The sequence below is a fragment of the Psammomys obesus genome, unplaced genomic scaffold (genome assembly GCF_907164565.1).
Source record: "Psammomys obesus unplaced genomic scaffold, mPsaObe1.curated_primary_1811, whole genome shotgun sequence".
NCBI lineage: Eukaryota > Metazoa > Chordata > Mammalia > Rodentia > Muridae > Psammomys > Psammomys obesus.
The window spans coordinates 7,007,542-7,078,821 of record NW_026585691.1 but is presented as its reverse complement, the minus strand read 5'-3'; the positions used below and the strand labels follow the sequence as shown (position 1 = coordinate 7,078,821).

The 71,280-nt window shown below is 41.6% G+C and overlaps 3 protein-coding genes across 9 annotated transcripts; 1 reads left to right on the top strand and 2 right to left on the bottom strand.

Moving 5' to 3' along the window:
- Positions 1-2,009: 2,009 nt before the first annotated feature.
- Gcnt3 (glucosaminyl (N-acetyl) transferase 3, mucin type) lies at positions 2,010-15,060 on the top strand. 3 transcript variants are annotated; one of them, XM_055598033.1, is made up of 2 exons: positions 2,010-2,021; positions 12,514-15,060. In XM_055598033.1, the coding sequence occupies exon 2, from the start codon at positions 12,568-12,570 to the stop codon at positions 13,861-13,863; it is 1,296 nt and encodes a 431-aa protein (XP_055454008.1). In that variant the 5' UTR covers positions 2,010-2,021; positions 12,514-12,567; the 3' UTR covers positions 13,864-15,060. The 3 variants fall into 3 exon arrangements, with proteins under 3 accessions (XP_055454008.1, XP_055454000.1, XP_055453990.1); XM_055598025.1 differs by lacking the exon at positions 2,010-2,021 and adding an exon at positions 10,997-11,088; XM_055598015.1 differs by lacking the exon at positions 2,010-2,021 and adding an exon at positions 10,997-11,204.
- Positions 15,061-24,813: 9,753 nt separating this feature from the next.
- Positions 24,814-37,607, bottom strand: Gtf2a2 (general transcription factor IIA subunit 2). 3 transcript variants are annotated; one of them, XM_055597984.1, is made up of 5 exons: positions 37,471-37,607; positions 33,366-33,484; positions 32,231-32,335; positions 28,119-28,245; positions 24,814-25,101 (listed from the first exon to the last, which is right to left on the bottom strand). In XM_055597984.1, exons 2-5 carry the CDS (start codon positions 33,435-33,437, stop codon positions 25,076-25,078), a joined length of 330 nt encoding a protein of 109 aa, XP_055453959.1. In that variant the 5' UTR covers positions 33,438-33,484; positions 37,471-37,607; the 3' UTR covers positions 24,814-25,075. The 3 variants fall into 3 exon arrangements, with proteins under 3 accessions (XP_055453959.1, XP_055453977.1, XP_055453968.1); XM_055598002.1 differs by lacking the exon at positions 37,471-37,607 and adding an exon at positions 37,105-37,331; XM_055597993.1 differs by lacking the exon at positions 37,471-37,607 and adding an exon at positions 35,948-36,387.
- A 622-nt stretch (positions 37,608-38,229) lies between these two features.
- On the bottom strand, positions 38,230-59,944 carry Bnip2 (BCL2 interacting protein 2). 3 transcript variants are annotated; one of them, XM_055597957.1, is made up of 11 exons: positions 59,750-59,944; positions 54,408-54,514; positions 53,761-53,828; positions 52,467-52,643; positions 50,487-50,663; positions 48,795-48,897; positions 47,866-47,997; positions 46,539-46,625; positions 46,331-46,429; positions 45,657-45,692; positions 38,230-43,024 (listed from the first exon to the last, which is right to left on the bottom strand). In XM_055597957.1, the coding sequence occupies exons 2-11, from the start codon at positions 54,455-54,457 to the stop codon at positions 42,973-42,975; spliced, it is 981 nt and encodes a 326-aa protein (XP_055453932.1). In that variant the 5' UTR covers positions 54,458-54,514; positions 59,750-59,944; the 3' UTR covers positions 38,230-42,972. The 3 variants fall into 3 exon arrangements, with proteins under 3 accessions (XP_055453932.1, XP_055453938.1, XP_055453947.1); XM_055597963.1 differs by lacking the exon at positions 45,657-45,692; XM_055597972.1 differs by lacking the exon at positions 50,487-50,663.
- Between the last annotated feature and the right edge of the window lie 11,336 nt (positions 59,945-71,280).

The window sequence follows — 71,280 nt, the reverse complement described above, 5'->3', positions numbered from 1 at the left end:
TTGAAAAAGTTTGGCTCCTGGCTTCTGCCACGTTTGTGTGTGTGTGTGTGTGTGTGGGTGTGTGTGTGTGGTTGCGTTTTCCTGATACTCCCATCCTTAATCCTGTTTGTTCTTCACTCTGTTTTCCTGTTTCCCTTCAGCCCTCTGGCCTCCCAGTTGCACTTTTTTTTAAGATTTTTTTTTTTTTAAATGTGAATGAGTGTTTCACTTGCATATATGGCTATCCACCATATTTGTGCCTGGTGCAGGAGGAGGTCAGAAGAGGGTGTTGGATCCCTGGGACTAGACTTACTGTGGGTGCTGGGAATTGAACCTGGGTCCTCTGGAAGGGCATCCAATGATCTTAACAGTTTCCCTGGCTCGACATCCCCTCCCAGCTGCACCTGTCTGCCTTTGCTAATAGTACTCTCTAGCTTCTTTTCCTCCTCCTCCCCTCTCCTCCCTCCTCTTTTATTGATTCTCCCATAGAGAACCAGGAATTGAGTTAATCCTTAATTAAAAATTTCCACCGGACCTGGGTTGTAACAGCATGGTGCTTGCGTCGTGCCATTCACTTCTTTTTATTTCTTGAGCAATTGCACAGGGCACAAATAAGTTTTGTGTCCATCTCATTGCAAGCAGGAATGCAATCACAGCGCACAGGAGTATCTTGCTCAACTAGCACACAAGGTGCTGTTGCAGTTTGGCCAAGATAAACTAGTTCTTAATGGAGGAAATAAATCTTTCATGACAATTAAGATTGATTTGCTTGCTTTCTTTGCTATCAACAGGATTATTACTTCCCTTCACAAGATCGCTGGTGACATGTGCTCTCTTTTCCCCCTCTCCTTCTGCCCTGTGGGTTCTGGGTTAAACTCAGGTCACGCGCCTTGGCATCAAGCTCCCCCACTCACTTGCGATAGGCTCTCAGACTGTATAGTCCAGGCTCACCCAGAACTTGCTGTCTAGACCAGGCTAGCCTCAAAAAAAAATCACAGCAAGTCTTCTGATTCATTCTCCTGAGTGCTGGGACTGCAGGGGGAAGGCACCAAGCCTGGCTTAAAAGCATTTGAACCTTTCTTCCCAGAGAGCTGGGCAGGGCACATCCATTTACCCATTTATGACTTTCCCCCAAGGCAATGAGAGTGAGGCTAATAAGACTACTGCCAAGTTGAGGGTAAAGTGTAGAGAAAAGTTTAGCACTTTTCTGACATACTAGAAACCCCACTGACACACCCATGTGTGTGTGTGTGCGCGCACACACACACACACACACACACACACACACACACACACACGCCCAGGAAAGAGACTGCCTATAGCCTGGGCAACAAAGGAAGGGCAAAGAGGCCACTTTTGGAAGTATAATCCACCCTGGAGCTCAGAGGAGGCAGATGGAGAAACTGGCCCAAGATGAGGTTCAGTGTTCAGAAAGAGCCTGGTCATTTCCAGGAACTGACAGAAGGCCTTAGTACCTGTGGGGACTCAGGATTCCTTTTGACCAAGAACTGTCTGCATTGGTCTTTCACCTCTTTCTCCCTAAGTAGCAATGTAGGTCATGGTTGTAGATGAAAGGGTCAAACAGGGCCCCGTGTTCCAGGTCCCCTGCTATTGGTTCTATTCAGAAGGCCACTCCCCAAGAGGAGTCAAATTAATGTCAGTGTTGAGACATTCAAATCCCATCTTAGGAGACGTCAGAGAACATCGGTTAAGAACCTGGCACTGAGGTGCACACCTTTAGTCCTAGCCCTCGGACGTGAAGCAGAAGGATGGAACATTTTGGGGTAGCCTGAGCTACAAAGTGAGAGAAACCCTGTCTTTAAAAAAAAAAAGTCTGTTAAGCAAAGTCAATCCCTTTAGTGTTACTTTAGTGACAGTTTGGCTCGTGTTTTTTTTGAGGTAGGGCTTGCTTCAGGCAGCCACTGTCTATGAATTCCTAGAGTTACCATTAAGCTTCAGTTACAGGATTTAAGAGTTTTCTCATTCTTCAGGGGTGCTGAGGTTGCTGTTCAAGACAGACAGCCAAGACAAATCCTCCACCGGTGAGTTTTTCATCTCGTGGGAGGGCAAAACAGGGCTGCATGGTTACCGCCCTTGGGAAGCTCCTGACAGTAGAGGGAAGAGCATGAGTAGGTATGAGAGGATGTGACCAATGCATGACTGCTGATGCCATCGGGGTGTGGCAGCTGAGAAGGGAGCATACCAGGCTTGGCAGGAAGATGGAGAGGGAAGAAACAAGGCCCCTTTATGTCCCAGTGAACCAGTGACTCTGGCCAAGTGCATAGCAAGGGGCTGGTTGGTTGTGCCACCGAGAATCAGTCTCTCATCTCCTTGGCTCCTCTGTGTGCAGGGAACAGACACTCTCTGAGATGTGTAGTATTTTGTGTTTTCCTTCCTCGAAGCTTTCCCTGTTTCTTCCTAGGCCACATGGAGTGTGTCCAGCAGTGGAGAGAGCAGAGTGCATGCCGAGTGTGGGGGTTGGAGGTTGGAGGTTGGAGGAGGAGCTACCCGGTGTCCTTGATGTTTGGAAAAGGCAACTGAGCATGCTCTTTTAATTTTTTCTTTATTTGAATTTTTTTATATGTATAGCCATTTTGCCTGAATATGTCTGTGCCTCAGTTGTGTGCAGTGCCCACAGATGCCAAAAGAGGTCATTGGGTTCTTTTGGAACTGGAGTTATACAGCCAGTTTGTGAGCTGCCATGTGGGTTCTGGAACTTGAACCTAGATCCCCTGGAAGATCAGCTGGTGTTCTCAACCACTGAGCTTCCATCATACAACTCTGCCTAAAACAAAATAGATCTCACTGGGTCTGTGAAGTACTTCCCTGGTCAGGGACCCTGTTCAAAACACCCTCTCCACCATCTTTGTTATCCTACCTCTTTTGAAAATTCCAGCTCCAGGGTAACCAGAAACACACTATCTTGGCTTTCCTGCTTATCTAGCTTGAGGTACTGCCTCTCTGAGTCACAGCCTCTTGTGTAAAGACAACTGCTACAGAGGACCCTTGACACCCATGACCCACCCTGCGAACAACCATTTTGTTCTGAGAAGCCTCGGAATTCTATTGCCTATGACTAAGTTCTGAGAGGGAGCGGAAACAAAGACTGTGACCTTGAAACTCACATCTGGCCCAGGTTAACACTGCCATAGCAAAAATAAACATAAAGTGTGATTGCCGATATATAAATTCAGTGCCAACTGGTTAGATTCTGATGCATGGGCCCTTCTTTGCTACTGTTCTGTTGGGTCTGAAGTATCCTCTGAACCTCCACAGAGATAACAATAAACCTCGCTGTTTTCCTGGATCCACCATGATGATCTTAGCTCATTACCTCTGCTCCTTATAACTGGAAAGAGACTACCACAGAATCACACTGATTTGTAATTCAAAGTCATTTCCCTGACACACAGGCTGAACTTAGGATAGGGAGGTAAGAATTTGAGAGTCTGGCTAAAAAGAGTTTCAAAAACAGCACAAAAATGGTAATCCTTGTGGGAAAACTGACACCCGCACTTATACTCAGCTTTCATTTAGGACACTCCAGGGTGGAGAATGCCCTCATGTTTTCAAAGAAGTTTCTAAGTACCACTGTGTCTTCCTGGACCCTGGGAGACCCCTCCACCTACTCCACAGGCTCATTTAGTTCTATTTTCAGTCCACAGAGGGGAGGAGCCTCTTCCTGAAGGCTTTGGCCTTGGGATGTGCTGAAGACTCCAGCCCCTGGCCCTTGCCCTTTCCTGCCTGTGCCATATCTTCAGTTCAGAGCCAACATGCAATTAAGTTGTGGGCTTCACAGACCATCTTTCCTCATGTCTTTCCAATCCTTGCAGGAGTCCTAGCCCTCATCTCCCTGTGTCCCTTTGCATACATGTTGGTCCCTCTCCTACATCTGCTACAGGCAGTTTCAGCTCATCCCTGACCTCATTCTTTCTGGGGGAGTGACAGTGACAGTTTACACCATGCTTCCTCTCCAGAGTAGGAGAGGTGAATTCGGGGTCTTTTCCCTCACCGTCTCACAAATATCAATAAATACTATAGCTTGGTCTAGATCAATGGTTCTCAACCTTCCTAATGCTGTGGTTCATTTCGTTGCTACTTCATGACTGAATTTTGCTACTGTTATGAATTGTGATCTAAATATCTGCTGTGCAAGATCCCTGCTATGTGATGCCTGCGAAAGAGTCCTTCAAACCCCAAAGGGGTCATGACCTACAGGTTGAGAACCACTGTAGACTCACAAATTCTATTTGTAGCCTTCTTGAGTTATTCCGTGAGTAACTTTGGTCTTTGTGGGCTAACACTGAAGCCAATTTAATGATAATATTCACGGAGGAATTGCAAATAGGCTCTATTTGTGAACTTATTGTTGTAACAAGGGTTGGAGAGATAGCTTGGTGGTTAAGAGTGCGTACTTACCAGCACCAGGATCAGGCATATTAGAACCACCTGTAGCTCCAACTCCCGGGTGTCTAACACCCTCTTCTGGCTTCTAAGGGCATTTGCACTCACATGCACATACCCACACACAGACACACTCTTGCATACTTAATGAGAGAAAAAAATCTTTAGGGGCTGGAGAGCTGGCTCAGCAGTTAAAGGCAGACACTGCAGTGGCAGAGGCCCTGAGTTCACACTCAGCACTCTTTCTGCGAAGCTCACAAGTGCCTGTAACTACAGGTCTAGGGGTGACTCTGACACCCTTTTTTGGCTTCCTTGGGCACTTAGACTCAAGTACACATCGTGTGTGTGTGTGTGTGTGTGTGTGTGTGTGTGTGTGTGTGTGTGTGTATGTATGTACACAGTTAAAAATTTAAGAAAAATAAAATCTTAAAAAAATTAAGTCGTTACAAAAAGCCTATGAGATAGGTGTTAGTGTCAACGCCCATTGCACAGATGCCACCAAGGCACAGACTACTAGAAGCATTTGCTCTAGGCAGATACCAGCAGAACCAAGATTCAGACCCAGCCTTCTCAGCCAAGCCCTACACTTACTTTTAACTATGCTGCATGTGATGTCATTAGCATGAAGATTATCTCCACAAAGTATTTTCATAATTGGCTAGCATGATCTTCATATATATATTACCAGTAAGAATAGCTATGTGGGTTATCTTAAGAATAAAACATTCAAACTAAGGAATGACACTGAACCTAAAAAAAAATAAAATAAAACATTCAAAATAGATTCCCATTATTGACTCCATGATCCAGTTTTATGGGGGAAAAGGAACTGTGAGAGACTGACTAGCAGAGAAAAGCCATCTAAAAGAGAAGGGAGAGGTTTTATAGGCTTGGATATTTTGGAGCCACGTGTTTATGTTGTAATATTTTTGCCCCAGAGATTTTTACAGGTCAACAATGGAGCGTCATGAAAATAGAGACCCCAGAAGTGGGCAGAAGACAGAACCCTTGGAACCAGGCCTATGATAGAAAGGGCGCTGAGAACCCTAAGTATCACCATTGCTTTTAGCGGGTTTCTATCTCTAGTCAGAAAGTGCAGGGAAGACGAAAAAACAAACAAACAATCAAGCAAACAAACAAACAAACAAACAAACAAAAAACAAACCTGTATTTCTTCACTGAGAATAGTGGAAATGTATATTTACAGTCTTCAGACCAGGACGTTCTCCCCAGACCTTATTTTGTGATGCTGGCAGCAGTACAAAAGTCAGTCTGGTTTGTCAGCAGCGTCCTTTCTAAATTCTGCCAATAGGATGCGCTAGTAAGACCCAGGTAGGCTGGAGAAAAGACTTCCGGCTCTTTTCCTGTTTCCGGTTTCTGTGAGCATCGCCATGTCAACGCCTACTGACCTCTCAGAGATGGTTCATTTTAGTTTTATATCTGCAGTATGACCAGTTTACAGGAACGACTCCTGCTGCCTCTGAGAGGTTTGGATCTCTGCCTGGAGTCGCTGAGTTAAGAGACCTCAGCTCTAATTGAGCAATGCCTTCTTCCTCAGAGGTCTGAGTGTAAGCTTCTAGGGGGCGCTCTATCCAAATCTCAGTTTTGGCTATTCTCCGTTTCTTGATTTCTCCAGCCAGGGAGTGGTAGAGTAGTAGCTGCTTCCAATGGCTCCTGCCTGAATGTCATCACCATATCAGTTATTACTTTACATGTAGAGTGCTTTGGGGGTGCTGGTGATTAAACCCAGAATTTCACACATGCTACACAAGTACTCTACCGCAGATCTGTTCTTCTAACGTCATAGATGAGTCCCATATTCAATTGTTTTATTCAGATATTTGCCACGGGAGGCTGGTCTTCGTTAGGTAGCTGGGGATGAGGCAGACGCCAGCAACTTTGAAGAAGACATCTCCCACACCTCATTGAAAAAAAACCACATCAGAGGTTCTCAGTGAAGCCCAACCTCCCCTCGTGCAACCCATTCTTTAGACTGTCAGCAATTCTCAGCTGTCAGATGCCATAGTGAGAGAGACTCTCTGGACAGCTGTGGCGCTTTTTGTGACCCACAGGTTACCACAGCCACCACAGAAAGACATAAGGGACAAATAACTTTTTCAAAATAGTGTACCCTGTACAAGGTATAAGGAGTCTCCTTATGAAAGTTCATGTATATGATGTGCTTTGATTATATTCATCTATTACCCTGTCTTTTCCCACCATCATCGGGGTCCCCTCCCCATGCCAGAGTCCACAGGAGAGTAAACATGCTCTCCCTGACTTTATGAGCCTGTTCTTCCCGCTCATCTATTGATGAGCACCTGGGTGGATTCCTTACTCTGGCTGTTGTAAATTGTGCTACAATAACCAGGAATCTGCAAGTACATGGCAAGATGACTAGGTACTTTCAGGTATATACGCAGAAATGGTATAGCTGGGTCACATGGTTCCATTTTTAGTTTTTCTTTTGAGGAATTTGCATACTGATTTCCATAGTGGCTGGACTAATTTACATTCCCACTATCAATGTACAAGTGTTTGCCAACCCTACAAACATTTGCTGTTGTGGTTTTTTTTTTAATTATTATTATAGCTATGCTGACTAAGGAGGAGTAAGATTGAATCTCAATGATTTGCATTTCCCTGATAGCTAAGGAATAGGCACATTTTCTTATGCATTTATTGGTTATTTGTGTCTTTTAGTTGGAAAATTGTTCTTTGCCCATTTGTTGATTGAATTTTGAAAGTTGTCTTTTTATTATGTGTATGTGTGTATGCTTACATGAGTGTAAGCCATGTGAGTGCATGTTACCGTGGAGGCCAGAAGAGGGTGCTGGATCCATTGGAGCTGGAGTTACAGGCAGCTGTGTGTGCTGGGAACCAGACCAAAATCTTGTCCTCTTCACGAGTAGCAAGTGCTCTTAACCACCGAGCCATCTTTACAGCCCCCATACAGAAGCTTTTTGTCAATTCTTGGTCTTACTTCTAAAACTCTGAAGTGTTGTTGTTTTGTTTTCCTCCAGTAGTTTCATGTTTCAGGTCTGACATGAAGGTTTCTGACCTATTTGGAGTTGGTTTTTGTATGCGGGGTGGGAGATAATGATCTAGCTTTAGTTTCCCAGTTTTTCTATGTGAAAGAGGCTGTCTTTTCTCTATTTTTGGCCCCTTTTATCAAGAATCTGATGACAATTTCAGTTTAGATTTCTTTTTTGTTTTGTTTTGAGACATGGCCTTTCCATGTAACCCTGGCTGTACTGGAACTTGATTTGTAGACCAAGAGGGCCCACTTGCCTCTGCCTCCCATGTGCTGTGATTAAAGGTGTGGCAATCACATCCACACATATTTATATATCAATAAATATAGATTTATTTTTAAGCCTTCTGTTCCCTTGTTCCATGTGTCTGCTTTTATGCTAAGGACAGGCTGTTTTTGTTTTTGTTTGTCGCAGTGTTTCTGTAGTATACTTTGAAGTCAGGTATTCTGATACTTCTGGTATTGCTTTTTATTCCTCACTCTGGGATTCTTTTTTTTTTTTTCTCTCACTTTTTAAAATGTGTATAGGTGTTTACGCACACGTCTGTGTTATTTGGTATGTCTGTGTGCGGGTGCCAGATCCCATAGAACTGGAGTTATATCAAGTGATAGCACATGCTGGAGAGGTTGTGGAGAAAAAGGAACCCTCCTCCATTGCTGGTGGGAATGTAAACTGGTTCAACCACTTTGGAAGTCAATCTGGCGCTTTCTCAGACAACTAGGAGTAGTGCTACCTCAAGACCCAGCTATACCACTCCTAGGTATATACCCAAAATTTGCTCAAGTACACAACAAGGACATTTGTTCAACCATGTTCATAGCAGCTTTATTTGTAATAGCCAGAACTTGGAAACAACCCAGATGTCCATCAACAGAGGAATGGATACAGAAATTGTGGTATTTTTACACAATGGAATACTACTCAGCAATCAAAAAGGAGGAAATCATGAAATTTGCAGGCAAGTGGTGGGATCTAGAAAAGATCATTCTGAGTGAAGTATCCCAGAAGGAGAAAGACAAACTTGGTATATACTCGCTTATATAGACCTACAAGACATGATAAACATAATGAAATCTACACACCTAAAGAAGATAATCAAGAAAGTGGACACAGGCGAAGGTGATTAATCCTCATTTAGAAAGACAAATGGGATGTGCATTGAACTTATGACAGGAGTCTACCACAAAAGGCATCTGAAAGACTCTACCTAGCAGTGTTTCAAAGCAGACACTAAGACTCATAACCAAACCCTCGGCAGAGTGCAGGGAATCATATGAAAGAAGGGAAGTTAGTATGATATGGAAAGGATAGGAGCTCTACAAGGACCAAACATATCTGGGCACAGGGTCTTTTCTGAGACTGACACTCAACCAAGGACCATCTATGGATATAACCTAGAACTTCTGCTCGGATGTGGCCCGTGGTAGCTCAGTAACCAAGTAGTTTTCCAAAGTAAGGGGAACTTTTTTTTTTTTTTTTTTTTCTCAAGGGCAGGCTGTTTGACCCCCCCCCCCCGGGGAGGAGCTGTCTGTTAGGCCACAGAGGAGGACTTTGCAGCCAGTCCTGAAGATACCTGATAAAACAGGGTCAGATGAAAGGGGAGGAGGTCCTCCCCTATCAGTGGACTTGGAAAGGGGCAGGGAGGAGACCAGGGAGGGAGTGTGGGGTTGGGGAGGGAATGAGGGAGTGGGATACAGCTGGGACACAGAGTTAACAAAATGTAACTAAAAAGAAAAAAAAATAATAATAAAAATAATAAAAAAAAGAACTGGACAATTGCAAGCCACCACGTCGGTGCTGGGAATCAAACCCAGGTCCTCTGAAACGACAGCCAGTGTTCTTAACCACTAAGCCATCTCTTCAGAACTCCAATTTAGGATTCTTTTATCTATTTGGAGCTGTTTGTATTTCCATAAAAATTTTAGAGATCCCCTTCTAAATTTCTCTTTAGATTTAGATGAAGAAAGATTACAAAGAATTTGTAGATCACTTTTCTAAATGGCTATTTTCTCGATATTCTGCCAAACAAGTGAAATCTTCCTGTCTTCAGGTGTCTTTCTTTCTTTAATGTTAGGTCTCAGACAGTCCATACTTAGATGTCAAGCTGTCCATATATTTAGAAATGAGCTCAAGCTGGAGCACAGAAGAATTTCTGATGTCTAGATAAAAGCCAACATTCCCTAGGAACTTGTGAAGCAGGTTCCAATCTGCCAAAAGGAGTCATTTCCCTTAACCTCAGGCAGAAGGGGCAGAAGGTTCTATTGACATAGATCTGTGGTCACATTTCAAAGCTCTCCAGGCTCTCTCAGTCCCTACTCACAGCTACTAGTTACACAATTCAAACTAGCATCCTCGCTCTTCTCACCTCCCCAGGGCTTCCCTCTTCTTCATAACTGATGAGGTTTTTACCTTTGCGCTGCTATTCATCCTTCTCTAGCAGATAGCCCTGGCCATGTCCAATCTGTTACTTTCTCTCTGCTCTGAACTCTTCCAGAACTCTGGATATTCTCTCTCTCTCTCTCTCTCTTGCTGTCTGTCTCTCTATCTCTTCTCTCTCATATGCACAATAAAAACCTTCCCCTTAACCATACCGTGGAGCTGTCATGCCAGCAGTTTCTTTACTGTGCCTCTTTGCATACATCTGGTGACAAAACTCCAGCATAGATTTATGCTTCATAATTTCTTTTATTTGTTTGTTGTTTGAGACAAGCTATCACTACCTTGGCTACCTGGAACTCACTATGTAGCCCATGCTGGCCTTGAACTCATAGAGATCCACTAGTCCCTGCCTCCTGAGTGCTGGGATTGAAGGCATGCATCAGCATGCCCAGCTGATCCATTGTTTTCATTGTCTAGATTTTTAACATCTTTGGCTAATTAAGCTTTCATCCTAGTTGCACTTGTTTGGTTTTGAGGCTATTATAATCGGTACTGACTTCCTGACATTTTTTCAGAGTGAGTTGTTGGCTCACAGAAAAGGCACTGATTTGTTGTTGATTTTAGGTCTTCCTCCTTTGTTTTTGTTTATTATATCTAAATATAATATAATATCTTGGATGTTTAGGGTCCTATAACTTGAAAACAAGGCAGTTTGCCTCCTCTTTTTTATTTGTATCATTTTACTTCTTCCTCTTGACTCAGCAGTAATTCCTTTCAAGGATAAACTTTTTTATACGTGTGTGTGTGTGTGTGTGTGTGTGTGTGTTTAAAATAAGAAAAAAAATTCCTTGAATATTTATACTGTCTCTGCCTCCTGAGATGTCCTAAGAGCACAAGGAGTGACATTTTTACTCCGAAACGAAAGGAGACAGGGTGTACCTGTGCATTGGGTGAAAGAGGAATGGATTTGGAAGTTTTTGCATAATCACTGAGGGTGTTTAGTGACTAGTGTCAGAGCAGGACAGCATGGGCAGAAACCAGGCTTTTCTGGTTCACTTACTTGCGTTCTCAGATGGGGCCAGCATTTTCCCTGCCTCCTTCACCTCCCAGAATGACTCGTGCTTGAGAATACAGTCCTGAATGGTTTACCTAAGTTCACTCCCTTTTCGGAGAACAGGAAGTCAAAAGGTGAGTGACAGAGCCACCTGCTGCTCTCTCCTTTCATAGGTTTAAGAGGAGCCCTGGTGAGCTCCTTGGACTCCTGTGAACATCAGCAAGTATATTCTGGAAGGTAAGAGGCAAGGACTGTCACACTAATTTTTACCTCCATAGAAGCAAACTAGCCTTCACCGCACAGACTCACAACATTGGAGGAAACTTCCCCAAGCAGCCAAGAAGCTAGCAAAGGTGAGAGCTTCCTTCATTTTCCCTCTTCTCAAATCTTACTCCTCAAGTTATTGCGGAGGAGGATACAATTTTATGTTCACAAGAAAAAAAAAAAAAAAAAAAAAGAGAAGGACCAGAGGAAAAGAACCTACTGAAAGGATGCATTGTGTATACTTGTGGTGTGTGTGTGTGTGTGTGTGTGTGTGTGTGTGTTTCTTCCTTTGTAAATCTGGTTTTCTGTGGTGGTATTCAACACCTTGTGTTGTATTTAAAAGATAGGTGTGGTTTGTGGACTGAGCAGCAGGCTAATAGATAAAAAGGCTGAATGGAGAGAAATCTCTAGTCTTCCAACATGTGATATTTAAGAAGAACTCAGCTTCTGTTTTTCTCTCACAAAAGAGTCTAGTGATGACTAGTTGGTTGTGAGGAGTAAATGGGACAGTGTAAAGGAATAATCCTAGTTCACAGGCGATAGCAATGCCCCACGCACACAATCATGCTCACCGCTGCGCAGAGACAGATTTTAAACTAGATGTAGGATTTGACTGACTGCTGTTAATTTTTGGATAATGTTGAATTGCTTCATCTTTCTTTCTTTTTTTTCTTCCTTTTTTTAATTTTTATTTTTTATTTTTGTTGTTGTTATTTGAGACAGGGTCTCTCTATGTAAACTAGGCTGGACTAAATTCACTATGTTGATAGGTTGGCCTTAAACTCAGAAAACTGCCTGCCTCTGCCTCTCCTGAGTCCTAAGTAAAGGTGGATGCTAACATGCCCAGCTATTTAATGTCTCTTTAAGGACATTTTAAAATGAAAGGTTAGCCAGATACAAGATCTGAGCTTTGAATGACATCGGTCTTAAGAAGAGTCTTAATACAAAGATTAACAAATAGAAGCAAGAAATCTTGCTTCCTTTTTAAATCTAGAGTTGATGCTGGAGTCAATTTCATGAATTTTGTTTCCAGGCTGAGAAATTCCTAGGCCCCAGATAAAAGTTCTGACCAGGGCAGCAAGGGCTGGGAAGAAGGAAAAGGGATGAAGGGTGGGAACTTCCTCCCGCTAATTGCACCTTTAACTCAGAGAGTCCAGCTCTGGGCTTCCCTCTCTCCTGAAGTAAGGGTGGAACCGCCCAGTGGCAGTCTGGCCAGCTGCTTCATAGGGCAGTTTTAAGTCTCTCTCAGCAAGCCTGGTGGACAGGCTCCTTGCCTGATCTTCACTAAGCTGTTTCTCCAGAGAAGAGATCTCTTCTGCTTTCGGGTTGGAGTAGAATTTGACATTCCTGGGAACATGTTTAGTTAGTTTATAATCAGACGCTCTTTGTTCTGTTCAGAGAGCCTACTCCGCTTCTCCGCTGGGTGAGGCTGGATGGTCCTCACCCCTGAAGATGATTTCATGGAGGAAGCTCTGTTGGCGTTATCATGTGTGGACCCTGGGCTGCTACATGCTGCTGGCCGTCATTGCCCTGAAGCTGTCCCTCAGACTGAGGTGTCTGGACTCTGAGGAATATCAAACCCAGTACTGCAGGGATTTCCTGTACAAGACCCTGAAGCTGCCAGCAAAGAGGTCCATCAACTGTTCAGGGGTCACTCGAGGGGAGCAGACAGCAGTGATCCAGGCTCTGCTGAATAACCTGGAGATCAAGAGGAAACGGCAGCCCTTCACAGAGGCCGACTACCTTAGCATGACGGCCGACTGTGAGCACTTCAAAACCCAGAGGAAGTTCATAGAGTTCCCGCTGAGCAAAGAAGAGGCCGACTTCCCCATTGCATACTCCATGGTGGTTCATGAGAAGATTGAGAACTTTGAAAGGCTGCTGCGAGCTGTGTACACCCCTCAGAACATATACTGTGTCCATGTGGACCAGAAGTCTCCAGAAACCTTCAAGCAGGCAGTCAGGGCCATTGCCTCATGCTTCCCGAATGTCTTCTTAGCTCGTAAGTTGGTATCAGTGGTGTATGCTTCCTGGTCCAGGGTGCAGGCTGACCTGAACTGCATGGAAGACTTGATCCAGAGCCCCGTGCCATGGAAATACTTCCTGAACACCTGCGGGACAGACTTTCCCATCAAGACCAATGCTGAGATGGTCCAGGCCCTCAAGCTATTGAATGGGCAGAACAGTATGGAGTCAGAGGTACCGCCTACACACAAAACATCCCGCTGGAAATATCACTATGAGGTGAGGGACACATTGCACATAACCGGCAAGAGGAAGACCCCTCCCCCGAATAACATGACCATGTTCACTGGGAATGCCTACATGGTGGCCTCTCGGGACTTCATCGAACATGTATTAAGCGACTCCAAAGCCCAACAGCTGATCGAATGGGTAAAAGACACCTATAGCCCCGATGAGCACCTTTGGGCCACCCTCCAGCGTGCCCCATGGATGCCTGGATCGGCTCCCTTGCACCGCAAGTTTGACCTCTCAGACATGAGGTCTATCGCGAGGCTAACCAAGTGGCAGGACCACGAGGGAGACATCGAGGCCGGGGCACCTTACACACCGTGCTCAGGGATGCACCAGCGGGCTGTCTGTATTTATGGGTCTGGAGACCTGCACTGGATACTTCAGAACCAACACCTCTTGGCCAACAAGTTTGACCCAAAGGTGGATGATAATGTTCTTCAGTGTCTAGAAGAATATTTACGTCACAAGGCCATCTATGGGACTGAACTGTGAGACACCCTGGAAGACAATTGCTACCTGTGTGACAGGGAGTCGCCAGGACCTACTGGGGCAATGCGGGGTGGGCATCTGGGGAACTGTCCTTTAGGATGGGGGCTGCTATTGAAGAGTGGGTGAGTAGACCCTTACCCCTTGTGAGCTGCTGCTGGTGAATGTGGCTAGTCTCCGGTTCTCAACCCAGCAGCCCCCCTTTGGCACCCTCGCAGGGCAAGAACAAGAAATACTGTTATTTGGGAGAATAGGGAGGGGACATGTGACTCTAGATTCTGGCTGAAGGCTTCCTGTCAGGTTCTCCCAGAGACTCTGTTTAAATACTCCCGGGACTGGTCACAGGGGGGCAACTTTAGTGGAAAAAGCCTTCCCTTTTATACAGTTAATTTAAAATAAATAGCTTCCAAACCAAAGTCCTACCCCTACAGTGTTGTCTATGGGCCCAGAAATAATCTACACAGATGAACTGTATGAGGTTTGTATGTTGGACAGTTAGTCTCTAGTGCTGGCAAGAAAGTCTCCATGGCAAGCTGTGTAGATGGCAAACTGAATCACAGAGCTAATGCTCTCATTACTGAAAGCCTTCTTAGTTTTGTTTATGTTGGTAGATTCTGAGTTTTCCACAAGGGGAAGGGACAGAGTGATTTAACTAGTTTGCTGAGTATGTGCTTAGAAGAAAAGTATGGAAGCTTCCTGGCCAAAGCTTCCGATCCCATACCAGCAACCGTTTCACTGAAGCTCATTTTGGTAGGGATGGAGGCGGCACTGCTAATAATTAGGCTGGGGAGTGAAAGTAAACTGTATTGCTAACCCAAGATGCCTGAGACTTCTGTGTTTAAACCTCTTGAATCAAAGCTTCATTTCATTATTTGACTATTAAGCTCACTATTTGTGACTCTGTAGATGGTACATTTCTCTGTGGGACACATTAATGTATGTAAATGTGTATGTATAAATGCTAAAATATGCAAATTTACAGGCACACATTCCCCATTGAAATTGCTTCCCCTCTGAAGACCCAGAGCTAATTGTTGGCCAGTATGCATTCTATTCTGTAATGAGCAAGGGGCACTAAAAACTATAGGCAGAACCTTTGAATATGGCTTAGCAGACTGTGTAAACGTCCCAGAAGAAGGATTTATGTACAGATTAACTTTGTGTAATTTGAATGAAGCTTTCATCAACATGTTTTAATGTTAACATGTTTCATTTCAAGTCTTGGTCCATTTAAGGCTTTCTCTCTACAGTCAACTTTTACTGTAGCCCATATCCCTTTAACAGTTAGTGTGTGATTGAAATTTCTTTTTTTCCCCTTTGGTTTCGATACAGGGTTTCTCTGTATAGCCTTAGCTGTCCTGGAACTCACTCTGTAGACCAGGCTGGCTTCAAACTCAGAGAGATCCACCTGCCTCTACCTCCCCAGTGCTGAAATTAAAGGGGTGCACCACCATGCCCCATGAAATTTCTATTTCAAAGTGAGCAACTTCTTCTTTTCTTCCTCCCCCTCCTCTTCTTCTTCAGATTGGCCTCCCTGAACCTGAATAATGGGCATTATTGTCACCACAAACTTACCCAATGCTGCAATGTTGAGTCCTTTGGCTCTTGCCCCCAGTCTTACCTCAGAGGTGACTGTGTCATGCCTGTTGCCAGCAGCAGTGACTATTCTGGCCCTTCCCTGAGGAGGAAGAGGGGCTGCTGCCCCATGGTATGTATGTAGAAACACCTCCACAAGATTCATATTCTGAGAAAAGAAGCTGGGTCCTTGGCTTCATGGTCAAGTTTCCCTAAAAGCTTTCACATGAACTGAGCTTTAGTCTTTCACAGAAATATATTCAAGCTATTGGTCTGTATACCTGTCTTTTTTTTTTTTTTTTTTTTTTTTAAAACTTATCTAGAATTTTCCAAACATTACAATTTTTTCTAGAAAACGAGTCAGGTGGATAAAAGTGGTTTGTTTGAATAGCACGAGGCCACCAAATCAGAAGGCTCAAACTTCACCTTGTTTGTTTAGTGTACTTTCAAGGTCACATGGGTAAGCCAGCACATCTGTTTATTTTTCCTTCTTGAGTCTTATCTGTTTCTTTAGCCTTTCTCTGGAAAGAAAAAGCCTCATAAACGAATTCAGCTGTTATGTTTACATCACCTTCCAAGGCTTAAATTTCCTCCTCATTTTGATGTGTGGCCATCATTGAGTTGTATTGTAATAACTGTGTTTTTTGTTGCATGTGCTGTTCATTCTGTTATTGGTTTAGTGAAAATTTATTAGAGACGAAAAAGCAGTTGCTAACTTTGGGACATATAATTTAGTTGGAGAGGTTATTTAAGCCGTTTAAAAATGGAGAGACTAATACTTTGCCTGGCTTAAAGTACCTTCCCTGACCAACCAGAGATCTACCCTCATGTATTCTGCTTGGTCATTATTGCAAAGGTAGACTCAGTTATGAAACTGAAAAGCTTCAGCAAAAGACATTGTCATCAGAACAAAACAGAGCCTACAGACGGGGAAAGGATCTTCACCAATATCTGACAGAGGGCTAATATCCAGAATATATAAAGAACTAAAGAAGTAAAAAGGCAACAAATCAATTAATCCAATTAAAAAATGGGGTACAGAGCTTAACAGAGAATTCTCAATAGAGGATTATCAAATGGCAGAGAAACACTTCAAGAAATGCTCAAAGTTCTTAGTAGTCAGGGAAACACAAATCAAAACGAACAGGAGCTCCACAAGGAGAGCAACAGAACCAAAACATCTGGGCACATACTCCAAACAAGGACCATTTACAAATCTTGATGTACTGACAACCAATAAAATAATTCATTCCACACATATGAACTGAGTTCTTGATGCTTAACACACAATTATTGGATATTTTTTATTACACTTATACATTTGTCCATAGAGGGAGGGGTGACAGGTGGCACATATGACATGAGTTGGGTGTGGTGCAGAGGACTGTTTTCTGTAGTAGGTTGTCTCTTTCCACCATGTGGGTCCCAGGACTGAACTCAGGTTACTTGGCTTTGTGGCAAGACCTGCTTAGCCACCCTGCCGGCCCCATGCATTGTTATTGATACTGGAAATGCAATAGTCAACAAAAAGGGGAAAATCCCAACACTCACATCATTCATTATAAAAAGTGCCAAGTGCTAGAGAGAAACTGGAGAGCTTGGGAAATAGGTGCAGTGGTGTGAGGGTATTTTACATTTTACAGGATGGTCAAGGAGGCCTTCAGTGATGGTCAAGGGGGCCTTCAGTGAAAACATCGCTTTCTGGTGTCTGAAAGAAGCAAGGGAACAATTCATGGAGATTAATGAAAGAAGAACATTCTAGGCCAAGAGGAGAGACTTGCAAGGTCTTTCAGCAAGAATGCACATGCCAAGTTTCAGAACATCAGGGAAGCTAGTTTGCACGGAATGGAGAGGAAGACCAGTTGGATACCCTAATAAAGAAAAGAGATTTATCAGTTTAGCAATTGATCAGCCCCAGCAATTTGGTCTCTGGTGAGTGTCTTCAGGCTGCATCAGATCGTGGTAGATAGTATCATGGTGGGAACATGGAGGAAGAGATCAGATTGGTGAGGTAGGAAGACAGAGCAAGGGGTAGCAGCCATTCTTGGTTTTTTATAACAAGCCTCTTGCAAGGCTTAGCAGTGCTCTCTGTTAAAAGATTCTACCCACCACAGCATCTACTACCCTTTACATCACCACACTGGGGACCAACCCTGCAACATGCAAACAAATGAGTGACACATTCAAACCACAGCAAGATGTCAAAGAAGTAAACACAGAACAGAACCCCCCACCCATCCCCTGACACATTCTGGCATGCTCAAAAAAACAGGCAAGGAGGATGAGAAAGCTACAGAAGGAAGCAGAAAGACTTTAGCATGTACAGTGAAAGGGAAACCAGTAAGGGTGCTGCTATTATGGTAGTCCAGAGGGGAAGGTGTTTCTGGAAAGAGGGAGTTGATTACTGCACCCAAACATGCTGAGAATAACAAGGTGACTGTGATGATTAGTTCTATTTGCTGACTTCCTAGAATATCCCGAGAGCATCACTGAGGGACTGTGGATATTGGGTTGGGTTGTGGGTATGTCTGTGGGAGTTAACTCAGTTAAGTGATATGGGAAGACGGTACTATTCGCATAGCAGGAAGTTCTGAGCCATGTAAAAGTGCAGAGATTTCTGGACTCCCAAAACTCAGGAGGCAAGGTCAGGGAGATCTTTGTGAGTTTGAGGCTAGTCTGGACTACATAGCAAGTGTCAGGCCAGCTGGGCAACACAGTGGGTTGGGGGGAGCAGGGTGAAGAAACTGAGTGCTAAGCAACCAAGCATGTACACATTCATGCTTTCTGCTTGTTTGTGGATGTGATGTCAGAAGCTGAAGTTCCTGCCTTGACTGCATCCTAGTGATAGACTGTAACCTAGAATTGTAGACCTAATAAGCTTTTTCTCCTTCAAATTGTTCTTTTTCTTGTGTGTGTGTGTGGGGGGGGTCAGGATAATTTTTCACAGCAACAGAAATGAGACTAGGACAGTGTGGATGGATGAAGAAGCAAAATGGATTCCAAGAGTATAGATGAATGACTCGAAGAATTGTGTTTTAAGCCGAGAGAGAGAGGAGGAGGATCCTCCATTCACTGAAGTTGTCTTGACATTTAGAAATGTGTTCATGTGTTTCTGTGTCGCTGTGGAAGATCCAATTACAGCAAAAATGTGGGAATAGTGGAGAGGCGTGCCAGAGTGACAGGGATGAGGAAGAGAGGGATGGCTAGCCAAGAGGATGAAAACTTTATGGTAACTGGAGGCTTGGGCAGCTGCCTCCGGTAGGACTGAGAGCGAAGCGGAAAGATTCAGTGGCGGGGAGATGGGTGGATGTGTTGGCATTAGTGGACCCCACCTCCTGCCTCTTCGACACTGGCAGCCTCCCTCGGTTACTCCTGACCCCACTTTCTTGAGATGGAGTAATGTGTGTGTTGGAGCTCAGACTGAGGTTCTCATGCTTGCCAGGTAGCACTTTACCGGCTTGAGCCCTCTTCCTCACCCCCTCTCATTAACACACCATCTGAGGTATAATATACCATAGAAAGTACAAAATGCCCATATATATGGCTTCAGAAGAGTTACAGAGCAAACACCCCTGTGTTAAGTAGAGCCCAGATCCTGGAACAGTAATGACTAGCATCCCCGGGTGCTTCTGTGCCATTTCCGTCATGAAATCACGACACCACTTTACTTTCCTGTCAACAGAGTACATGGGTACTAACTGCTTTACAGTCTTCCTCAACACGTCCAATATTCTGCCTGCCACAGCCAGAGGAGACCACAAGAAGGTTTCAGATGCCCTGAAGCTGGAATTAAAGGTGGTTGTGAGCCACCTGATATGGGTGCTGGGAACCAAAATCAACATGTTACAGGTTCCTGTGCCTTTTGTAAAGTAAAAAACACCTTGCCGACCCACATTCCCAGGCATATTCCCTTCACCTGTGTACTAAAAAAAAAAAAAAAAAAAAAAGTCATTTTATTACATCATGCAAAAATTTTTCTTTTAACTAAAGTAGTGGGCATTTTTAGAATGGATTACCAAAATCATTTTATCCTGGAGTCCCCTAGAATGTAACAGTAGCAGAGAGCAAGCAGGTATGTACAGTAGCCTTATACATGTGCTATGAATGTAATGCGTTTGGAGAATAAGCAAGCCCTAAGTAGTGTAGGCTAAATGCTGTAGATTGCACTTGCTGGTGCTTGAAAATCTTTTACAAAGCTTGGAAACAGAGCTCATTGGGTAGAGCACTCCCTTAGGATGCATCAAATCCTGTGGTGGATGCCCGGGATCATATGAACCAGGTGTAGTGGTGCACACTTGCTGCATGGGAGGTGGAGGCAGAAAGGTCAGTTCAAGGTCATTTTCTACTTGTGTCTGGTTTGAGACTAGCTTAGGTTATATGAGACTGTCAAAAAAAAAATGTTGAAACAACATAGTTTAATTCCCATTGTGGATTTCATTTACTTATTACTATTTCAACAACTATCAATTCATGGTCAGTTTTAATATCCACTCCTCACCCTTTTTGCTTTCTGAAATGGTAGACACCAATTAATTTTTTTTTCTTTTTAGTAGTAAGAGCCTATGTTAATCCAAGAGTTCTCATTTCATTCATATAGTATGTTTCTTGGTGAGTAGCAGCAGGGATTTAAAGTGCTTCCATAATTAGCAATGCCACACAAAGATAGCTGGGATTATTTTCATGCATTCATTTTTAGCTGTTGAGGTTTCATGGTCAGTTTTCTTCCCGACTGAATTTGGGGTTGTAAAAGCAGACTTCTATCAGGGTCTGGATCCACCAGCCTTGAACGTTTCTGATCTGTGAACCACATCTGTGATCATGACCTGGCATCTTGTCCAGTAGGTCCTGATTAAGGGCAGCATGTTAACTAACTGAACTTCAGGCTCTGTTGAGTTTTCATGAAAGATTCCCTTATCTGGGCTCTCTCATTCCTGTAGTTATTCTCCTAAATCTAATTTAAGATCTTGTCTGAATACTGTTTTAAAAATAAAAATCCTTTTGAACATTTTACTTTGTCCTTTGTATTTCTTATCCACAAAGGCAATTAAATGGTTTGAGGATGAGCTGGGTATGCAGGGGCTGGGGAGATGATGGCTCAGAAAGGACCAAATTTTGGATGGAGGCAGATAGATACAGGAGACTGGGCAAAATGGAGAGGTTAAGGTTCAGTGAGACTCTGTTTTAAGGGAAGATGGTGGACAGTGCTAGAGTAGGCCATTTGAGCTCCTCCAGCTTCCTCACGAACATGCACTAGAGTACAAACACACACACACACACCCAACATACACACATATACATACCTCAACATACACACAAACATATCCACACACCAAATGTGTGGTGATGTGCACCTGTAATCCCAGCCTCTAGGTGGCAGAGGCAAGACACCTGATCTAGACAGCGAGCTTCAGGCCAGCCAGGGATCTACTATCTACACAGGGACATAGATCTTCCCTCAAAGCATAAAGTAAAAAATAATAAAATAAATAAAAATTTTAAAAAGCCGGCCAAGTGACTAAGAATTTCTATGCCCAGATTTCAAGGCCTCCTGTAACCTACCCTGATTCTCCTGGGTGTACAAAAATGAAGTGCTTTCAATTTCCCTTTGACATGTATTCTGATCATAACAAATCCACATTTCCTCATTATGCTGCAAATGGTCCTTAGTTCTTATATACACATATTTATACAAACATGTAAGTATATATATATATATGCCTATGTATATTTAGTTTCTCATATATCTATACATTTATGATTTTCAGAAATGTAGTGTTAATGATAAATTGTGAACACTATGATTAAGGGCTGTTAAGAGAAGAAGTATTTACCATTGTGGTGGTTTGAGTGAAAGTAGCCCCCATAGGTTCATATGCTTGAATGCTTAGTTGGTAGAACTGTTTGGGAAGAATCAGGAGGTGTGGCCAGGCCCAGGGTCGCCCCCATCTCTCTCTCTGCCTGCTGCCTGAATTAGGACATAAACCTCTCAGGTATTGCTCCAATGTCATACCTATCTGGTCCCTCCCATGGTGGTCCTGGACTCACCCTCTAAAACTGTAAATATGTTCCCAACTACCTGTTTTCTTTATTTCTTTCATTTTCTAAAAAGTTACCTTGACCGTTGCTCTTCAGAGCAATAGAATAGTAACTAAGACACCACCTCAAACTGACTCAAGGTAGACGAGACCACAAATACCAACCAATCACTCAGCTGTTATTAAAACCATGGAAAAGTCAATTCTTTGTCTATTGTCTTGGATCTTAAATAACATGTATCTGGATAACTACCTGATCTCAGAAGGCACAGCTTTCTTTATCTCCTGAAAGTAGATGAGCTAGTTGTTTCCCTCTTGTGCACTGATAGCCTAGAGTCTGCTCTTGAGGTGTAGGCTCTTGTGTGACCCTTTCCTTTAATTCCAGGAGAACCCCTGTGAACACTATGGGGAGATTCAATACCTCAGGGCTGGCACTATGACTCTGCAGCTAAAAGCACTTGTTGGCAAGCCTGAGAGCATTGTTTGATCTCTACATTGATCCACATTGTGGAAGAAAACAGGCTCCCACAAGTTGTCCTCTGACCTCCACATGTGACTTCATAGGTGACCTCCACACCAAATAATCAGAAATGTAGTAACAAAAGTTACACTACAGAGCAAATGTTGGTCACATGATGTACAGTCTATGAAAACAGTTATAACTAATGTATATCTGCCAAGGCCACCCACGAATTCCAACTGGTGAAATGCAGAACTCATGTTGGGCATTCCATTCCGGTTAGCTGCCCATTTAGTGACCTGAAATTATTCTATCAAAGGCCAGTACTCAGCTTCTGTGCAAAACCCTAAGTACAGATTATATCATCTTACACAGTTTTGAAGAGAAATCTGGGTTGAACTACACCATTCACATTTCTAGCCTCTGTGCTGCCTTACAAGAAGCTATGAAACAATTAGTAAAGGCCCAAGAAGACCTCAGTAGGTAAAGTGCTTGTTGCCTAATAAGCACGAGGACCCATTTGATCCCAAAATCCACTTAAAAAGCCAGATGTGGGAAAGTACCCCTGTAATCTCTCAGTACTAGAGAAGTAGAGACAGGAGGAATCCCAGAACCTGCTGGCCACCCAGTCTGTCCTACATGGTCTCAGGTCCCAGTGAGAGCCTTTTTTTTTTTTTTTCCCCCAAATATGGGTGTTGTTCACTCAGGTCCTTAGGGAAAGTTATTTTTAATACATTTCTGAAAAGCTATTTTGTCGAACACTTCTGCCAACTTAGTATCTCTTGGCAGAGGGAAAATGAGCCTTTTGCTATGGAAGGACTTTCTCAGTTCTTCTCAAACAAAAGGATTCTCTTGAGACTTTTCTTCTTCCTCTTTGCATGCAATGTAATGCTGTGTGAGTGTATGTATTAACCAAAGGCCAGAGGCTTCCTCAGTTCATTTTTGAGATACTGCCTTACTGAACATGGAGCTTGCTACTTTGGTAAGACTGGCTGGTCAGCAAGTCCCAGCTATTCTGTCTCTGCCTGCCCAAGAGCTGGGATTGCAGGTGCACACAGAGGGGCTTTAGTATGGGTTCTGAGGGCCCAAACTTTTTTCATTTCGAGCAAAAGCAATTTACGTACTGAGCCATCTCCTCAGAGTTGCACAAGTGCAAGCAGAAATTTATTTAGTAAAGCAAGCACTCCAAAAATTGGGGTAGACTGTCCCAAAGGGGAAGAGCAGTTTCTGCATTGAGAATTTTCAAGTTGTATGAAACACTTAAGAAGCGCATATTCATGAATATGCACAAATCACGGTGAGTCAGGGTCTACTCTCCCATGATCCCCTAGAAAAGCCCACAAAGGTAAGGTGTCAAAACCATGATGTAGGGAGCAGGCAAGATAGATGACTCAGTCACAAAAGCCTAACCACTTACATTCAATTTCTAGAACCCACATAAAGACAGGAGAACGGACATCCTAAGTTTGTCCTCTGCCCTCCACATGCAGGTATGGCACACATCTGTCCTTGACTTCCAATTACAAACACAATAATAATAGTCTTAAAAAAGAAAAACAACTGTAAATTACAAGAGATGGAAGTCTTTTTAGGATGTGACTCTTTTGTTTGGTCACATATGTTACTTTAGTTTTGTTAAAGCAGAAATCGCCCACCTGCAGCCTTAAGAACGTTTAACCAAAGATCATGTCAGCAATGTAGCTACCAGAGACACAAGTGCAGCTCTGTTGGCAACCTATCTGCTTTCTGAGACTGCTGAAGGTCCCATCTCTGATCTCTGGACAAAATGGCAGTCTTGGCTATTGTCCCAGTCAAAACAATAACATTAAAACAAAGCAAAACAAAACAACTCAAAACCAACTCTGATGCCTTATGATGAAAGTCGGGGCCAGGGTTTTACATTAGCTTGTCAGGCTGTACAAACAGGAACAGCCTTGGCCACCTTCTAGGTCCCTTTCCCCAGCTCTGCTGATTCTAATTTTCATCCTGATGTGTTAGCTCAAGTGTTAAACTGCAGATGAAATGGGGCTGGCCACAGCATGGAGGGCACATATTCACTTTTACTAAGTGATAAGAAAGGGCTACATGTATACATGAGGTCTATCCCTCAATCACCTGGTGCCTGACTTCTCAACAGTGTCTGATCAGCCATGCTCTTAATTGTGTTTTCTTAGTTTGACATAGGACAGTTTTTCAAGTACACAAAGATGTAGAAACAGATGTCATATATTTGTACTAGGACTTTAGCAAAAGACTTGTATTTTGCCTGCATGTATGTATGTCCACCACATGCATGTGTAGAGCCCTCAGAAGTTGAGGGTGTTACATCCCCTGGAACTGGAGTTACAGGCAGCTGTAGCTGTTAGGTACATGTGGGTGCTGGGAACCAAGCCCAGGTCCTCTGCAAGAACAAGTGCTCTTAACTGTGGAGACATCTCTCCAGCCTGAGGATTTTGTATAAAAATCAGAATCCCAGTATTTGGTGAGATGTAGACCATTTAAAAATGTATGAATACTGGTAAGGGCAAGGTCAAAAATAAGTGACATGTCATACAGGAATGCTATTTGGAGCAGGGCCTTGATTCTGCTATACTATCTATCTAAAGTGCACCTCATTCTCAACTCAGGTTGCTCACATTGACTTAGTTCTTAGAAAAAAAAGTGTGTGTGTGTGTGTGTGTGTGTGTGTGAGAGAGAGAGAGAGAGAGAGAGAGAGAGAGAGAGAGAGAGAGAGACTTTCTTAGTAAAAGTCTATCCACATTGAGGTCTGCATTGGTATTTTCAACTGATAAAATTACAATTGACAAAGTGAACAAGATTTTATTGAAGGACACATTTCTTAAGTTTATCTCCTCACCAAACAGCTGCATCAATTATTACTCAAAACAAGTTTTAAAACAAGTTTATTGAAGAATATTCTTATGAAGGCAACCACTTTTGATTTGTCATTTCTTTATGCTGTGTACCAAAGGTCACATAAGAGAACAGAGTCACGTGCTTCTCTCTGTGGGACCCTTGGCTAGTGAATACAGCACAGTGTTGTCATTTGTGCACCGTGAGAATAAATTAAAAAAAAAAAGTCTCTTCTGTTTCTCTTCAAAAAGCGATGAGAATACCAGAAGGTGGCTAAAAAGCCTCCTTTTTCTACTCATTCCGCAGTATTGGAGCCAGTATCTAGAAACAGGAAAGAGATCAATTCAAGGAGCAAATTCTAAACATCAGTACTTTAGGAACATCTAGGATAAGGACTAGAAGTGTTGTGTGGGGGGAGGAGGAAGAGGAGAGGGGCACTCTGGAAAGGCCCTGTCAAGGTCAAGATCTTCCTTCCCAAGGCAGAGGTAAGATACAGCCTAAACCTCCAGGTGTCTGCTGTGGGCTAACATAAACAGCTTTTCCAGGCCACATCCTGCTGGGAAATACAGAAACTTCTGGCTCTGGCTATTGCTGCCCTTTCCTCTGCTACTCTATTGGGAACACAGACTAATTTTTGGATGCTGGTTTTTAGAACTAGCATTATTTTATATTAACAACTGATTTATTCAAAATCACCAAAGAATGGAATTTCTTTATTAACAGAACCTAATTTTTAAAGGCCAAACTGTGTTTTATCCATGTCTATGATTTCATTTTTTCCTGTAGATACAGAAAAGATGGAACTCACCACAACCATTTCTTAAGCATTCAAATCTCTGTTAAGAATCACTTACTATGGTTTCCTTCAAATGAGGGCAGCTCTCCAGGGACCACTTAACTGAAGTAGACAGGTAATTTGCTACTTCTTACTATCTGAGGTTGGAAAACAGTCTTGTGACTTTTAAAGAAGGACAGCACCAAGGACTACGAGGCAGAAGCTCCTGTTAATAACACACTTAGCCCACAACACAGGGGTCTCTCTGCTATTAAGGTTGCTCAGAGGTTTTTGCTTTTTTGGTTCAAATGACTGAATCTGACCCTCTACTAGTCACATCTATTCTGCTCAATTACAGTAGCCACTGGTTAACCATGCAGCTGCTTATGATTTATCTAGTTCAACTAGCTAATGACATGTAATAAGATGAAAGTTTTTAGCTGCCCTACTCACATTTTAAGTGCTCAAGAGCCATGCTTGACTACTAATTAGGGACTTCAGACACAAAACATTTTCATCATTACACAAATTCTCAACAGTATTGGTGCTCATCACTGGCTCTTTCCCCCAGAGCTAGGGATTGAACCTAAGGCCCCATACATGCTGAGCCCTCTATCAATGTGCTATCTCCAGCTCTCTTTTTACTCTTTTAGACAGGATTTCTTTAAGTTGCTCAGGCTGGCCTTGAGCTCACTCAAGGCCTGGGCAATAACCTGGGCAAGCCTTGAAGTTATCTCTGTTTCAGCTTCCCAAATAATGTAGATTACAGTTCTGTGGCACCTGGCCCATTTATAGCAATTCATTAAAAAATATCTAGGAACTATAAATTAATGCACATATTCTATGGTCTAGTAAATATTTAGAAGCTCAGAGTCGTCTGGCATGTTGGCACACGCCTTTAATCCCAGCACTTGGGAGGCAGAGGCAATTGGATTTCTGTGAGTTCAAAGTCAGCCTGGTCTACAAAGCCAGTCTAGGACAGGCAGGACTCTGTTACATAGCGTAAATCCTGTCTCAAAAAACCAAAACCAAAACAACAACAATAATAATAAAAATAAAAAACAAAAAGAAGAAAAAAGCCCAAGTTATAAGAACTTCATTTCAAAATATTATCTTATAGTACAAGAAACAGTACCTTTATAGAAATGGAAAACAAAAGGTGACCCAAATGTACTTTATCCCTAGCAAAAACAAAAGCTCCTAAGTATCTGCTGGTCACACTAAGAAGTCTCTAGGACTATGGCTGTGGACTTCTAGTTAGCTTTCTGATGAGTAGTCAGTGTAATGGTACTAATTTCTTAAGACTTTTTGACATCTGGAAGACTTTTAAAACATAGGCCTGAATGAGTGTGGTGGCACACGTTTTTAATCTCAGCACTCAGGAGGCAGAGACATGCAGATCTGTGAGTCTGAAGCCAACCTGGTCTACATGGTGAGTTCCAGGACAGACAAGGTTACACAGAAAAATCCTGTCTTGAAATATAAAATCAGTCAATAAAGGGCTGAAAATTTATGTAGCCATCAGAAATCAGAATAAAAATAATAATCTATGTGGAAAACGATGTATGTCTACACATGCCTCTATGCACAGATGTGTTACTATAAAAATACATCCCTAAGACTTGAAAGGCTTTACTTTTGAAGGTGAACAGTTATCTGTAGAGGTGGATTATACATGGAGCTTTTCTGTATTCTCTACATTTCTTCAAATTATTTCTTTGAAAATCCAGGAAGCAGAGGCAGGTGAATCTCTGAGTCTGAGGACAGCCTCGTTTATATAGTGAGTTCTAGGCTAGTCAGGCCTCAGAGATCCTGTCTCAAAAAAACAAAAACAAAACAAACAAAATCCACAAGAAAAGGGGGTATTAATATCTATACTTCTCTTTCTCTTGCTTCACAGAACTCCCCTTCCTGGAATGTGGCAGTCTTAACACAGTGCTGGGACAAAACAGTATTAGAGTGCAAATATAGTAAGTACAAGGTCTTAGGTTCTATTTAAAATAAACAAAAGGATCTAACTAGTTATGAGCACAGGGCAGAGATGTGCCACTGTAAAAATGTCTAAGGACCTGAAGAAACTTCTAGGTCTGCTGTGGAAAACTCTCTTGCATAAATGGAACAAGAGTAATGGGTATCTCCCATTATAACTGCAAGGTTCATGAGTAGTTTAAATCAGCTTTAAAATAATTAGCTTGTGTAGGGTACCCAGCAACAAGGAAATCTTGAGATAAATTGTCAATGTTACATTGCTTTTTTAGAAAGGTGGCAGTGAGAAGCCTAATGACTACTTCAAATAAGCGACTTAACGAAAGGAAATTTAGTAATTAGGTTATTTTCTTTGCACATGAATCTAATCTGTGTTAAGGATCTAGGAGTCACCGGAGCATACAGATGTTAAGGTCAGTAAGAGTACAGATGTAGAATCTAGAAGCTAGGTTTTTATCTGAGGGTTGATCACCTGACCACTTTCCCCTGAAGCTTTCAGACAGACCAATATAATTAAAGAGTAGGAAAAAAAAATTTCAACAAGTTTTGCTTTCACAGTAATTAGGTAAGCACTTACTTTTACCATCACAGGCTACAATTTTCACTTTATCCACTTTAATAAGTTCTGTCACCTCTCTGAATTCAACATCATTCAATACAAAAGTCCAAACATTATCGCAGAATCTGTATGTATTTAGAGAGCCCTTTAAAACAAAACATTAAGAAATGCCATGAGAAGCCATTGTTTCCCCCTCATGCTTTATTTCAAAGTAAATCCAAAGAACTTTGCTACGAAGTATATAGCTGCTAAAACAATATGCTTAATACTTAGCTTAATTTATTTAATTGGTTTATTAATTCTATCTACTTAGAACAGCAAGAGAAAACCTGGATAAGTTAGCTCAGGGAAGACTTTAGCTAACTATTTTTAGCACTCTTAAAACCTGCAAATTACTTACCTGAAATGAAAAGCTCTATGAAAGCTTTAATTTGTATGTCTACTGCCCTCTCATGGATAAATTATGAAAGTGCATTAGCTGTCTCTTGAGAAATGGTCTGTACACAGAGCCCTGGCTATCCTGGAACTCGCTATTGCAGACCAAAAGGTTCTGGAACTGTCTACTTCTTCCTCCTGAATGCTGGAATTAAAGATGTGCATCTCTGCACTCTTCTGAATTGATTAAAAAAAGATTTATTTTTACATATGCATGCATGCATGTATTTGGTGCATGCATGCCTGAGCTTATGTGTACTACATTTGTGCAGATGCCTGTGATGCCTGGTGAGGCAGTCTGACTTCCTGGACCTGGAGTCAGAGGTAGTTGTGTGCCATCTGATATGGGTGCTGGGAACCAAACCCACAATTTCTACAAGAGCAGTAAGTTTCCTTAGCTACTAAACTCTCTCCACCCTTCACATTTGACTTTTTGTCTTTTGAAACAGGATTTTACTATGTAGTCTTGATTGTCCTGGAACTCAATATGTAGACCAGACTGTCCTCCAATTCAAGAGATCTGCCTCCTGAGTGCTGGAGTTAAACACATGCACCCAGCTCCATTTGAACTTTTTACAAATATTTGAAGCTCCCTATTTCACTGTGTGTTCATTCTCTAAACGTGTACAAAAGCAGAGATCCCTTATATTTATCCAATCCTGTGACTGGCTCGGAAGCATCACTGTTGGTTATTAAGAATACTTTAAATCAGCTTTTTCTGAAACTCTTCTGTCACTCAAACCCAAAAAATTCAAAATTACCATTTGTCTCTCTCTATTCCACCATATTCATAGCCATCAAGTCCTGTCAGATGTACCCTTTAAAGTCTTCCCATTTCTAGCCATCCCTTGTTAGAACTACAGTAAAGCTACTTTGACCATTCTGATTCATCTGTCTATGAGGCATGATCTTTTGCTTCTAGTCTCATGTCCCTGTAACCCATCCTTCATGTCAACACAAAAGGGCAAATCAAACTGAGTGGCTCCCGAGATTAACAGCCCTTTATTGACCTCCTAATAACATTAGCATGAGGTGTGAACTTGCTGGGGTCCTATGGTTTCTTTGAGGTCTCCTTCACGTTAGCATCTCCTAAAGCACTGTTTTCTGGAACTTCCTAGCCTATTCCAAGTATCATCTTCCTTTCCACAGTACCACCACTCCTTTAGCTGACTGAATCATCCTTCAGGACTCAAGCCTTACCTTGTGAGCGCAACACTTTGTCCTCCATACCTGCTCTATTCCCACTGACCCAAGCAACATTCTCCCAACACTGTTAACATATATTTTTTTAAAGGTCTGCTTGCTAAACTATGCCAGTAGCAGAGAATTTGCTTTCTGCTGTAGTCTGAGTCCTACACACACAGTAATTATTTGTCTACTAAGTTCATGAACTACAATTCATTTATAGTTATCAGCTTTTTAAATCATCCTTATATTTAGATTCAATCAGTTTTCACCAATATGGATACTATAGGAATAATTTTAAGATTTTTATTTTCGGTTTAAATATTTTGTGCTGAATTTCACATTTGAATATATGTATGCATGCATAATATATATTAGGTTTTTATTCTATTTTGCTGGTGTTTAACCTAGTACTTTTTCATACTTAAAATACTTCCTTTTATGTCCAGTGATATGTTTCTGCTTCTAGATAAAAATCTAAACCAAAAAAGAATTTTTTTTTTATTCAAAGAGTCAGTTGCATAGGACAGTGAGCCTTTACATATATATAATTTTTGCACATATGTAATTTTTACTTAATTCTTGTATTTCATTTCAGTATCTAGTACCTTAAAATCCACTTTAAGTTATTTGCCACTTATTTTTTACCTTTTACTAATATTTAAACAACTCAAGCTTTAGGCCTCATACTCAGGGACTGTTTCTTGTAATCTCCCACTGAATAGTATCACTTACACAGAATTCACATAAGGATATGAAACCAAAAGTTAGCTTATAAGTTATGTAAGATCACTCTATTCCTTAAATGGTGGACCTATCTTACTGGTAGCAAAAATCACTATATATAAAAATACCTATTAATATGCTATCAAGCAATGTGACTTCAAAGTTAAGTAGTGGCAGTATATTATCTCTCTGCTATATGGTACACCAAGCTAAACAGAATGTATTTTGCACATATAGTTTGCTGTAATCCAAGGGCAAGGAATGGAAGCCCAGGCTGCAGCAGTAGCAACGGGAAAAGAAAAAGTAAACTGGAAAATTAAGACCTGAACAGGGCCAAGTCGTTACAATCACAACTCTTGGAAAATTGACAGACTCACTATGCATGAGAAACACAAGCATCCAGTTAACTTCTGCCAAAGAGACCCACACTAGACATTTCTAACAGCAATTAGCAGACTATCAGGTCTAGTGAGCTTTACTGCCTCTGATACGCAGCCCACTTAATCTTCTAAATGGCCAACACTTACGCAGTTTAACACAGATCAATTTAAAATAAAGTTGAAATTTCAAACTGGGCAGATTCCTTCTGACAAAAAAGGACTCTGTCAGAACCATTACTGTTAAAAATCCAAGAATCCACTTGTCAAATTTTGTACTCTTAGAGATGTGACACCCTTTTCTTTTTTTCCTTCTTCTTCGACTCAGTTTCTCTGTGTGGCCCTGGCTGTCCAGGAACTGGTCTGTAGGCCAGGGTGGACTTCAGAGGCACAGACAGAGATCTGCTCGCGTTTGCCTCCTCAGTGCTAGGATTAAAGTGTGTGCCATCATGCCTGGCTGGTATCTTTGACTATTTGCACCTGTTATTTTTAAGCATGTAAACTGATAGACATTAAAATATAAGTCAAAGGGGGACCTCATCTATCTTTGCATTTCCAGTACCTAGAACGTCTATTACCTAACAGGCACTTAAATGCTTAAAAAAAAATACATTCTTTTGTATTTTGTCAACAGAACATTCTCCTTGCCTCAACACTGAGGTTTTCTTAAATGTTAAGTAACTCACACATTCTTTTCCTGTACTGATCTTTATATGTTTAAATTTACTTAAATAATTTTAATTTACTTTAATTTAAATATAAATAAATCTTTATATATTTAAATTTATTTCTATAGCATGGTTGTATCTTGCAATATAACATATCAGAGAAATATAACAACGTAACAGCAAACATAATTATCCACAATGTATCTCTACCAGCATGACATGATAAACTGTTTTGCCACATCTTACAATGAGTTCTGAACCCCAAATCACCACAACATTGTGGTATTTTGTTCATAGCAGAGATGACTTAAAAGACACACAGTTCCCAAAGAAGACTTTGTAAGTCAAGCTATCTAAGGGTAGATGGGAGGCAACATGAAGATTCTACAAATAGCCGACCTTTCCTGCAAGAACAGTTTGAAAAATATAACTGAACATAAGAATTACTCTGCCACTTACCTTCCATCTTGCAGCTAATGCTTTAAGACCATTAAAACCTCAGTAATTCTCCAGGGAGGAAAAAGCGAAACATACACAGAAGATTTGTGAAACAATGAAACTAAAAGCAATTCTGTATCACATGGAGTGGATGAACTTAGCACAAGTTCGTATCATTCAATTATTATACAACAAGTTCTGAAACCAGACTAGCCAACTCTTTCTGCTATGATGAGTTAGGTCCAGGTAGGCTCTCGGAGTTAACTGATGTGGACTGCCAGACACAGGAAAATATCCTTACCCTGAAATTGACTCTGTTCCTGACTCTCTGAGCCAGTGCTGAATTTATAGCTTTATCAAACTGCAGTAGAACTTGAAGGGCAAGCTGGGGGGTGATCTGTTGAGACTGAGAAAAAAATGAAGATCATAAATTTGCTAAGGGAAGAACATGAAAAACAAAATAAATAAAGTACACTAATTATAATCTAAAAGTTAATGTAAGTTACCCAGAACTTCTGAAGTAGAAGTCCTTATTCTCCTGTGTTCTACCTGAAGATGAAGCAAAACCTGAAAATAACTACAGTATCTTGACAAGAAAAAGAAATCTTCAGTGACTCAGCAAAGGCAGCAAAAACTCTTGCTATTCCTTTAGTGGCCGGACAAAGTATTCAAGAAATGGAAATGGAAACCAAGTTTTCTTTCTTTCTTTTTTTCCCAAGACAGGGTTTCTCTGTGTAGCCCTGGCTGTCCTGGAACTCAATTTGTAGACCAGGCTGGCCAGGCTGGCCTCAAACTCACAGAGATTTACCTGCTCTGCCTCCCGAGTGCTGGCTAAGTTTTTTTCTTAATAAAAGAAATGAGACCTATGTATAAAGAAAAAAAAAAAAACAAAAAACAAAACAAAAACAAACAAGCAAAAAACCAACCAACCAAACAAAAAACCCAAACAAAGCAAATCTTACCGGTCTGCTAAAACAGACAGAGCCAAGCAATCCCAGAAGGTGGGGATAAGGACAGGAAGACCAGGAGCTCTAGGGCATTTTTTAACTACAGAGCATTCAATGACAGTCTGGACCCTGTCTCAAAAAACTAAAGCAACCCCACTCCTGTAATTTTCTCCAGACGCCAAGAGAACATGAATAGAAGTATTTAATATTTTCTTAGTTGTGTGATTTAAGTAAGATTAATTTTTCTAAAACTAAAATAGAAATTCAATATTCTGACTCGAATCTCAAAAGGCTTTATTATATTGGACAGAATTATTTTTAAAGTGATAGAATATGCCTTTCTTCTAAATTTGAGATGAGAAGTCTACTTCCCAGAATAATTTCTATAGTTTATCAATAAACATCAGAAGGAAAACCCATTTATTTTTAAAAATTTTAATAAAAAAATTTGAAGACTTATATAGATCACGTTTAATGTTTGGTCCCCACCTGTATGAGCTCATCAAGGCTCTCTTGAAGACTGTTCCCCAAAGTCGTATTTCTGTATAACTGATATGCCATGGCTTAAAAGGAAGCAATTAATTTTTCTTCAGGCTTGCATTGATGTCCTACAAATTTAATATAAAAGACCAACCTGTAACAATATAAATTATATATAATAGTGTACTTCATGCATTCTAACATGGAACTATTAGAACTCAATTAAAAATTACTCTATTAATTATTTTATAATATTTTATAATTTCAAAAAATTGTTCAAAGCTGACTTTTCTTATTTTAGTACTAGTATTTATCTTCTTAATTCAGTATGCTGACATATTCATTAAAATGTGCATCTTTATTTTTTCCACAGGTTACCCTTAGTTTAGAATTTTCCACATAGCACACATTCTACCTGCTGTCACTTAGTGCCGTGACATCTGCATTTGGGCCCTTTATTTTTCTGTTTTCTTAAAATTCCAATAGAGTTCCCACTAAAAGGCTGGCACTGTGATAGGAAACAGAGACAATAAGATGGATACAGATGAACTCCTGGTCCTAAAACCTCCATCTACAATGGGTAATGGACATATAAAAAGGTTCAATTTGGTGTAAAAAGAAATAACACATTGTATCATTTATGCAGCTTGTGGACTAGGTTGGCTTAGAAAAGCTTCCCACTCTTTAAAGGAGGAAAGCCACTCTAGGATGGCAGAGGAGGGTAAGAAAAGCCACAGAAGTATGAAAGTGTAAGGTCTGTGGAAATCTGTGAGTAGAGAGTAGCAGCAGGTGAGGCTGAGCGGAGGACAGGATGGGTTTGCTCCACAAGATTAACTACAGGCAACAAAAAGCCCTTGATACAACACTTCAGGTAAGAAAGGCAGAAAATCCTACTCATGGGACCTGAAAAGGGATACAGGAACAGAGACTTAACAATGCTTATTGACTTCATAGTACTTAATAGTCCAGAGATGGACAGGAGGAGACATATTCAAACAATCACTATTAGATAAGACTTGGCGAGGTTGGAGAGATGGCTCAGCGGTTAAGAGCACTGGTTGCTCTTTCAGAGGACCCAGGTTCAAATCTAAGCCAACCACATGGCAGCTCATAATTGTTTGTAACTCCAGTTCCAGGGGATCCAACACCGTCAACAGAGAAATACATGCAAGGCAGGCAAAACAGCAATGCACATAAAATAAAAGTCTTAAAAACAAAGAGCTTTCTGAATCCTTAAAAAGCTCCCCTCCAGGGAGGAGTGGTACAGATAAGACTTGGCAAAAATAGTGACCAGCCATCTTCATATTACACTTGGTCAGCAATTGACCCAACAGATCATTCTGTGACCTTGAGACATTCCTTTAGCTTTTGGGGTGACACTCTCAGTTCTTTCCTTCCAGCTCATGGAATTACTGTATTTCCTATTTTCTTTGACAATTCTTCCTCAGCTCCCTGACTCTCACCTCCTGAATTACTGGCTTTCCGAAACCCTTAGTTATTCCATCTATGTGTTAATGACTATGAAACTTGAATCTCTTGCCCTCAAACCTTTCTCTGCACTTATATGTAAAATGGTCTATTCTACACTGAAAAAAATTATCAAAGAGCTGAGACATCTCTCCCCCAGTGAAAAGTGACCTCTTGCAGAGGACCCAGGTTGAGTTCTGAGGTACCCACATCAGTCAGATCACAACTGGCTGTAACTGCAGCTCCAGGGAATCCCATGTTCTCTGCTGGCCTCCATCAACACCCACATACATTTGTGTTCTCTCTCTCAATCTCTCACACATACAAACACAGACAAAGTTTCACTCCTATCAATAACTAAGGTTGACACATATATGGTACTGTGTCTTCATCTACCAGACTAGATGCTACATGAAGACAAGGGAAATCTAGTTCAGCTATGTATATGCTATTCAGAATGTAGTATGTAGTACGTATTCAAAAAAAATATTTATTAGCCAGGCATGGTGGCACATACCTTTAATCCCAACACTTGGAGGGCAGAGGCAGGTGGAGCTTTGTAAGTGTGAGGCCAGCCTGGTCTATAAAGCAAGTCCAGGACAGCCAGTGTTATTACACAGAGAAACTCTGTCTTGAAAACCCAAATTATATATATATTCAATCAATCTACATCTCTATATATTGAAAAAACATGGTGGCATGCCAAAGCACTAATATAAAACATTAGACATATATTTATGTAGGGATACATTTTCACTTTACTGATGAAATTAAAGTAATGAAAACTAGAATCTCACAAGCACAGCCACCTATTTACCACTTCCTATAACCATACACTCTGCCTTTCTGTCCGATCTGTCACTATAGTCAACATACTTTTATCTACCTTTTCCCACCTTCTATCAGGCCCTTTTCCCTAGCATACTTAAAAATACTGTCTAACAATTCAGTTTCTTCTTCCTTCATCATCAAAATTTCACTTTCTTCTATCATTTCTATCAGCAAACAAACCTGTAGCTCCTTCTCCCACTGTGGGTAGAAAAACACCAACCACCTCTCAAATCCATTTGCCCTGCCAACTATAGTCTATTTTGTTTGGTAAGAGTTAAGTTACTTGGACTCACTGTTTCCACTCTTCGTCTAGCCCCCACAAACTCACACCAAGCTTTGGGCTGTCATGAAACAGATGCTGAGGCGGCTCTTCACTGGACTGGAGCATCTGACACAACTGACTTCTTCCGTTACAAGATCTGTTCGGTAATTCACTGTTGCGGTCGTCTTCTTAGAGTCACTGGCTCATCCTGCTGATTGACCCCTTTCTCTGCATAGCCCTGGTTTGTCTGAAACTCAGAAATCTGTCTACCTCTGCCTCATGGGTCCTGGGATTAAGGGTGTGTGCCACAACGCCTGGCCCTCCCTACTCTTTACAACCACTAGACAGTCTTTGACTGTCTACTATTTTCTTTGTACGTACATTTATGAAGTGTTAGCATTCATTCATATGGCTTTAAACATTAGCTGGTGATTCCTAAATTCATGTCCTCTTAAATATTCTCAGTTCTGGAACTAAGCTATTCAAAGTCTCTAGTTGTCCTTTGTATCTCAGTTGAAGCAACACTATACTTCTATGGGCTTTAGGCAAGCTTTTGAAACTACTTTCAAAGTCATGTAAACCACAAAGGCTCATGTAAACCAACCTCAAAATGGATCCTGAATCCAATCATTTCTCAACATCATTAAGTCATTTGGATCATCAAAAGGTGTCCCAATTTCCTTTATTCTACATTTGGGTTAGAACAAGCCTTTTTCTTTCACAGCTTTCATCAGTCTTAACAATCTGGCCACCCTTTATGTCTGGTCTTAATCCCTTTCACTCCCAACTTCCCTGAGTATGACAAGCATGTTTCTTCTGCCTTTGTGATGGCAGTGATTTCTGCCTAAAACGTTCTTGCTCAGATTATTAACTTAAAACTCATCTTAGCTCAAATAGCTCCCACGCAATTACGCCTAAACTGACCACCACCCTAAGAGCTCCCACATCCACTACGGAACTTCTTTAAACCCTGTAGCTGGCTCCAATTTTTTGATGGCACCAGCTGCCAACACATTACATAACAGTCTTATATTTATTTTCTGCATAAAATGTAAGGTTCACGAGGGCACAGATCTTTATGTTTTGTTCACTGACCTAACCTGCGGGCCAAGAACAGTACCTGACCCTCGACTGGAGGCAAACACGCATGTGTGGAGAAGGGGCAAAAAAGGTCAGGGAGATACAAACTTTAAAGCGGGCCAGGAGGGAGCTATGTCACGCTCCATCTGACACCTAAGCATTATTTGGAAAACAGCTAGGAGCGACTTCAACGCCTGCGGAAACTAGTCGCCTCGGCCATCTCCACTCTTTTAAGGTGGCGGCAGCTGCAGGACTGCGGAGTCCCCTCCTCACTGTGGAGCTGAAGCGGAAGCGCTGAAAGTAGGTGTCCGGTCTCTGAGCTAGACGCGGGTTCACCAGGCGCGGCCTGGGGAGAGCGGGAAGGCGCTGCTCCTGAGCGGCCGCGGCTGCCTGGGGGCGGCTTCCGGCGGGCACAGTGCTTGGTACTGCCCGCCCCGCCCCGGCCTCCCCGCTCCCGGCCCCGCCGCCGCCTACCTGAGGGAGGGCGCTTCCGCCGCGGCGGTAGCAAAGCCGGGAAGGGAGCCCGCCGCGACCAGCTCCTCAGCCGCGGAAACCACAGCGCAGAGCCAGTGACCCGGAAGTGCTCTCGCGACCCGGAGGTGACGCCACGAGAGATACCAGCGGCCCCTACTGCTGTTTCCGAGAAGGGGCGTGGCCTCCCCGCTCGGGCGGAAGAAGGCGCTGAGCAGCTGTCCTGCCAGCCAGTTTGTGGGACTGCCGTTTAGCGCAGCGAGGCGTTGGTGATTCATAATCCTTTTCATTTGGAAGATCTGCTGCATAAACTCCGTACCTAATACAGAATCAAACACGTGGATATTCTGAATTTCAGACTCTCAGATTCCTTTTGGTATCAGCTCGGTGCTTGGTTTTCAGAACTGCAGTTATGTGCCCAACAAATGGCCAGTGAGTACCTGAATTGTGACTATGGAGTTAATGCCAAAACCTGGGCTCTGGGAACGAAACAGGTTCTCTTTCGTGCCATGCTGTAGGTTCTCCTTTGTAGCCTTTTCAAATCATATCCTTGCATCCCAGGCTAGTTAAACTAATTTTATGCTGTGAAATACAAGTGTGATTACAGTTGAAAACACGTTAAATTTTCAAGCAAGTTGAACTCATCATCAGTCAAAAGAACTGGAAGACTACAGTGCAGGGCTGTAACGGTCTGATATTTGAGAGGCTTACCAGATAGTTCAGTATAAAACGTCAACTAAAGATGAAAACAAGGCGCAAATGTATAGTCCAGCTATTTTATTAAAATGCATTAATGTGGCAGTAATATGTGCGTCATATCAGGACGCATCACTGTGTTCATAACAAGTCAAAGGAAGAGAAAACAGAACATTTTGCAGGTCGGGGCTTCTCATTAACCAGAACCATGCCTGGATCCTACAGACACATTATCAGGCTGCATTCTCACTGAACTGGCAGTACTAGACTCAATACATAACATCTACAAACAGCAAAAAGGTCACAGTAAGTTAATTTTGTCTGTCAGCATGTGAGCTCATAATGAAAATACTTCTGAAGTATGAGTCAAAGTGCAACAGTGTCTGATGAACTCTGAATTGTGTTCTGTGTGAACAGCACCACAGAGGCTAGCCTGTGCAAGCCGGCAGTCCTGAACATCAGTATTTCCTAGCTAGGTTTCTGTAAGTAAACAATGAAACAGCTGTTAGGACATCAGCCTTGGGAAGTCTATACACAAAGGTGCAGTGGAATAGCAGAGAGTTTCCGAGTTCTCTTGTAAAACTGGATAATCAAATACACAAATGCTTCAAATTCCAACGTTTTAAACTATTGTAGGAAATCTTAGGCAGCTATCTGTAATAGCTGAGTATCATTTTTAAACTAATCTGAATGCCCTGTGTTGCTCCACCACCATTCCTAAACCCAGGGCAGGAATCTGGGTTGTCCTGGAATCTCCTAAGTAATCTAGACTGGATCCAAACTCCCAATCCTCCTGCCTTAGCCTTCAGGGTTGGAATCAAGGGCACATGCCACCATGCTTGGCTCAAAAACTATTGGTTTTTATCTGATGCTTGATTTCAAGTGTTGTATGGGAATCTCTCATTGCATTTTAAATGTGGTACCACAGGCATTACATATTATATATAATAGCAACAAACTGTCCTATTCAAACTATAGTTAACTTACTGTTCCACATATTATTTTGTTTCAGTTACCATTTAGAATTTTAAAGCTTCACTAATTGCCTTCTGCTGATCTGATTCTGAATTCATTCACTTTCAGAAGGGGAGCTGAAGGTGAAGGGCTCCTTCGATAGATCATTTTGTACTAGCTTAGAAGACTGGGCACACAATGCCCTGGCGCTCTATGAGTTCTTGGTGGTCTTAGCAATGTTCACTACACAATTCCCATTCCCTAGTACAGGATAAATTCTCACTAGAACAAGTGTTGTTACCCTGTTAAATACATGGATTTTTCTTATGCCAGCTCTCTAAAATTTGATCCATTTCTGAAATGTCTAAGGAAAACAGGGGGATGGGGAGTGGGGGAGACACACAATAAAACCAGAGCAGAATGGAGTGGCCACCTCTGTAGTCGACCATCTCTGTGTATGTGATCTAACAGTGTTAACAATTTTCTACCCTCCCCCACCTTTGGTTTTTCAAGACAGGTTTCTCTATGTAGCCATGGCTGTCCCACTCTATAGACCAGGCTGTTCTCAAATTCATGAGATCTGCTGGCCTCTGCCTCTTGAGGGTTGGGATCAAAGGTGTGTACCACCACCCAACAATTTTCTATTTATAACACAGGACAAAGAATGCCAAAGCTACTGTGACCTTTCATACAGATCTACCAATTCTATCAAGAAAGTGGCCTGCTCTACATGTATCCTAGAGCTAATTCCCAACACTTCTACATGAGATTGTTTCTTCAAATTCCCTGAGCACTCACATAAATGGCTGCAGTGACATGACCCAAGTCCTCAGGAAGAATACTGTCAAGGAGTTGGTGAGGTTAAATCATGACACTTGGCACAGAAGCCAACATTAATGTTCACCAATTGTGAAGGGTGGTATTGGCTTTCAACTTGGACACTGTAGCTGCTAGGCCACTGTTCAGACCTGTTTCTGTCTGAAGATGCAAAGGACAGGAGAACAAGATTGTCATCACAAGGGCCATCAGCAGCTTCCTTTTCAAGCCTCACCTTTTGTGATCTGTTCTCTGTAGATACAGGAAATGAAACCACCCACTGCCGTACAGAGTACTTTCCTTAGGAGGGACACTTCTGGTGGTATGTGGTTGACAGCTGAGTCTATCTGTAATGGCCCCTTTTCTTATTTTATCTCTGCTTGGCACCACACTTGCTGGCACCTCTTCCCTCCTGGAGTTAAAGGCTTCCATGTGGGGCAGAGACTTCCTGGCTTCCCTTGGTGCTTTTTCAGGAACACAATCAAGCAGAACACAGAACCACATTATTTTTCTAAAAAAACTTGACACAAAGGGGGCAACTGGAGCCAAAGTGTAACAGAGACGCTAACATAAGTTAAGCCTGTCAAGTTTATCCAAGACTCCAGCAAAATCAAAGAACTGTTTTGACTTTTCACTTTAATTAGTAATAAAACTTAAAATACGATGCAGGAAGATGCTACATTGTTACCAATTAAAAAATCAATATGGCTTCTTCTCTAGCCTACTATTTATCAATCCAGTCTTACATGTATGTTTACATTTACTGAGGGCACATCTCTATACCACATTGTACTCAAGTGCAGGTTAAAGCAGTTTTTCCCATAATTCAAGCGTTAGCACTGTTTCCCTTTTCTTCTTCAGTCAAGAGCTTGCTACGTAGCCCCGGTGAGTCTCAAACTTAAACTTCTCCTGTCTCAGACTCCCTAGTGCTTGGCATATGACATAATACTTGGCTGTCCCTTCTGAATTTTATTCTTTTTTTAAGATTTAGTTTGTGTGTGTGAGCAAGAAGTGTGTGCACATGCAGGTGCCCAGAGGCCAGAGAGTGCATCAAATCCCAGCACCATGATTACAGGCAAGCATGGGAACTAAACTTGGAAGCGCTCTACCAACCACTGAGCCAGTCCCTCTTCAACTTTAATGTTCTAACTGAATATAGGCTACTTCTATTTTTAAAAAAATTACAAATATAAATACAACTACTTCTGTAAAAAGTAAACACAAGAAAAAGCTGCAGCTATTGTCTGTATTTTGAAATTGAAGATCAAAGTACTTAATGTGGAAGAAAGCCAACAACAAAGCTGAGCCCATTCTGAGTCAGAGAGAGGTGAGGCTTAAGAAATTCTACAAGCTACTCATGATTCTTGGGTAAGTTAAGAAGGATGTCAAAGGAGCTATGTAGCCCAGGGTGACCTTAAACTTCCAGAGCTCTGTCAACCCCTGTCTCCTAAGTGTTGGGATTAAAGACACAAATCATCATAGCTGGCTCTATAGAGTTATTCTCAAGATTTCCTTCACCAACACAGTCAAATGGTTCTGGCTCAATGTACTGCAATGACAGTAGTGTAAGATCTGCCTTGAGTGTTAGATCCAGGCTGAGTGTTTGTGGAAGAATGTTTTACCCAGAGTCCTCAGGCTTGACTGTAACTAGTTTAACTTAGCAGGTCAAATTTATGCCTGAGAAGGACAAAAGCATAAATAAAAATTCCCTTTTGCAATAGAAGTTTAGGTCAAACTGACAATGGTGAAGGACTGTGTTCAGCTTGGGATGGCATAACCCACGCTTACTTCACATCTGCTTCAATTCTGTTCTGATAGGTCACTCTTGTTAACCGCTTACAGAAAGGGCTAGGTGGTGTGAAGCTGACACAGGGACGGACATACACAAGCTGATAGGCCAGGCAAGTTCAGTTTAGAATGATTTTGTAGGAAATTAAACCCTGCTTGGAGGCACAAATAATATTTATTTCAGTGTCCAGTCAAGGTCCTTAGCCACATGAAGTAAAGGCTTCCCTACAGCAAACGTCACCCTGAGAACACACCACCAGAGCTTCGCTACTCGCAGACTCGAGCCACGCACAGCACTGCCACGCCATCCAACACACGTGAACACCTATCTGCCTGGTCAAGTAACTGACGAGGGAATACGCTGGTCAAGCGCCCTGCATGAGAGCACTTCAAAAGCAGCCCCGTCAGCTCTCATCATGGCCTCTGCAACACCTCACAGCTTCACACACATGAATGCAACTCACTTCACACTAGTTTGCACATCCTGAGAGTTCTCTTTCTATCTTTCTTTTCCTCTTTTTTAAAACAGTTCTGACTTTGGGTAAAATAAAATGTCCCTTATATACATATATACAGAACTAACTACTAGCTTCTTGACATCTCTGGTTCTGGTTCTAACATATCTTTAGAGAGGCAAGTTGACCTGCCTGCACTTCAGCCACATTAAGAAGCAATGTGCTTTGAGGTGAGGAGAGGCGTGAGCCACCACTCCTGACTAGATCACATGCACGACCTTAGGTACCTCTTAGTGCCAGTTTCCACGTCCCTGCCCCAGCCTAAGTTACCCAGAAAACTATCCAACCATTTACAAAAAAACAAAGTCTTACATGGACTTTACATTTAAAGTTGTGGTCTTATTTATCTGTATATTCTTCCAAGAGATAAGGTACACACTAAAAAATATTGCCCCAACATAAAAATATATATATATTATTTCTTTCCTTTGTCATTTATGTATATAAATACTTTACTGAAGATGCATCATTCAAATAAACAAATGCAAAATTGCTTTATATAAAGTGTAGTTCTCTGCTATTTAGCAATATAAAATGATTACAATATAATTAGTCATTAAAGAGCTAAATTCAACAATTGCAAACCATGACAATGGCAAACATTCCCTTGTTACAAGAGTCCATTTGGAAAGAAGTCAAGTAAATGTAACCGATTGCATAAAAACGCGAGCCGTGAGTGTGCCACGATGCACTACAGCCCCGCTTGCCCGGCGCTCTGTCTTGTCTGGGCAGTAACTTACTGCTCACTTTTTGGTGGTTCTTGTTTTCCGTTAAGCTCTTGATCAACTCTGTTCAATGAAAAACATAGCTAATTAAAAATAATCACGACACTGGCAACTGGATGACTTCTCCCTGAAAATGACTACTTTTAGCACAGATTATTCTGTTAAAAAAAAAACAAAGCATTGCAAACAAAGCAAATACAGTAGAAAGAAAATCAAACAAACAATTCCCAAAAGAAACAGAATTTTTCTAAGCAACAGGACATTGACAACGATACAAACACTGTCACTATTTCTTTAAAGACTACAGGATACTTTATGTTCTTAGCCATAAACATCCCGAGAGCTCATGACTTATATTTCCACTACAGCAAGAAGTTCAGTGGGTAAGACTGTCGAGAGAAAATGAACTCTCAAAAATGATTGTTAATGGAAATTTAAATGTGTCACTCAGGTCATCAACTGACCAATTAACATTTTAAATCCAGAACCAACCTGTGTATTACAGAATGGCAACTATTTTCTGGAATTCACTGAATTTATTTTGATAGCAAGCCATATGGACTCAACATTCAGAAATACCTCTGTGAGTTAAAAAAAAAAGAAATCTCACTGGCTAAGTGGCGGTTTGGCCAGAGGTCCTAGCGACATTTAGGCACATGAGGATAAAAAGATAATGTGACCCCAGCACTGACTCTTCGTAGTAGTTTCAACAGCTGCTATGGGATATATAAGTCACACTGGTGCAGAGCAGAAGGTACTTTCCACACCTGTTTCCATTCCTGTGATCACCTGAATATTTGTCAATTAAAGTAGAAAGCCCTGGTTTGTTGTAAAAACATATTATGTGGGTATCAAAGATTAGATACAACCCCGTTACAGCCTACAATATATAGCCAATCTTTCAAAATATGAACTATTATTAAGAAGTTACTGTAGGCACTGCTGGAACCTGCCTGTCCACATGATACCATGTTGCAGAAAGAAAACAGATAAAACATTTAGAAGGACTATACTTCAATCCTTAGTTCCTACCAAACACTGGGAACACCACCATCTCTGGGTTCCACCTAACACACCGATGCCATATCTACCACCCCAAGTTTTGTTTTAAACATATTTCTGTATTTAGAGCTAACTGGAAAAACAAAAACAAAACCCAATCTCAAACCAACTTTTCAATACTAAAGAAAATTTTATAAGAATTAAATGCCGAATGCTGTGTAATGACTTTACTGAGGACTGAACACAAGCCAAAGGGGGAAAAACCCAAGATAATTAGTGAACATATATTAAGGAAAGGTAAGAAAGCAAAAGGATTCCAGGGAGGAACACCCAAGATGAAATAATGTGACAGGCTTCAAACAATGAAAATAAAACATCACTTTCACTTTCTTTGTGATGCCTAAATTATTTCCAACAGTTCATTAAATACTAAAACCTTTTAAAAGGATATTACCGGCACAGTTCCTCGACAGAAGCAACTTCTGTTTGTTTTGTTTTTTGACAAACTTGCTTGTTTGTTTTCTGTCTCTGGCCCCACCCACTTCCCAAAACTTTCTATGTAAACCAGGTTGGCCTCTGCCTCTCATGGGCTGGGATTAAAGAAGTTTGCCAGCCCGACACCTGGAAAGTCATTTTGAAGTCTAGGAGTTAGGTGGCTTCAAATTACTGGACAATTATTGATGATATTTTGAGTTTCATCTACTTGTCAGGCTTAGACACAGAACTACCAAGAGAGGAGGGCAGAGCCCATTACCTAAGGCACTGTTTACATCACACAGTGAGTATTGGTTAAACTCCAGAGTGCCACACACAAATAACTCTTATGTGGCTACCTGAATTCTTACCAAAAGAATCAAAGTGTTCAAAATGTTCTAACTGGTCCCACAGATGGTTAAGTAACACGTTTAAAACAAAATCTACTGACAGATGGGTAGAGAGCCACAACCTCACATTTGGACACTGAGGCAGAAGACAGAGAGAAGTCAGTCTGGGCTACGGAGGAAGACCATCTCTAAAACAAAACCAAAACCCCAAAACTAAACTATGAATAAATTAGGCCCAAGGCCTATACTTTTCTAATATATAACAGTAAACTATTTTATACTCTGCCTTTCATCTTTATACTAAGACAGTAACAAATGAAAGGTTGTTACACTCAAAGCAAAAGTGTTCAATATTAAATTCACATGGAAAGCAGAGTGTGTAACTGTTAAATGGTACACTGGATTTTAGGTATTGTACCACATGTAGAGTTTGACTGGTTAGCAGGCTATTTAATTTAAGCATATAAAGAAAATCAATGTTGGTTAGCCAAAGAACATAGGCACTGTAAATATAACTGTCGACCCAGAGGGAATAAGCTATTGCTGGAAAATGTCTGTATACCTACTTCAAATGCAGAACAGTCTTCAAAGGCCAGGGATTTTAAGCAGTGCTCCCAGTCATTTCCCTGGGTGCTGCTTCAGTATTGAGACCAGTACACAGACAGGAGGGGCTCTGAAGCCTAACGGGCATTAAGACGCTCACACTGAGCAGAAGGAAGTTGTAGTTTTCCCTGTACTGGGGGCTCTGGGTGACATTTATATTTACAAATGCTGTTCTCTGTTTGCAAGCTAACCAACCAGCAGCAGGGTTAGTCTGTGCGATGCGAATGGACTAGTCTAGATGCAACCCAGTCAAGGTGTGCATGTACCTTTTTTGTCTCTTTTTAAACTTTTCTTCTTCATACCTTGGTAGGGAAGAGTTATTTCAGTAAATGCACATTATGAGATTAAAATAAAAAAGATCGAAAGTGTAACTGTGCAGGCACATGTATGACACACTAACATTTAACATGATGTAGAGAATAAAAACTGACTTAGTCAACTTTGGTTTGGATACAGTGAAGCCTAAACGTGGAGACCAACAGAAAGAGAAACACCCTCCTGCGCTACAACACTGCGATGCCAAGTGTTTGCATCCACTGCCTCACCAAGTCGTTAAAAGGCAGGTGGGCCTGAGCTGTGAAACAGAAGTCTAGTCTCTGGAAAACTTAGCAATTCATTTCTTTAGCAATGGGAGCTCTTTCAGGAACATGATAAACTCATTCCATCTGGGAGAGTGATACGTCAAGAAGAGAAGTTACTCGCAGGCCTGGTCCTTCAGCAAGTCATCTATCAGACTGCAAACAGCACTTAACATATAGAAAGACTCATGTCCAGCAATCCCCTCTAGTAATGTAAAAATGGTACTGAATGCAGAAGGTGTGGGAGACAGTTTCTTCTTCCACTTCTTAGTTACAAACCCCTATATTCTAGAATATAGTACCAAGCCAAAGCACCCCTCTTGCAGAAACAGGAGCACAATGAAAGCAGGGTAGAAACGTACTGTTTGATGCATTCTGGTATGCCAACATACTCCATGGGAACAAGCTCTGCCAGTTCTGCCAAATTAAAGACGTATCTAATTTTCTGACTGAATTTTGAACTAGGGAAGAAAACACAAACAATTATCTGAGTACTTTTGACACATTAAACTGACATTTCAATTCAAGAAACTCTTTTTTTTTTTTCTTTAAAGGCGTCCAGAAAATTACCTGATAAATGGTCTTGTAACAGCCAGAAGTGTTCGGATAAACCAAGAGGGGTGGACAATGATTAGAGATTTTAGGTTTTTCCTTAATCTGCAGATAAAAAGAAAAATTATAGAAATTCCTACAAACTGTAGCACAAGTTATACACAAGTACATGCAAGTTTGTACAAAATCAATGAAAAAGCAGTCATCATAAACTTTTATTTAGGTGTAACACCTCTAAATACAAGAAAACACATTCTTTAGCTCTAAATATCTCTTCTATGTTGTGAAATTAACATCATTTATTTGGTCAAATTCACGTCTTAGTTGGCCTGTTTTCAAATGTCCCCTAGCATATATACTGATCCAGCAGGAAAAGAACTGACACTGAAGATAAAAGTAAACCATTCTTTCTGTTCTAGGGAGGAACTGGCATTTGTTTCTAATACCATGAAAAGCACTGACTTATAAAGACAGGGCAGACAGAACCAAAGGAGTGAGCATAGGAGTCAGAAACAACCATGCTCTTGAGACCTAAAGATCTTCACTAAAAAGTAAAAGCCTCTTTTTACGTGTTTGTGTGTGTGTATGTGTGTGTATCACAAAGGACAGCTAACATACTTGCATGTAAAAGGAAACTTATTATCAGGTCTGAGTAAGCCACTTGAATCAGCTAAGGCAAATGACTCTCAAGAGAACGCACTTCTAATGTTTGCTCTGAAAAACTCTAGCTGGGCTAGTGTCTTTAAGAAACCAGAGAGTTGGGGAGATAGCTGGTACATCAAGTGCCTATGTGTATGCATGGGACTTGGGTCCATTCCCCAAAACTCACATAAAAAAAAAGAACTCTTTTGTGTTCCAAAAGAGAACTCTCTAGACACTGGCTTATTAGCTTAGTCAGTAGGTCCAGGTCTTACAGCACTTGTCTCAAAAAAACAAAGTGGACAGACAGCACCTGAGTAAGAAGCTTAGGCTGAACCCTGGCTTCCACACAGAACTTGTGCACCTGTACTGACCCACAATACAGTAAGCAGCACAAGGACATTCTCCATCCTTTCTCAAGATGACTATTAAGGAACGTGCTTCAAATGGCCTAACAAAGAATGGAGAGCAATCTTGTGTGTTTTGAATAATTAAAGTCAGTCTTACTAAAGCAGACAGACTCAAGTTATTCTCCAAGACATTATACAATGCCATTTTTAGAAAAAACAAACAAACAAACAAACAAACAAAACATCTAGCAAGTGATAAGCACAACTGACGAAACTGGTATCTTTAAATGGCAACAGAAAGTATGTATTAATCTAAAAGAACTACTGTAAAAATCAGTCGGCCAAGTCTACATCACCGTCTATCAATCTGCTGGTAGCATCTCCTGAGCCATCCCAGACTGGGCATCTTCCTTCGAGTTGTCGCACCATTTAAGTAAATGATCATGTAGTTCTCTGCTACCAATAGCTCTAAAGTGCCAATGACATATCTATAAAAACAAATTAAGTACATGTCTTAAACATCACCATTCAGAACTGACCTTGCTCCCAAATTAACACAGTTCCCTTTCTTCTTCTTTGCTCTCAACGAGAGCAAACACCCATGATGTGACCGTTTCAAAGTCATACCAAATCTATACAGACCAAATGACACTGAGTGTGGTAAGAGAAAGGTGGGACGGGGGCATGGCACATACTGCTTGAGAGCTTCACAGTAAACAGTGAAAAATGCACCAAGCTGACAAAGAGAGTGACTATGGAGATGAAAGAAAACCTTGTCAGCTCACTACCTGGAGCCCCCAGGGACATATGTAATTCTGAGATGGTCAGTTACCTTTTTAAACAATGTGTTCCCAAATAATAAAGCTGGAACACGTAATCTAAACCAATTTTAAAATGCAATTTTTTTCTAGTGAGCTCTAATAGTTTCACAATACAAAAGGGTAAGGACCTGGGGCCTCAGAAACAGGATGACTTGTGTATTTTGTTACTGCTGTAGCCTGACCAGTGTCTGCACATGCCAGGCTGGTGCAGTCACTTAGCTGAATCCCCAGTTTATTTTGAGGCAAGGTCTCGTTAAGTTGCCCAGCTTGATTCTAACCTTGATCTGTATGTAGTCTGGACGGGCTGTCAACTTGTGATCCATCTTCCCCCAACCCCCCAAATAGCTGAGATTATTGTCCTGTACCATCAAGGCAGCTTCTTTCTAGTTTTTACAAGACTTGCATAGCCTATGAGTCTAACTAGCTCAGAACTCTGTGCAAACATCTTGTTAAGACATACTTACTTAAAGAGATTGTCCATCAGGTATCTATAGTTAGGCTGACCACTTTCAGGCATAAAACAGACAGCAAATACAACAATGGCATTTAAACCATCCCCATAATAGCCTGAAAAGAAAAAAGAAGGGGAAAATTTTTTACTTTTTACTCTGAAGGATTATAATTTTTAATTGTGTGTTTGTATAATGAGTGCAGAGCTCCCAGATTAATAAATACTGTAGGGATGACCAAGAGATGCATCTCACAAAACAAATTTTAAGTGGGAACAGTTTCATGAGAAAGAAAAGCCCATCTGGTCAGTGTGAGGACTTAAAACCATATGACGTTTAATCCAGAGTGAACTGCATTCTGACTACAAAGATGATGACACTATATGCACAGCATTCAGGAGATGTCCTATATGGTACAGTCAGATCAGCAGAGTGACAGCTTGCAGTTTCGTAGCTTCCAAGTCTGCTAAGGGAATGAACTATTCCGTGTATCCCATAAATAACATGATCAGTGCGCCACTGAGCTGGGTGAGTTGTGCATGAAGTAAGTGAAAAGCGGCAGCCAAGTCTAAGCCCCACAAAGCCCAAGGAGGCTCGTGGCAACACTGCAGCTCCCCTGGTCACATATCAAACCGCCAACAACTCACACCCAGCACTGCAGTGAATGAACAGATGCAGTTTACTTGGGCAACACACTATTTAGTGATAGAGAATAAACTAGAGACACAACTTTGATGAAGCTCAGAAGTACGCTGAATGACAAGGAGTGCACAGAAGTGTACCCTGTGAGACTAGTCACATGGACTTTCTTAACAGGCTGACTATGTGGCTACTCTGTTATGAGTAGTGGCTATTAGAGGATGAACTCACTAGAAAGGTACAGCGTTTCCTGGAGAAAGTGAAATGTTTCAAATGAGCATGGATATGTGTAATATACACGTGCATGTTTATACATAACGAGAGATATACAAGCTCTTGTTAAAACTCACCTAAGTGTAACTGCTTGCAAACGATTCATGAAACTAAGTCCCTCTGAGCAGTGAACACACAGGCTGAAACTATTATACTTCTTAAACTTACAGTAAACATATAAAAATAAATTTTAAAAATTATTTGTATGGCGCCCACCCAGGCCATAAGAAAGCATTGGATTCCATGGGACTTCGGACAGTTTCCATGGAAACTGTCTGATTCCATACAGACAGTTGTGAGCTATCATGTGGGCACTGGGGACTGAACCTGGGTTCACTGAGGAACAGCCAGTGCTCTTACTGTTGATCCATCTCTCCAGCTCCTACATAATAATTCTTAGTTGTCCTTTTATCATTTTACTTCAAACCTTTTATAATCCTAGGACTGGAGAGATAGCTCAGCAGTTAAGAACACTGGCTGTTCTTCTAGAGGACTCAGGTCTGAGTCCCAGCAGTCACATGGTCCCTCACAAGCATTTCTAACCCCAGTTAGAGGAAATCTGATGCCGTCTTCTGGCCTCCATGGAGACATGAGACACACAAGTGGTGGTGTCCAGACATACATATAGGGAAAACACACATGCACATAAAAAGTTAAAACAAAATCTTTTATATAAAGATTTTAGAAACTTTTTTATTTTTCAAAATAAGCTACCATCTCTAAAGGCATTCTCTGACAGCGTTTAGATTTTGGCCATTGTATGTAAAGATCCACACGCTCCTCCCTAGCCCTTACCTCCATGGCTAATAACTTTTTTGTAGGGTTCGATTGCCTTCATGTCCACTCTATGGTCCTGCTCTCCAATCCTGAACATGCGCCAGCGGCGCCCATCATCTTTCTCTTCTGTGGCTGTGTATTCACTAACTGAGCCTTTCCTAATGACTTCAGTAGTCTTGGGTTTGGGAAGGTCATCTGTTAAAATAAAAGGCTTTTGAATCACAAACTTATTTACACAATAAAAATCAAAATTGTATGTTAACCACTTTCCTATCTGGATTATTCCAAGTCTTTCTGTTTTCTTATTGGTGTGTTGCTGTGCTCCCCAGGTTAGCCTCACACTCATGGGCTCAGGTGATCCTGCCTCAGTCTCCCAGTATCTGGGAGTATAAGCACACACCACCATATCCAACTGTTTCCAAAAAATTTTCAGTGTACCAGCTGAAATGATCACCTTTATAATAAAAGGCTTGTTCTTACTTAAGGCCAATTTATGTCTTCAAAATAAGTTTACTAAAACTTTCTACTGCCCAATTCAACAAAGCACCAAGTTACAGTGCATCGCTTACATAGTGCTTAGGAAGGACAGCCATCAAAATCTTACTACCGTAGCCTCGCCTGCCTTTCCAGATCTCACCGAGGACAACAGGGTCCATTACTGTTACTAACACGGCATACTTCAAGTAACTATCCAGAGCCAATTGTTTTTTGGTACATACATTAATTATAAAACACTGTAGTACAAGATAGAAAGTGGTTAACTACTCAGTGATCGTTTTCCACTTGATCAGTTTTATAAAGCAGACATGAACTTCTGAAGAACACATGCAAAAATTTACGTAAATTAACACTAGCCAAAGCACCAATGATTACGCATAATTTATGTTTGCAGATTGCAGTTTAGTTGATTTAGAATGAAGTAATGATTTTCAAAACTTTAGTATGACAGTCCTTACCAAAAGATGGGGGGAGGGGAAACCTACTGCATGTTAGTTGTTTCCAAGACAAAGTTGTTAACGGAAAATATCCTTCCAGGAAATGACTACAGCAGCATTAAGGAGAGAAGAGACAAAACACACAGGCAGAAAACTATTTCAGTGTCTGTATAACATTGCTTCTTACTGGGCTGCTTAATGAACCAGTAAAACAGGAAAGAAAAGAACAAAAGCTACAGAGTGTCACTCTTTATTACCTACTGCTTTTAAGTACACTTTTGTTGCAAAATTCACTTTAAAGATGAAACGAAAAGATTATTAACATCTAAATATTACAATCAACTACTGCCTAATTCTAGAAAGCACACAAAGCAAAACATACACCAATGCCTCCGAACACCAACTAATTAGAATGGCAATGTCGGACTGGAGGCGAACAACACTCACTACTTCAAGGAGGCAGCGTTACAAGCGCAGCCATTCTCAGCACCTCCTCTGCCGACGCTTCGATATTTGTTGCTGTTATTTGAGACAGGATCTATGCAGTCCTGGCTATGCAGACCAGACTATCCTAGAACTCAGAGATCTTCCTGCTTTTGCCTCTGGAGTGCTTGGATTAAAGAGATGTGAGACTGTAGCCACACCTTAGCCCTTTAGGTGTTTTTCAGTATATTCCTTGTATGTCTTAGAGGACCTTTTACCTTGCTGGACTGACTGACATGAATATACTAGACTATTAGGCAATGCTTCTGAAGCAACTATGAAAAACCAAAACTTCATAATGTTGGGCAAGTAAGGAAAAACAAAACAAAAAAAATCAAAAGAAAGCTACCCGTATCATCTACAGTCTTGAAAACTTCAAGTATTTTCAGAATCTTCTATTTTATAACAAACTTAGAAACTGCAGAAACAATAATATATTTCAAACAAAATCCTTCAATGGATTTTAGCAGGTTTATTGTTTAAAATCTGGCCATATCCTACTTTTTCTAAAGAACAGCAGGGTAAAAACTTTGTAATATAAACATTCATTGACAAAGCTCATACAAAAACACCAAGTTACCTTCCCACTCAAACTCATCGCTGTTCTCTGATGGGGTGTCTAAGCCTTCCAGGTCAACCTCCCCGCCTTCATCCAAATCATCCGACCACATGGAGCCTTCACTAGGATCCAAAGTCAGGCTGATGTCTGGAGCCATTAGTTTCTTACGTACTTTGTTTCCATTAACTTCTAGTGAGCCTGAAATTGAAATCAAAGAAGACTGGACTACTCAGATGTTCTAGTTGAAAGAGAAACATTTTAGTCACTTTACTTTTGAGAAAAATATTAAAAGAAATTCCAAAGCATTAATTCATAAAACTTAGTAGTGATCACTACTGCCATTAAAAAAAAAAAAAAGATGTATTTTTTCATTCTATTTATTTTCATGTGTATGGATGTCTTGCCTGCAGGTATGTCATGTGTATGCAGTGTCTGAGAAGGCCAGAAGAGTTCATCAGATCCCCTGAAACCGGGGTTATAGATTATAAATGGCTGTGAGCTGCAGTGTGGATGCTGAGGATTGAAGCTGGGTTCTCTGCAGGAGCAGCAAGTGTTCTTAACTGCTAGGGCATCTCTCCAGACCTATTTTACTTTTGTTTTTATTGTTTGTTTTTTGAGACAGGGTTTCTCTGTGTAACAGCCCTGGCTATCCTGGAACTTACTTTGTAGACCAGGCTGGCCTCAAGCTCAAGAGATCTACCAGCCTCTGCTTCCCGGGATTCCTCTGCTTGCATATGTGTGTCTGTAAGTAGGTATATGCACCTGAGGACAGTGCCCACGGAGTCCAGATGACACTGGACCCAGGGAATTCTAAATACTGTGAGACATTTGAGGTGGACTTTGAGAATAGCACTGCCTCTTCTTGAAATTATTTACAACTGTATGCAGTGGTGCACCCCCATAATCCCAGCACTCAGGGAGGAGAGGCAGGCAGATCTCTTTGAGTTCAAGGACAGCCTAGTCTACAAAGCAAGTTCAAGACAGCAAAGGCTACACAGAGAAACCCTGTTGAACCACCACCCTGGCACCCAACCAAAAAAAAAAAAAAATTTACTGTTTCTTTGTCAAAAGATCAAGAATGTCCTTTTAAACAACAAAAGCAGACTGTATAGTCATTTATTGTTAAATATAGTCTCTTTTACTCCTTGTAAAAATTTCCAAAATCAAAAGCATATTTTTTTTACAAAGTTAAATTTCTCAAAGATTCCAAAAATTTGCCCTTTGGCCCCCTCTATCAGAATAAAAGCTCAGACTATTTTGTTTTTCTCTCTCTACAAAGAAATATGCTCAAAAGTAACATGAATTAAGTTCTTACCAGGCTGGCTATCCGGACCAGTTACATCTAGTATATCTGCTTCAATGCTGTCATCTTCTGGCAAAGGTCTAGAAGACAGACATGCTTTTTAACCCAGAAATTAAAAACAATTCTTGTGAAGTTCAAAGATCCATTAAAAACATCGCTCCCAGTTATTTCTTAAACTCTACAAATCAGAGAGAGAGAGAGAGAGTGTGTTTGTATGTGTGTATACTGAGGTGGTCAGAAGGCAATCTCAGATGTTCCTTAGTGGCTGCGCTCCATCTGAGACAGCATCTCTCATTGGCCTGGGACTGCCCAAACAGCCCAGGCTGGCTGACCACTGAGCCCAGGGATCAGGTCTCCATCTTCCCAGTGCCCCCCACCATGCTCGGCACACTGATCACTGTTGCGGACAGCTGATAGCCCATTCCTCTAAAAACCTAAGACCTTAGCTTAAAGCACAGCTTCCTAAAACCCTGACGCTGAAACGATTAAAACAAGTATGAAAGATACGCAGCTGCAGACTCAGTGAAAAATAACCCCATCTTCTAGTATCCAGTGATGACTTGTAACCTTCTTTTTAAAGGAACACTCATGAGCGGACATCTCAATAAAGAAATTCTGATGTTTTATTCCAAATCTGTTTAATAAAAAGTACTGCTCACATTGGAAAATCTTCATCTTGCCATTCTTCTTTCAGCTCCACACCTTCCATTCTCAGCCTGGATTCAATGTCAACTTCCAGCTCCTGGCAATCCAGGCAGCCGAGGTCCTGGGGGAGAAAGATGGAGAGTAGCTTGATTTCCACTTTGCTCTGCTATAAAGGTGCAGCAACCTCCCCTCAAACTGTTCAGTGGTCTGGTTATGAAATCTATTTACCAGGTTGAAACTTGACCCTATCTGTCACAGAATAATAAACAAGCCTCTGTCCTCTGGACCCGGATTCTAGGAACTACACTAGTAAGCTTCATGTACATGCATCCTCACCAGAGCCCAGTGCTATGCAGTGTTTACTGCTCCTCCTCACCATTCCAAAGTCACTTAAAGAGTCCACCCAGGAGCCTGTTTCAGTAAATGAATTGTACTAACTTCTGATGTGCTTCCCATTTATACCATGCCTCTTTCAAAGAGCTCAGTGCTCAAGTTAGCGATGCTTTTATACATGCAACTCTATTTTAACTGAAACACCAAAGTTTAATTTTAGTTTTTTCACAGCGACTCACCTTCTGTCTGACAGAATGAAACATTTAAGGTTCAGTATTAAGAAGTCATGAACTGGGGCTCAGTGGTCAGTTCCCAACATCCACACGATGGCTCACAACCACATGAGACTCCCACTTCAGGGGGCCTACACATCCTCTTTTGACCTTCAAGAGTATGGCATACATGTGGCACACAGATATGTTAACAAAACCCTCATACATAAAAGATGAACGTTTAAAAAGTTGCATGATCAACCTGTAAAAAGTATAACAGACAGCTGACAAATTACTGAAGCAAGAGGTACACTGTGATATAAATGAGCTCCAACTCATTTACACTAGAGCAAGTTACAGCACTAATGCACATTTCTCCCTGTATCTCTGCAACATGTTCTTGCCCTGTAGTCTTGGCTGTCTTCAAACTTGTAACCTTTGGTCCCAACCTCCCGAGTTCTGGGACTACAGGCATGGGCTGGGGTTCTTAGCTTCACAGGAGCCACAGAGCATAACTGAGACTACAAAAACAAACAAAATAAAACAAAGTAGGAGTAGTGGTAGTTCCATGTGGTTGGCAGAGAGAGGGTAGCATGCCCACAGTTCACATACTCTTCTGCACTGTTTGATTTAAAAAAAACAAACAAACAAAAAACTATGTATATATCACTTTCAAACCCAAAAACTTTCTAAGTAAACAGGAACCATTCACATTCATTTCAAATGATATTCTAAAAACAACCTCAAAGGAAATGAAATCCTTGAAGTGTTAAGTTTCATTCGGCAAACTACATTTTTTTTCCTCTGATGACTAGAGGTCTCTACCTTCCAGGTTGAGTACTTACACTTGGGGAAGTCTCAAAGGACTTACATTTTTTGTAAATCTGTTTATTGGTACCGAAGAAAGGTAAGCGGCCAACTTTCTGTCGCTGAACTACTTTCTGAGTAAACAGCCAGGACAGTCCCTGCAGTCTCACCCACCTATCTGCTGGGTGGGGGGGCAAGTACAATATTCTGGGTGTCTGTTTTAAATAACCAGGAAAAAACAATTTTCAGAAATAACAACAGAGACTGATAGTCGCAATCCATATATTAATCTCAGCACAATGCTCGGCACATTACAGGCTTCACCACCGAAGACACACCGTTTGGCAAGCCTATGCTCAACCCCAAAGCTTATTTTGCTTTCTGAACTATCGAAATACGATTCCTGTTATGAGCTTCCCTTAAAAAAATGTTACGATAATACTTTGTGCGAACATAAATACACAATATAAATTACTGTTGATAAAATTATTCTTTGATAAAAGAAATATTTCTCTTGTGAAATACCTCTTAACTGCTTTATTGCTTGAAAAATAACTCCTTCAAAATTTTGGGATGGAAGCTCAGGTTTGCAATCCCAGTGCTCTAAGGCCTACAGCAAGAGGTTTACTATGGGTTCCACACTGGCCTGGGCAACATAGCAGTCTTAAAACAAAACAAAAAAGAGCTATTTAAACACAGGCTTGTGATCCCAGCTGAATATTCAAGGCCAGCCTGAGCCTCTGAGAAAGACCCTGTCTTAGAATAAAGCAGGAAAGTGGTGCTAGGGCGGGGGCTGGCACTGGGAGACTGCCCTGGGTTCAATTTTTAGCATTACTAGCAAACATGGAAAGCCCAAGTCCTTGAGCCCTTGGAGCCAACTTCCTCAACTGAACTCTAAGAGTTCTCAGTCATGTGATGTTCATACATCTCCATACACTGCCACAGATTTTTAGTTACGGGAACAATTATCTAGGCTGGTTAAACAAAGGGACAGGCAGAAACAGAGACTAACTTCACCATTTCACCAAGAGCTTTGGGGGCAGCAGACTAGGTAGATAAAAACAAACTCAACAATTGAGTTCTGTTCTTGGAAGCACTTTATCAACCAGGCAGCTGTAGGAACAGGAAACTACAAGAAAGGAACTGAAATAAGCATAACCGATCTAGAGGGAATCCGGATGCCTGACTCACAAGGCTGCTGATTTTCCAGTTTTGCTTCTGGAACTTTAAAATGTTAGAATAGGGAAATAGAACTTTGATACACTACTTGTCAAAATAATGCACTTTCACAGAAATAATTTGACATTTCGATAGCTTAGTAGCACATCTTCGTGTCTGTGGCAGTCATAATGAAACCAACAGCTTTGACCCTAGTCAGGTTAAAAATCAAAGATGATGGGTTCCTCCTTACACAACTTCAGAGGGAAGGTGTAAATCCAACCAAGCGGGAGAGGGGAAAAGCCACAAGCAGTTTAGGAAGATGAGCAAAGTTAAGAATTAGGATCCTGTTCTGACCTACATCGGCTGTGACTGACAGCTCTCCACACTAACTTCACTATCTCGGCATGTCAACACTGCTGCTGGAACAGGTACACGTAACCGCTGTGCATGCTGAAGCCAAAACAGGGGGCGGGCCAGTACTCACATGAAAGGTTTTGCTTCACTTATTTTCATTTATTATCAGCAGCCTATATGCCATGAAGATCAACAACAAAATCCCCAGAAAAATCCTTTACACTTGCTTTTCACTGTTCCCAAAGGTTCGATCATATCCTCTTAAAATCGTCTTTTAAACACACACTGGAGCACACAAGCAGGGTGGGTGGGTTAGAGGGTTGTGCTTTGGTAGGAGAGTGGAGGTTGAAGGACAATTTGCAGGCATGGTTCTCTGTCCACTTTAATTTGAGACAGGGTCTCTCTTCTACTTTTTTCACTTGCTTCATGCTACCAGGTAGCTGTCCACAAACTTCAAGAAGATTCTCCTGTTCCTCCTCCCATCTTGCCATAGCACTGCTGGGATTACAGGTGGCTTTTAACGTAGGTTCTGGGGGTCAAACTCAGGGGTTTAGGCTTTCTAGGCAAGTGCCTTTACTGGACGAGCTAACTTCCCTATTGCTATCATGTAGGTTTTTCAAGAATAAAATGAAAGGCTTCTACAAAAATATTCACACACTCTCTCAACACACACAATTAACAAACTAGAATGGTGCTAACTTTTCTCAAAATTGTGAAAAAAAGCATACGATAAATACACATCTATAAGAAAACATTTATTAAATTAACAGTATGCAGAAGGAACTGGAGATATGTTGACGCCTTTACACAGATTAAACGCTAACACCTGATCTCTACCAGTCTGCTATAAGCTGGTTGTAATATGAAGTTAGCACTATCTATACTCTTACTGTCTTGCTTCATAGGATGTAAGCTTAACAACAGACCTGACTACTGCCAGCCAAAGCCACTCTTGGGTCCAGAGAGACATACTTGTTTGTTCTCAGACGTCCTCTCAGAACAAACAGAACCACTGTCCCAAAGCTAACCATTTTATACTCATTAATAACTAATGATTAGTCACTGCTTCAGCTGACCAACAAATGTGTGAGAAAAGAATGTGATGTTATTAGCTCTTTATCTTAGACAAGAGGCAAGAGACAGACATGCATCTTGATTCCCAGATCTACAGCAAATCTGTCTCCACAAACACTTAGGTCTGTAAAACCAGATTTGGTTATACTTAATATCACAGGTACTGTAATGCCTCAAGATATATAACTATGTTGGTTTATGGTAACTTAGTTCCTACTCCTTGCACACACACGTGTCCCACTTCCTAGTTCAACAACATCAAGCTACAACTAGAAAAGACCTGATTACTAAGAACAGCATTTAGGGGGGAAAACCCCAAAAGGGTAAGAACCAAGCAAAAAATGTGAAAGGTAATGAAACATTGGTAACTTCACTAGATAACTTCAATTCTAACTTTGAAGAAGCATCCATTCATGAATTACAGAGTTTCTACAAGTGAGGGCTAGAGGGATGGCTCAGTGGTTAAGCAGCCTTGCTGCTCTTCAGTGGACCCTATTTCAGTTCCCACTGTCCATACCTGCTGGTTCACAACAGCCTAAAATGCCAGCTCGGATGTCAACGGCAGTCGCCTATACCAAGTGACATAAACACATTAAAACAAACAAACAAACAAACAAACAAAACCCCCCTTTTCTGAGGAAAAAAATTCTACAATTACAGAAGGACTCTAATAAATCTTAAGAAAAAGTTCGTTTCATTCAAGGTGGGAATTCAAGTATTAGGAAAAAAGATCCTAATTAAAATAAAAGTGAGGCTAAAGAAAGCAATACTAAGATGCAATCGCAGATGAAAGCACCAGAACTACCTTGATAAACACTGCAAAAGCTGTGTCCTCAAAGAGTTCCCAGGACAAAGGAAGTTTCAAAGCAACGTAATACAGATCCAAGTTAAGTTTCTGTTTGAACGTGAACTGACCTAGAGAATTCTTCAGTGGCATCTGGTGCACATAGCAATCCAAAGCATCTCGGACGGTATTTAAATGAAGAGGTTAAGTGTCTGAAAACAAGCAGGCACCGGGCGCGCCCTACCCAGGGATGGCACTCAGGAAGGTGCAAGACAGCCCTGATGACTATAGGATGCTGTTTGTGTGCGTCCATCCCTCAAGGCTATGGGGTGCACTACACGCCCAAGTTTTCTTTGTTCTGCTCCCAACTGACGCCGGATAGGAACACGGAACAAACGTGGCTAGGGGAAGCCAGGAACCGGGAGGTTCCGCCCCAGGCACTCAGCCACAGACGAAAAAGGAAGGGGGCGCGAGAATGGCACCAGCGTCCGAGGCGGGGCGGGGCCCGGCAGCGCCCGGACCCGGAACGCGAAAGCGCTATCCACGGCCGTCGCCCCCGCCTGGCCTCGCGGGTCCTCCCGCTGCCCTCCGGCTGCGTCCTAGCCCGGCCCGCTATCCCGGCCGCGCTCACCCCGGAGGAAGCCGCGGCCCCCTCGTCTTCTTTGCCCCTCCAGGCCGGCGACGTGGGGCTGACGGCCAGGTCGCAGAAAGAGGCGCCGGGCAGAGCCCGCTGCCCTTGGTCGGCGGTAGAGACGGGGCCCAGCGCTCCCCGGCCCTTCGCAGCTGCAGTCCCGAGGCAGCAGCTGACCCGGATTCAATGCGCACGCCCCGGCGGAAGTGACCACCTCCGGGCCGGCGCCGGGCGCGGCTGAGGGAGGAAGCGGGGGCGGGGCTTCAGGGGCGGCTCACCTCTCTGCGCACGCGCCGCCTTTAGCAGGCTGAAGCCCTGGGTTGTTGCTTGCGGGGCAAGAGGCTCGAGCTCTGTCACTTTCTGTAGGGACGTCACCTTGCTGTCTGAAGGGGCCAGCAGTTTCTTTCTGTTTGCCCTTACGTAACATTACGTTGACTGTAATACAAAGTGAACGAAAAGGGGGTGAAAAACATCAGATGTTTTATGTGGTAGCCAGGTCCTAGAGGAGGCTACTTTGATGGAATTTTCCCTGTGTGAATCGCCTTACTTGACCATAAGTGCTTCTGGGAGTAATTAGTCTTCCCTCTTCCTCCCCAGGCTGTCTTGTGGTCGGGGTTGGCCTTGAACTCCTCCTCTGTGAACCTGAAATAACCTTGAACTGATCCTCCTGCCCCAGCCTCCGGAGTGCTGGGATTACCAACACGATTGCTACCACACTGTTTAATGGTGGCAGAGACAGCCTAGGGCTTCCTGCCTGCCAAGTAAGCAAGCCGTTCCCTCACCCTTTTGAAACAGCGGTTCGCAACCCCTTTTGCGGAGCAGAGGTCAAATGGCCCTTTCGCAGGGGTCGCCTAAGACCATCGGAAATATCAGATATTTACATTACGATTCATAACAGTAGCAAAATTACAGTTACGAAGTAGCAATGAAATAATTTTATGGTTGGGGGTCACCACAGCATGAGGAACCTGTATTAAAGGTGGCAGCGTTAGGAAGGTTTAGAACCACTGCTTTAAGACATGCTTTTCCCAATTACTTGTGGGTACTATCTTGATGACACACACACACAAAAAGTCAATAAATGTAAAATATTCCGAGCGCGGTAGCGCACACCTGTAATCCCAGCCCTTGGGAAGGCAGAAGCAGGCGGATATATGTGAGTCGAGGCCAGCCTGGTCTACAGAGCAAGTCCAGGACAGCCAAGGCTACACAGAGAAACCCTGTCTTGAAAAAACAAACAACCCACAAAATAAGCGTAAAATATTGTATTATCACAGCCAACAGCCCTAAAAATGACTTGTAAAAATGCCTCGAAAGATCTCAATTTTCTTACTTTTTCATGTGGACCATTGAATATTTTTTGAAAGGCTCTAGTATATGGGCCTTACTTTTAAGAAGCTTCAAGGGACATAGCCATCCCCCTTAGAAGCTGCACCTGTACATAGGTCTAGCAGGTAACTGTTTGGGCAATTCTAATAGTCCTGAGGGGAATGATAAAGTAAAAATAGACACCCCCCCCAAAAAAAAACCCACCCAAAACAAAACAAAACAAAAACTTTAAATTGATCCCAAATACAGCATTTTGGAGCTACCGTCCAGATTAATTTTCTGTTGGCAGAGAGATAAGCACTCTGTGACTTACCTGTAAAATAGGAGAAAAAAATTAAATGCCTGCCTCACAGGGCTTTTGGGACAAAAGAGTACATTTATTAGATGGGTGCTTGGAATATTGTTGCCATGTGTTAGGCATTAGTACTCACCCCTATCAGTTTTCTTCATTGCTGGAGGGAAAACATGACAAAACTGATCAACAAAGTAAATTTTAGTTAAGCCTCTTGGGCCACGTGAAGCATTTCCTCTTCAGTCACAAGGTTATCGTAGTTCTCATTTTTATTTCAATTCTGCAGTGTGCAGAGTTCCCCACAGGGTGGCAGGAAATCGTTTGCAATCTTGCAGAGGAGTGCGGTGTCTGTGGTATTTAGTGTCTGCCTTTTAGTAACTTTATCATAAAATGAACTTGATCCATGTTTGGTTCTGTGTAAGCTACTCTGCTTCATTTTCCTCTTATCCACATCTCACGAACTATTTATACTTATTGTTGGAACATTAAAAGGCAATCATTATGAATACAGTTATATTTATATAACTTTCAGATTTGAATATACATATTAATTGCATGTCTTTCTTAAAGTCAGATAATTTAGTTAAGTTTATGATTTACTTTGTTTAAAGTTTTTAAAATTTATTTTTTAGTTTTATTATATTTTTCATTGTAAGCCTACCCTTTAACAACTACAGTCTCAGCCCTCCTTTCCCTTTTGTTTTGGAAATATATCAGGAATTCTTTTTCATATTTACATATAAATTTCATCACATTTATTCATTCATTCACTTATCTCACAGTTTTAAAAGACAAGGTCTCATGTATCCAAGGTTAGCCTCAAACTTGCTATGAAGCTAAGCCTGGCTTTGAGCTCCTGATCTTCCTGCCTTTATTTCCCAAGTATAGGCATTGTACCCTGTGCTTAATTTTTATCCTTTATTCAGCATTTAAGTAGCTCTATTTTTTACAGTTAAAAACACTTCAAAAAGGTTAAAAAAATCAGAAACACAGGACTGCTAATTTATTTTCAAATAATACATTGGCTATATTTTCAGACAATACATTCAATATATTTTTCTTTACTTACATATAATATCTTTAAACTAATGTGTCCAAATGCTAACCTAAAGCAGTATTAAATACTATTTCAATCCAGTTATTACAAATTTTAGAGGCAATATTTCATGTATTCTTTTAAAAAATTGTTTCATGTGTATGAGTGTTTGCCTGCATGCATGTTTGTATATTGTGTATGTGCCTGGTTCTTGCAGAGGCCAGAAGAGGTTATCAGATACCCGGGAGTGGGAATTATAGATGGTTATGAGCTGCCATGTGGGTGTGAGGCACTGAATCCAGGTCTTCTTCAAGAGCAGCACGTTCTCTTAACTGCTGAGCCGTCTCTCTAGCCCCACGATCTTGGTATAGACTCGTTCTGTCTGTTTCCCCTCTCTGCCGGCTTCTCTTTCAGAGCAGCCTGAGTGGGAGGTACTACCCACTCTGCAGCGCTCAGTTTCTCGCATTGTTCTGTCCTGCTTTGTGCTTTTCTGTTCCCACCATTGCTCTTTCTCCCCCTGGGATGTGTTATTAATCTGTTCTAGAGGGCATATTGTACTCCTTTCAGTTGCTTTTGTGAGTGGTGCAAAGGGCTGGAAAGATGGTTCAGTGGAGAAGCACTCATACTCTGCTGTTGTTCCCAGCACTCCAGTCAAGGCTCACAGCTGCCTATACCTCCCACTCCAGGGCACACAGCACCCTCTTGTAGCCTTAATGGGTAAATGCATTCAAAGGCACATCCTCCCGCCCCCAACTAAAAGGAAGTGGTCTTCCCACACTGCCATCTTGGTGTGCCTGAGAATCCTGACTGATAACTCTCAGGCATCAACAGTGCTGCAAAGAGAGGCAAACACCAGGCCCTCACCAAGCCATTCTCCAAAGTCATTGTGTGGTCCCTGACTTCAGTAATGAAGCATGATTACATTGGCAAAGTTGAGGTCATGGATGACCACAGAGCTAAGAAAATCACTGTGAACCTCACAAGCAGGTTAAACAAATGTAGAGGGATCAGGCTTAGATTTGATGTGTGGCTTGAAGACCTAGGAAAATGGCAGAATGAGCTGGTCCCATTCCATAGGTTTGGCTTTATTGTCCAAACAGCCTCAGCTGGCATCATGGGCCATGAGGAAGCAAAATGAAAGCACACAGGAGGGAAAATCCCGAGGCTTGTTTTCTAAGGTTCTAAAGTATACATAAAGTGCAGCTAGAGAATAAATATTTAAAAAAAAAACAAAACAAAACATAGTTACACAGCTTTCTCTGATTTCCCTGTACATCCTGCCTTGTGTGTAGCAAAGTCAGGGTTATCCAATAGAGTAGGAAAGTTTCTAACAGACAATTATCTACAGAGTAGCCCTGGAAAGTCCTTCTGCTTACTTAGGCAAAGTTCCTTGGACCAAGGGTAATGAGGATCACACAGATGTGTGTGTCTGTGAGTGAGTTTGCTCTGGGTGTGCATGTGTGCAAATGTGTGTCTCTCTCTGTGTGTATGTATCGCTGTATGTATGTATGTATGAGAATGTATGTGTCTGAATGTGTGTCTGTGTGCATATATGCATGTGTGAGAATGTGTGTGTTGTGTGTGTGTTGGTGGCCAGTCTGAGATTTTTTTCTAGCTTTATTTTGTGTATGGGTGTTTTGCCTGCATATATGTCTGTGTACTATGTGTGTGCTTTAGAGGTCAGAAGAGAGTTTTGGATCCCCCCTGGAACTAAAGTTAAAGGTGACTGTGAGACACCCCGGGCTTCTGCATGAGCAGCAAGCACTCTTAACCACTGAGCCATCACTTCAACACCAATTAGCAATTTCTGAGATGAGGCCTCTCACTGGGACCTGGCACTCATAAATTTAGCTAGCCTAGTTGTCCAGTGGAATCCAAGGATCCTCTCACCTCTGCTTCCCCAGTGCTGGGATAGAAGTGTGTGCCAGCTGGGTGCGGTGGTAAACTCCTGTAATCCCAGTACTCTGGGAGGCAGAGGCAGGTGAACCTTTGTGAGTTTGAGGTCAACCTGATCTACAAAGTGAGTCCAGGACAGCCAAGGCTACACAGTGAAACCCTGTCTCAAAAAAAAGGTGTCTACCACCACACCTATCTGTTTACATTGTGCTGGGAATCAAACTCAGGTCCACGTAGGTGGCACAGCAGACATTTTACCAATAGAGCTATCATCTCTCAGAAATGAATATTGTTTATTTGTGTTTCTGATTCTCACACAGGCAATTTTTTTTTTTCAAATTTTCAAAAGCCTTTCTTTTCTCCTGGGCAGACAGAGCCTTGCTCCAGAGCTCGCAGCTGGGAGAATGGAGTGCTGCCTTTCTAAGTGCGGTATGTTGGACATAGCCTGTTCACCTGTAGAGACTGGTTCTCATGCCCCACCAAGATCTTAGATGTGATTGCAATCCCTGTGTTTCTAATATAAAGAATACCTTATTTTAACAACAAAGCACCTCTAGAGGACAGGCTCCGACATGCAAACAGTGTCTAGGTGCATTCATAGATGCGATTCAGTGTCACTCCGAGATCTGCTCTTCAGACCTGGGACCAGAAAAGGCAAGACATGATAAGGAATAAGATATTTGAAATATCTTATTTAGATATTAGAAATTGCATGTATAAGCCCCATTTCATGAAGCCTAAGATGTATTAAATAAAAGAAGCATAAAAATTCGTAGACACTAGCAGTTCTCTCACAATCTTTGAAAAACCCCCACAAAATGCCATTTTGCTGGTTAAGTTGAAGATAAAAGTAGATAGAGTTATAAATTCATTTAATTATTCATAACATCAGCCTGAAATGCATGTGTTATATGTCTATCTAACTATCTATCTATCTATCCATCTATCTATCTACTTATTCACTTTATAAAATTCAAAACTAACCCCAGAAGCAGTTTTACTTGGGCATGGTGAATGTTTCCATTGTGCTATGAACTCATCAAAGAAATTGTTCCAGAGAGAATTTGTGCACTCCTCCTGTTTCAGAAAGTCAAATTGGACTATACATAGTACCGTGTGTGCCATTTCTTTATCCCAGAGAGTACTGGAGGGAACCAGTAACACACCTTTTAAAGAGACACGTAGGGCTGGACTGTAGCTGTTCCAAGGGAGAACTAGGCTTGTTTGCTCGAGTGTTTTAGTGTGCTGGGTTTTCAGGATCTGACTCACTTGAGAATAGCTAGGCTGCTGTTTGAGGTTATACGAGTGTGAGAGTCCAGACCTGAACACGGCTGTGTTTTGGGGGGAGTGGAAGAGGTGGTCCTCACATCGTTCACTGAGGAAAGGTTAACATTAGGTTAAGTTACCTATCACGGCCAATAACAGGGCTACTGAGAGTCCATACTCACGTTTTCGTGGTGAGGAGTTTTTCTGTGCGTCTAAGAGAATGGGGCTAGGAGGACAGTACAGCGGGTAAAGTGCTGTGCAGATGTGGAGGCCCAAGTTTGGATCGCCAGATCCTGCGTAAAAACGCCAGGTGTGGCAGAGGACAGACACATGCCGATCCTGGGGGCTTGCTGACCCCCCAAGTGGTAAGCTTCAGGCTCAGTGAGAGACCGTGTCTCAAAAAATAGAGTGGAGAGCAATTCTAGCATCTCCTCTGAGCTCTGTGTGAGCACACATGGGTGAATGCATGGAGGCTGGTGCACATGCTTGTACACACACACACACACACACACACACACACGGGGGAGGGAAATAAAATGAAGAAATGAGAGATGAAAGTTTTAAACTGTCTTTATTTTATAATGTAAAATCCTAAGACAGGCGTGGTGGTGCAGGACTTCAGTCCCAGCATTCAGGAAGCAGAAACAGGCAGACCACTATGAGCTTGAGGTCAGCCTGACCTATATAGCAAGTTCCAGACCTATATAGCAAGTTCCAGGGCTACACAGAGAGACCCTGCTTCAAAACAAAGAAACCAACAAGCAAATCCCAAGGTTTGCTAAAATACAGCATCCTGTCACCATAGCGGCTGTGGGGGCAGAGATCTATTTAATCGGAATTGTTTACATTGACCCTTCCAAAAGAACCCAAGACCTCCTGTCCTGAGCAGGAAAAAGAATCACCACATCGAATAAGTAACGCTCTTGCAAAAGTGTGCGGACATGGTGTCACCGTGATCAGCTCATGATTCAAAGGAGGATCAGCCTGAAGAGGGGGTGGATTGCACTCTTCTTAAAGGTATGCAGGGTTGGCAGCACCACAGCCATTCAAGACAGGTAAATAAATTAAAACAAAACGAACTAGAAAAGATGTGGCATTTGACTGGTGCTGGGACAGTGATGATTTTAGCTGAGGTAGAGCTTTCTCAACTCTGGGTCTAGTAAGCATGAGAATTAATTAACTGAAGTTGACCGTTTAGGGATTGCTTATGGAAGCCTCACCCAGAACAACATAACCCTGCAATACTGTCATTCACCAGACCGTTAGTCGGTTGTTTAGCTTCTTCAGAGTGTGGTCTACCACTGTCTTGAAAAAACAAGTAAGATACACAGCAACTGCTGCATTTATTGGCGATTTTATTATATTTAGCCAATTAAAGCATTAACATTAACGTGTTGGAGGGTAGACATTGACTAATTCATTGCTGCAGTGGGTAAATGGACTCTAAATGGACTCCAAAAGATACTTTATGTCCTGTATTGGTTTCATTGCTTTGATAAAACACCATGACCAAAGGGACTGAAGGAAGAGAGGGTTTATTCTGGCTTATGGTTCCAGAGGGAGAGTCTGGAATGTTGGTAGAGGTATGGGACCAGGCAGCCAGCTCTCTCAGAAGGCTGAGAGAACTAAGTGGATGTGGGGCGTGGCTGTAAACCCTCAAAGCCTGCCACCAAGTGAGACTGCACCTCACGAAGGTTCTATAACCTCTACAAACAGCACCACTAACCAGGGACCAAATGCTCAAATATGGGAGCACGCTCTTCTCCACACTGCTCCACACCCTGAGAGCAGTTCAGTCAACTGAGAGAATCTAAGGGATCATCTGTGTTGCAAAGCACGGGATCCAGGCATGATGAGGCAGGCCTATAGCCTCAGTGCTCCGGAAACCCGTGGCAGGAGGGCTGTGAACTTAAGGCTACCATAAAGTAGATAGCGCATTCCGGGCCAGCCTGGTTCTACAGTGTGAGACTCTCAAAGAGAAAGAAAAGAATACAAAACAGACAAGAGACAAGAAAGTGGGATCTCACTAACAGTTCTCTGTGTGTGCATGTGTGTGTTCACGCACGTGGAGGCCGGAGGACAGCCTTGGGTCAGGAGATGGGCACACCACTGTTGCTACTGTTGTCATCCTCGTCATGGTAATTTTGAGACAAGCAGGCTGGGATGAATGGCCAACAAGCCCTAGGCAGATTCTAGTACAATTTCTAAAGCACGCCTGTTTGGAAAAGACTTTTTATTTCAGACAGACACACGGACAGGAACACATGCACAAGGTACACATATGCACATGGAATGGGAAGGGATGAAGTGACAAGTTTCATATGAATGTTTAAAGCAGCCTTGATTTCTAAAATCCTAGACTCTTCTTGGCGTCCTGGCCCTTTCGGAGGACATTCACTCACACACAGCACTGCACATATGCTTTGTGTTTGTAGGCAGCCTGTGTTTCGTCGGGGTATGAGAGAGTATGGAGGGAGGGTTAAACCAGTAAGATGACTAATGTCTGAAATTACTTTGTTAGTCTTTCCTTAATTAGCGTATGACACTGATCCGTGTTAAAGTGCATTCTGTTTTAGAGAAGGGCTTTTGTGCCTAAGCTTATGCTGAAGTGGAAGGCGCTCGGGAGAGAGGAGATAGATATTTTAGACCTTATTTTGCTCTCCCATTGTGGCCCTGGGCAAGTTATGTAGTTCCCATTGACCTCTCATTTCCCTGCAATTATGTCTTAGGGATTTGTGCTACATCTACTTTAGCATTTTGTTGAAGGTATGATATAATATCTTACTAGTTTTTAGGAATTCATAAAATCCTAGATAGTTGTTCAGGTGTAAACATCTGAAAAAAATCATGTCTTGTATGTCTATTTTTCCATCTTTAAAAGCCATGGAATAAGCAACCAAATGATACAAATTAATACACAGCCCTATGTCCCATAAAAAGAAAAGTGCTTTTATCTGACTATTTATATCATATTTGGGGGTCGCAGCTTTGTGCAATGTACTTGACAGAGCCATGGACATGGAGTCAGCAAACATCCTTTAGGCTTCCAATTTGATCATGGAAGTTGTAGGTTTTTCCCTGTACCTTTCCCTAGAGCCACCCCCACAGACCAGAGAGCAGGCAGCCAGTGGAGAGCCGGATAGCTTTCTCAGGGAGTCTCGAGGAGTCTTAGTCACTGAAGACTAAGAACCAATTGGAAAACGGGGGGTCCCTTCAAAGTTTGCTTTACAAGGCCATTTTTTTTATGGTTTTTACCTCAGTGTGGAAACTACTTGAAATACACTTTTTTTTTCACTTTAATAATTTTTGTTAGTTTGATTATTAAAATGATCCTGTAGTAAATGTACTTCTATGAGCCCTGCTGTGTATTTTTAAAGTATTAATTAAGATACATTTTTTTAGGGCCTTTTACTAAGTTATATTTCCAAAGGTGCCGCAGGGTCTCCCATATAAGGGCTATTTTGGTTAAATTAATAAATCAATCTAAAATTATACTTATTTCAATTTATTTTAGAAAACAAAACAGCACAGGCTATTTTGCCCAGCTCCTCCCACACACTCATAAATTGGTTTGGTGTTTAATTTTTGAGCTAGGAAAGAATAATTCATTTTTATCTTCATTTAATTTTAATAGTCAAGGAGTAGCCTATAGAGATGGAATAAATTTAATCCTTCTGCAATTAGTGTCAAATTAATTCACTCTGGACTCGAATAACTGAAGACATACAGACCCTCCCACAGGCTGACAGACACCTTTATCAGGTTTAATGTTTTATGTAAATGACCCCACTTGAAAAGCTTGTCCTGTTTCTTCCCTCCTCCTTTTCAGTCCCTGTTAATCGTTTTTAAATAAACTTTCAGTCTTCTCTCAGGACTGTCCTGTTCAATGGATCTGCTGTGGGATCCCGCAGACATAGAGCCTTCTGCTGTTGGCTTGGCTTCTTTGGATTGAGAAATCCAATTTCCTTGTTCTAATAAAAGTTCCCAACCACATAACTTTGGTGGGATGCTCCAGTGAAGATGATGTGGTCAGACCTCAGGAGGATTGAAACGGTCGGGCTGTGCCTTGTGTGCAGTGAGCAGATCGGATTATTTTAAGTAGCCATTTATCTCTCACAACACAGTCCATCTGGATCACCCCTGATTCATTACCCAGAGATGACTTTTCTGCACAGGAATATTTTCCCCCCTAGGAAGAGGCCACAGTACAAAAGACTACCAAGAAGGCCAGCATCCAAGATGTTTCAAATACCCTTCTTCCTCCCCTCTAAAACCAACAATGGAGGTCATGTGGCTACATCTGTATTTGTTTTTATAATTAACCAACTTGATACATGAAGAATATAAGTTAACGATAGCTCCCTTAATTTCCATCCGCTGTATGTAAAGGCATGCTGGTGATCACTAAAAATGACCTGAGATCTTTAAGAAGATAACTTAGTTATCTCTTGTCAGGTCACTATTTAATGTTGCTTTCTATATTTGCTGTGATAAGCATTAAAATCTGTATATTGGTTGATAAATCATTGTTTAGGAGTGCCTAAAGGGTTCAGTAAATGGTATGAAATTGCCACAGTGTAATAAATGGTTATTTGATAATGAATGAAATTGTTTGAAAAACCTGTTAAAATGTCAAGTTTAAACATATATATCATTACTCAAAAGGAAGGCAAACATGGAAACCACAGTGACATCATAAATATACTGCAATAAATGCATTTATTTATACCAGGCCAGTTATAGGTACTTTGTATAAATGTGTACAAATTGATATATGAAGTTAATTTCAATCTGTAAAAGTAATTGCATTGGTTTAACTTATTTAACTCTCCTTACAATAATATTTATTGCAGCAAAAGAGGTAAAGAAATAAATGATGATAAATAGATAAAATACATAGGCAATGGGAATTGTTTTACAATTTAATTATACTGTCACATAAAATTATCACACAAATACACTAACCCGACAGCAAAGATACATTAAAACTCTATTATCTAATGCACTAAACAGTTTTTGTTGGTGGTGGTCTTCATTTCATTTGCACATTTTAATTTATTTTATTTTATTTCTTCTACAAGCCTAAATTGTCTAAACCATGTCAAAAAATGAAAGAGTAAATCAGGAAGAAAACTGGTTTATAAAATAAAAAATAGTCATCAGAGCAATGTTCTGAAGATGGATATTCAGTCTAAGAAATGGTCAAAAGCTCATATTTCTCCCATAGATGAAACACTTGGATGGAGGTAAACTCAGAAATGCACAGGAGAAAAGTTAGTCGAGTTGTTGTGTTTGGGCAGCGCTTATAAAAATACACAAATTAGCAGCTGTCTATCTTAAATGATAGAATGTTCCATTTGGGGATAAATAGATGTAATTGCAAAGACCCATGGGTGTTACAAAATCAACTCAAATGTTTCTTTCCTAACATTTGATCCCTGATGAGGTGCTGTCAGTGTTACTCTGGATTCTCTCCTCAGCTGCCGATCTTCTAATAGGATAGATAAGATGGTCCATAAGAGATAAGGCCTTTGTGTCCTGCTTGGTTACCTTGTTGTCATTGTAAATCAGCATACTAGGTTACTTTGTTCTAAGTTTCTTTTAGCTAGCACCTGATGTCTCCATATCTGGTAAACAATTGGAAACCTGAAATCAGTGTCTATAACTGGTATCAACTTGTTTTTTAAAATGTTGCAACACATTTAATAGTAT

Bases quoted from the DNA above. Each gene is read 5' to 3' on its own strand.
- Gcnt3 (XM_055598033.1), top strand. From the start codon at position 12,568: ATGATTTCATGGAGGAAGCTCTGTTGGCGTTATCATGTGTGGACCCTG.
- Bnip2 (XM_055597957.1), bottom strand. From the start codon at position 54,457: ATGGAAGGTGTGGAGCTGAAAGAAGAATGGCAAGATGAAGATTTTCCA. The intron at 46,626-47,865 runs GTGATGTAGACT...TTTTATCTGCAG, and splicing joins TACCAGCAGATTGATAGACG to ATTAAGGAAAAACCTAAAAT. The intron at 46,430-46,538 runs GTAATTTTCTGG...TTTCTTCCCTAG, and splicing joins GTTACAAGACCATTTATCAG to TTCAAAATTCAGTCAGAAAA.
- Gtf2a2 (XM_055597984.1), bottom strand. From the start codon at position 33,437: ATGGCATATCAGTTATACAGAAATACGACTTTGGGGAACAGTCTTCAA. The intron at 28,246-32,230 runs GTAAGGATATTT...TTTGTTTTAAAG, and splicing joins GGAACAGAGTCAATTTCAGG to GGCTCTCTAAATACATACAG. The intron at 25,102-28,118 runs GTAAGTGCTTAC...TCCTGTTTCTAG, and splicing joins TGTAGCCTGTGATGGTAAAA to ATACTGGCTCCAATACTGCG.